This window comes from Phocoena phocoena, chromosome X (genome assembly GCF_963924675.1).
Source record: "Phocoena phocoena chromosome X, mPhoPho1.1, whole genome shotgun sequence".
In the NCBI taxonomy this organism is placed as follows: Eukaryota; Metazoa; Chordata; class Mammalia; order Artiodactyla; family Phocoenidae; genus Phocoena; species Phocoena phocoena.
In genome coordinates, this window is record NC_089240.1 from 22,200,549 (window position 1) to 22,272,637 (window position 72,089).

The 72,089-nt window shown below is 41.3% G+C and overlaps 1 protein-coding gene and 1 non-coding gene across 2 annotated transcripts; one reads left to right on the forward strand and one right to left on the reverse strand.

Annotated features, from left to right (window-relative positions):
* Positions 1-14,812: 14,812 nt before the first annotated feature.
* Positions 14,813-45,584, forward strand: LOC136142017 (uncharacterized). Its single transcript, XM_065900128.1, has 3 exons — positions 14,813-15,861; positions 42,709-43,335; positions 44,444-45,584. Exons 1-3 carry the CDS (start codon positions 14,813-14,815, stop codon positions 45,582-45,584), a joined length of 2,817 nt encoding a protein of 938 aa, XP_065756200.1.
* Positions 21,046-21,179, reverse strand: LOC136143140 (U8 small nucleolar RNA). Its single transcript, XR_010657841.1, has one exon. It is a non-coding gene; the product is annotated as a U8 small nucleolar RNA (small nucleolar RNA).
* Positions 45,585-72,089: the final 26,505 nt, after the last annotated feature.

Sequence of the window (72,089 nt, forward strand, 5' to 3'; positions counted from 1 at the left end):
AGCCCGCAAGCCACAACTACTGAGCCCGTGTGCCATAACTATTGAAGCCCGCACACCTAGAGCCTGTGCTCCGCAGAAAGAGAAGCCGCAGCAATGAGAAGCCCGTGCACCGCAACGAAGAGTAACGCCCACTTGCAGCAACTAGAGAAAAGCCCGCGCACAGCAACAAAGACCCAACGCAGCCAAATAAATAAATAAATTTTTTTAAAAACCAAAGAAAAAGAGAAAAGGAAAGCGTAAGCCACATACTCAGAATTTAAGTTTGAACCTGAAAGTTGTGGGGAATGCTGATCTTCACCCCGCTTCAACATAGGAATCGGATAAGATCCTGAGAGGAAAAATATAGGACAGGATACTATAGACCTCCTATCAAAAGCTTTGACTACATAACTCAAATAAATAATAGTAATATAATTATATAAAGTAGTCTCTCCATGTTGAAATATTATATATGACATAATATATATGTATGTATTCGTATCTATTACATATATATGCAAATACATAGGCTAAAAGAGATTAATACTGCTAAGCTTCCCAAAGACAATGATATATTATTTTTGTCATATGAAAGAAAGGGCATTCTATACATAGCACATACTTCAATCAGAACAAGTTCACGGACATGCTACCTTTGAAGTCAAAAAGGGGCCCACGCTTAGAAGTCCCCATGCTGGCTTCAATGCTCTGTTGTCACCATCTAGAAACCCTCAGTAATTTTTTTTTTTTTTTTTTTTAAATTTATTTATTTATTTATTTTTGGCTGTGTTGGGTCTTCGTTTCTATGCGAGGGCTTTCGCTAGTTGTGGCGAGCAGGGCCCACTCTTCATCGCGGTGTGCGGGCCTCTCACTGTCGCGGCCTCTCGTTGTGGAGTGCAGGCTCCAGACGCGCAGGCTCAGTAGTTGTGGCTCACGGGCCCAGTTGCCCCGCGGCATGTGGGATCTTCCCGGACCAGGGCTCGAACCCGTGTCCCCTGCATTGGCAGGCGGATTCTTAACCACTGCGCCACCAGGGAAGTCCCCTCAGTAATTTTTGAACAAGCGGCTCTATATTTTCATTTTTTTTAAAATTTATTTATTTAATTTATTATTTTTGGCTGCGTTGGGTCTTCGTTGCTGCACGCAGGCTTTCTCTACTTGCGGCGAGCAGAGGCTACTCTTTGTTGCGGTGCCGGCAGGCTTCCCATTGCGGTGGCTTCTCTTGTTGCAAAGCATGGGCTCTAGGCATGTGGGCTTCAGTAGTTGTGGCACGCGGGCTCAGTAGTTGTGGCTTGTGGGCTCTAGAGCGCAGGCTCAGTAGTTGTGGTGCACAGGCTTAGTTGCTCCGTGGCATGTGGGATCTTCCCGGACCGGGGCTCTAACCCATGTTCCTTGCATTGGCAGGTGGATTCTTAACCACTGCACCACCAGGGAAGCCCTACATTTTCATTTTTCACTAGCAAATTACTTAGCTGGTTCTCACTTCAACATACTGTTAACTGTGAATTCATATAATTTTGATCAGAAATGTTTCATATGTTTATATGTGCTTATGAGTAAACAGATACATGTATAAAGTATTCATAGACAAAATGTCATTCAACCACTCAACAAATAACTACTGAGGGCAGATTTATACCTATATTAATGATATATTACTTCATTATTTATTACTATATTATTTTATGTATTTTTATCACGAAGAGAGAAAGATCAAGAAGTTTCGTGATTCCTGAGACAGATGTTCCAAAGGATGTTACTTGAAAGCTCCTCCTTAACTGTTCAGAGGAGGAGGACCAGGGACATGTAGACACTTTCTCCCTAAGTATCAACCCAGAGGTGTCTCTCGTGGCCCACTCAGTTCTCCATGTACTCACTCAGCCAGAAGTAGTACCTTTACTGTCAGAAAAATCATTTTCATTATGCAGAATAAAGTGATTCAACAGCCAAAGGCAATCTTCATGACAAAAAACAGCAGCTCTTTTTTCTCTTTTCACAAATAAAGTTAAGTATAATAACAGTATGATGAGCTTCAGGAATGATGGAATTCTCTCTCTCTCTCTCTCTCTCTTTTTTTGTTTTCTGTATGTGGTTTCAGAATTCCTTTGGTTAATGAATAAGAGTAATCCTTTCTGTAGAAACATTTTGATATAAAACATCAGGTGATTTTCAGAAACCTTCATATTTTGAAACTTAAAAAGATAAAATATAAGCAAGTGGTCAAGTTAAGCAACCCAATAAAGGCCATGATAGTGAGGGAAGCCTCATGGTTTCCAGTGGCTTTCAAAATATAAAGAAGTAAATCAAATTTCATTGTGTCCTCACAGAAAACATCACGATAACTCAGTCTCCATCATAGAACTGGGATTACCAGATGTTTGCTTCTAAGTAATGATAGCCCTAGTAAGAAAATTGCCAATCTTTAGCTTATTCAAAAATCCCAAGTCTTTATTAAGCAGTCAACAAGTCTGCAGTTTGAATTTTATTTTTGCATCTCCCTGACAAATTTCTAATTAACAATACAATAATTTTGAATATCACACTGAGGCAGTGGATTACATTTTATGCCTTCTTGTTTCTAAACATTAATATGAAAGTCCAAGCATCTAGAGAGTCCTCCCCACCTTTTACAAATGTTGACAAAGAATTTCAAAAAAACGGATAATAAGCAAAGTCCCTGTATATATGTGAGAGAGCTTTGATTACATAGGTCTGTGGTGTAACATACACTCAAGTTTTTGCATTACTTATGCACAAATAAAGTCTTAAAGATCTGCTGACCTTAAAACACTTTTAGCTACTGTACTATTTTCTTTGTGTAACAAGAAGTAGAAAATAGTTTGCGTTCTGGGGATCCACAATAAAAACTCAAAGGCAGATTGCATTTTGATTAAGGTATGGATGGTAGATTAGACTACTGTTGAGTAAATATTCACTCCCCACCTTCTCTGCCCCGACCTGGATGAGAAGAGTATACATCCATGATACACTGATGTTGGGTTTGGCCATATGACTTGCTTTTGCCAATAGGATATTAGTGGACATGACAAATTGAGACTTGAAATGTGCTTATATGATTGTGGCCTAGAACTTGTTCTCATGCATGCATATTGCATCATTGCTATGAGAAGAAGAGGCTACAAGTAGCCCCTGGAGCAAAGAGGATGACAGATGCATGTAGCCTACTTGGATCCTAGCTTCAGCTTGGATCCAAGCCCAAACAAACTCAGCCAAGATCACAAAATATCAGCCAACTTGCAGAAGCATGAGGGAGAAATAAATACTTGCTATATGCATTGAATTTGGGCTTTTAAAAAATACAACACAACTGTGACAATAGCTAACTGACTCAACAAACTATTTAAAGAACTACAGAAGTATAGCTCTTCCAGGGCAAAATCTGGTTCCATATCTACTCAGGCAAGGTATTGAATACATTAGATTCATTGCTAGAATTGTGAAACTGAGACTTTAAGCAACATGAAATTACTTGAAAATAACATTCCCTAAAAAAATTATTTATGCAAAACTACTAAGCATTCATATTAAAATACATGTAAATTTCAATTATCACACTATCAATATATTGTTATATATGTTGAAATACACATAAACTTCAATTATTTTATACCATCAACAATGTTCATCATGACATTCACCAAAAGTTTTTTTTTTTTTTTTTTTTTTTTGCGGTACATGGGCCTCTCACTGTTGTGGCCTCTCCCGTTGCGGAGCACAGGCTCCGGACGCACAGGCTCAGCGGCCATGGCTCACAGGCCCAGCCGCTCCGCGGCATGTGGGATCTTCCCAGACCGGGGCACGAACCTGTGTCCCCTGCATCGGCAGGCGGACTCTCAACCACTGCACCACCAGGGAAGCCCACATTCACCAAATATTTTTTAATGTCTAAGTTACCAGGCACATGCAAGCATCATTTAGACCCCTAACCAGTTGTACACAAGGAGTGGTCAACAGTTCAATAAGCACAGGAAAGAAGATTCATCTAGTATCTTTCTGATACATTCTCCTCATCACCGTCATCTCATGGTGTCTTGAGTTGGTTACTATATTCTTTACTGTTGACTTGGCTATTACTAGAAGTTTTACTATTATTACTGTTTACTACATTTCTCTACCTCTTTTTTATTACTTTCTTTTTTTTTTTTTACAGCATTTTATTTTTTTTTACAGCATTTTAAACAAAGTGTCACCAAAAAGAAAATTCTCCCAGAAAAGATATCTTTCTAATTTAGAGCAATTGGTTCCTGGGAATAGGAGGAGAGAATGGTAAAATATTCAAATTTTTACCACTATGCTCTGTGAAATGTATGTTCTACACAATTCAAATAAATCACTTAGCTTAACTGTGCCTCAGTTTCCTTTCTCATCCATGAGATGGGAAAAACAATAATATATACCCACACCTTTCAGCATTGAGATGATCAAATGCTGTGTCTGAAAACACTAAGGTAATATGTCATTTTTTTCTTCTTTATTTAGAGGCAGTTTTCAGCAATATCAAATTTTCTCCTTACTAAAAACCTGCCTTTCACTATTTCAATAATATATCTCTTGTACAGAGTCTTCCACTAAAAAAATAGCATTTCCTCTTTACAAAAGCCAAGTAAAAATTTTAAATGGAAAAACTTTTTTCTAAATTTCTATTGTAACACTGCTATTATGGATACGCTCGATTGTGAGTTTATTGCTACACAATGGTGCAAATGGTCCAAAATAGATCTTGTCAAAGAACAGATTGCTATTATGATTGATATGCTTGCACCAGGGTTGTGTTTCATAAAATATGTATGGTGTTTTGTTTTATTTGGTTTTGTTCTATTTTATATTTCTCCATGATGTTTTTGTTTGAACTTGATGTGTCTAATTCAGCTATGGCTTGGTCACTGCTACATGACCTTTCTTTCTTGGTGTTTGTCTTTGGGCTATTTATCCAGTCATCAGTCCAAGAACTAGGAAAATGAAACAAAAACTAGTTTCATTCAAATAGTAAATGGTTTGGCATAGTAGAAGTATAAAAGGGAAGAGTTGGTTAAAACCATTTTTTATTTTTTCATATATTAGCTCTGTATTATATACTTCTCTGTATATATTTTATTATCTATATATCCTACACTTCACTGCCATGAATATATCAGAGATTTCTTATTGTTTAGTGAAATCCTCTACACATTTAAAAATGTCAAGCCATGAAAACTGAGTTTAAAAAAACTATCCAGTTGCTAAGATAAAACTCATGTTTAAAGACCTAGATTAAAACTAAAGTTTAGGGCTTCCCTGGTGGCGCAGTGGTTGAGAGTCCGCCTGCCGATGCAGGGGACACGGGTTCGTGCCCCGGTCCGGGAAGATCCCACATGCCGCGGTGCAACTGGGCCCGTGAGCCATGGCCACCGAGCCTGCGCGTCCGGAGCCTGTGCTCCGCAACGGGAGAGGCCACAACGGTGAGAGGCCCGCATACCGCAAAAAAAAAGAAAAAGAAAAAGAAAAAAAAACCCTAAAGTTTAATAGGAAATACTTATTTTTATTTAAAAGCCCAATATCCTTTATAAACAACTTCCTTCGAATGACAATAAATGTACACATCTCAATATTCATCACAACATTAAATGTAGATGCAATGGAACCTGAAATTTAATAATTCTGGAAAGTTTCTTAAGTTTTGGAAAAGCATGACTCTAAGCCATGAAGAAGTTAATTACTTCAAAGCTTACTGATTCATTCTGAAAAAATAAATTTTTAAATATCATACTCATCCTAAGGGTCAGCTGGTGTCTTACATTATACATAATGATTGCAACAGACCCCATAAACTATGTACCACTGAAAATAGAAAAGGACCTCTCTAATGTAAATACCAAATATCACATATTAATCACAGTATGCTTTGCCATCAGTTTCACATTTACATATAAGTACAATGCACACAATCATTTTCTTTTCTTTTAAATGAATTTTAGTTGCATTAAAAAATGTATTATGCTTGTAGACACTGACATTTTAAAAAGCTGTTTAAATTGAAATCAAATAAGAAAAAAAACAGTTAATATTCATTTTAATAGGACACAAATGACTCAGTCTAGGAAAAGCCAATAATGAGTTTTTCTACTTTGCCATCATAATGTACATTTAATGAGTTGTCCTTCACATAGCAACACAATGCTGCCATCAATAGAACATATGCTTTGTGCTAGTTTTCAAATGGTGATAATGAGTTTTTCTGAAGCAAATACAGTATAGAACTGAAGTTCACCAAATTTTCTAGATGTCATAACAAGAGTTACTGAGTATATGGGTTTAACTCTTTATAGAATGTATTTATTTCTTTATTATGCTTATAGTTCAACAATATGATGAGTGGATTAATTCATCGACATTGAATAAGAAATTGCTATCTCTACTGATTAAAAGTAAAAAGGTTTATTGGATATTCATAGGAATAGCAAGCTCTGGCACCAAAACACTGATAATTTTTATATATATGCAACAGAATTATGGGTGATTAAATTGTTTTCTATATATTCTAATTCTCCTACAATAAGTATGCTTCGCTGCCCATTTTTAAAATGCTGGGTTGCCTTCATATTTTTTATTTCACCCTGTACACTCTTCCTTGCCAATCTCATTCATGTTCATTGCTTCCATTTTCAAATACCTGCTCATGACTTCAGATGTGCATCTTAAGCCCAGGCTTCTCCTCTAATATTCAGCTTCATATATATTTCTGCTTACCTGATATCTTCACTTGCATATTTATTAAAAGTGCTTCAAACACAACCCTCTTTAAATTGAACTCACAACCATACCTCCAAATTACATCCATTCTTATCAATCCTACTCTTGGTAAATTGTACGCTTGCAGAATTCCCAATCTCAGTAGGTGATGCAACTGTGAATGCAGTTGCACAGGCCACGGATATAAGCAGGCTTTTATTTTTTTCTTTCTTCTTCTTATTTTTTTTTTGCAGTACGCGGGCCTCTCCCTGCTGTGGCCTCTCCCGTTGCGGAGCACAGGCTCCAGACGCGCAGGCTCAGCGGCCATGGCTCACGGGCCCAGCCGCTCCGCGGCATGTAGGATCTTCCTGGACCGGAGCACGAACCCGTGCCCCCTGCATCGGCAGGCGGACTCTCAACCACTGCGCCACCAGGGAAGCCCTAAGCAGGCATTTTTGACACTATGTTCTCCTACACCATCCATGTGCAAACTAGCACATGAGTCTTGCAAATTCGACCTATACACAGCTTTCTAATCTGTGCAAATTTCTCCATCTCTGACGTCACAATCCTGGAATACTGTCCAAGTATCTGGAATTCTTTTTCCTATGTGTTTTTTGTTTGTTTTGCTTTGCTTCCCTTTTTATTTACACTGAAGCCACAGTGTTCTTTACAAAATGCATATCTGAGCAGGTCATTCGCCTGCTTTAAAACTTTTAGTTCTTTTATTTTGCATCTAAGAAGAAACCCAAACTCTTTTACTATACTCTACCCATTGACTTTCACACTCAAGCTAAAGTGGTCTTCCTTCCAGTCCACTGAGTGGTGTTCTTCTAGCGCGCCAACTTTATTATGCAATCAGACCTTTGTACAGGCGGTTCCCCTAAGGAACAGTTTCCAAACCTCACCCCACCCTTGTTAACCTAACTCACATTCATCCTTTTTTCTAGGTTAAGATACTAATTCTTGAGGACAGCCTTCCCAAACTTATTGAATCAGATAGTATCCCACTATTTTATCTCTCTGTCCTTTTCCTTTGTAACGTTTAACAGTTTGTAATAAATGTATATACGTGTCTATTGGATTTACATCTGTCATTCCCACTAGACGATAAGTTCCAGGAAGGCAGGCTCTGCTCACATTTGCTCACCATTTTCTCCTCAGCGCCCAGCACAGTGCATAGTTGAATTACTTATCAATAACTTACTGCTGCACTAAGGGTGATAATGTTTTACATTCAGAAAAATATTAAAGTGGGAACAAAATATATGAAGTCAACTTGGTATTCAAAGTGCATAGAATCAGAACATGTTCACCTGCTTGGTTAAGAATCCACCTGCCAATGCAGGGGACACAACACGGGTTCCATCCCTGATCTGGGAGGATCCTACATGCCGCGGAGCAACTAAGCCCGTGTGCCACAACTACTGAGCCTGTGCTCTAGAGCCCGCGAGCCACAACTACTGAGCCCGTGTGCCGCAACTACTGAGCCCATGCACTGCAACTACTAAAGCCTGCATGCTCTAGGGCCTGCATGCCACAACTACTGAAGCCCGCGCGCTCTAGGGCCCACATGGCACAACTACTGAAACCCGCACGCCTCGAGCCTGTGCTCCGCAACAAGAGAAGCCACTGCAATGAGAAGCCTGCTCACTGCAACGCAGAGTAGCCCCTGCTCACAGCGACTAGAGAAAGCCCACATGCAGCAACAAAAACCCAATGCAGCAAAAAAAAAAAAAAAAAAAGAACATGTTCACTTGCTCTAAGAATACATAAATCTGACTTTGAGATTCTACTTTTGACTTGAGTAAAAACCGACATCTAATTGTCCACCAGATTAAAAACAACATAGGGCTTCCCTGGTGGCACAATGGTTAAGAATCCACCTGCCAATGCAGGGGACACGGGTTCGAGCCCTGGTCCAGGAAGATCCCAGATGTCGTGGAGCAACTAAGCCCATGCGCCACAACTACTGAGCCTGCACTCTAGAGCCCGCCAGCCACAACTACTGAAGCCCGTGCGCCACAACTACTGAAGCCCACTCTCCTAGAGCTTGTGCTCCACAACAAGAGAAGCCACTGCAATGAGAAGCCTGTGCACCACAATGAAGAGTACCCCCGCTTGCTGCAACTAGAGAAAACCCACGTGCAGCAACAAAGACCCAACACAGCCAAAAAGAAATAAACCAACAAATAAATAAATAAATAAATTTAAAAACAACATAGTTTCTCTTAAATAAAGGAGCTAAACTAAGAGCGTATTTCCTTAAAGGTCTTTTCAACTGAATGCTTAAGATGATTCTATAGTGAACAATGTCCTTATAATAAATACCATGTTAATTTTTTCCTTATAATGACTTTAATACTAGTTTATAGTTGAAACCAGTTTTTAACCATCATTTTGCTTATCAAAATTATGAGTAATATTACAAAGAAAAAACAAAGAAAAGGGTAAGACAAAAAGTGATGAACAGGGTTGAATGCAATACATAAAACTAAATAAAGTTGCTTATCTACTGTCAAGGAATCTTTGCCACTTCTGACCAGGAAAAAAAAAAAAACTTCTTCTGACACCCCTTTTCTCTATCTCTTGTTTAGTCTAAGCCTTTGGTATCTTCATGACTGTGGTCAAGTTCCTTGTTTAGTAAATAAAAACTAAATGGATGAATGAAAGCTTCTTAATCTTAAAAGCCTCAGTTCCTTTGCCTGTATAATCCAATAAATAAAACCTACACCACAGGTGAAGTACTATAATGGACACAGCACACTTCCTTGAACATAATGGGTCCTCAACAAATAAGTAGTTATTATTATTTTTACTTTAAAATATTTGTCCTCCCTCCTTACCATTTCCCCTCATATCTCTGTGGCTCAATAACAGATGTTTTAGAGAATGGGGTGGGGAAACCCATGTGCTCCATTCCATAATTCAGTCACACTTTAGATTTAAAACAGTCTAGGATACTAGGCTAATTAAAGTTTTCCAGTCACAACCACTTCTTTCTTAGGGTACTTCTCACTTATCTTGTAGTAGCTGATAACTTGTCTTCCCATGCCTTCTTGCCTGCCCCATGAGTGCACATACATTGATATATACTGAGAAGGTTAGTTCTAACATTCCACTAAGAGTGAAAATAATAAGAAAACAAATGAACAAAAAACCAAAACCTCTTAACTGATCAGATTTTAAATGTTCCAAATACCCCAGTATTTGGTATTTGCTAATGGCCATCAGGCACAAGTGTTCAAAAAAAAAAAGCAAAAACACAACCCATAGCATTAGAGACTTTAAAACCCTTCATTCTAAATTTAGTATAGTATATGCAACTTGGGAGTTCCAGCTACCATTGTGGTCAGAAATTCTGCAATCATTTATTTTTTTCTAGGTGTGACGGGCAGAATTTTAAGCTTACCCCATATGGCTCACACTCCTGTTTAATCCCCTCCCGTTGAGTGTAGGAGGGAGCTGTGAATATGATGGAATATTGCTTCCGTGATTAGGTTATGTTACATGGCACAGTTGACTTTAAGAAAGGGAGATTATCCTTGGTGGACCTGACCTAATCAAGTGAGCCCTTAAAAGGGGCAAGACTCTGTCTTCCTGGTGAAATGGATTCAAAGTTCTGGGGATTCTACATGAAGGAGATTCTTCACTGTGGGCTTTGAAAATGGAGAGGGCCACGCGCCAAGGAATGCAATCAACTTCTAGGAGCTAAGAATGGCCCCTGTCTGACAGCAAGCAAGGAAATGGAGACCTCAGTTCCACAATCATAAGGAACTTCATTCTGCCAACAACCTGAATCCTTGAAGTGGATCCTTGCCCAGAGCCTCCTGATAAGAACACAGCTCAGCCAATAAGACACCTTGAGAGTGAGGACCTGAGCAGAGAACACAAATGAACTGCATCTAGACTACTGACCAACAGAACTGGGAGATAATAAGTGGGTGTTATCTTAAGCCACTGAGTCTCTGATAAATTGCTATGCAGCAATGGAAAATTAATCCACTGGGTATCTCAAAGGATGGATCAAGACTGACTTTTAGGACTTTCTCAAAGTTTCAACCCAATAAATATTTCTAAACAACTAATAATTTGTAAAGTTTACAAAGTATTTTCTCATATATACTTTTATTTAATCATCCCAACAACTCAGTATAAAGAATATCTTTATTATCTACTCTAAACGTTTTTTTTTTTTAATAGAGTCTCATATAGGGTAATTTTACTGCTCAAGATCACAAAAGCAGACAGTGAAATGATGCCTAAAATTTAAAACAAGGCATTAAGTAATGATGCTCTTAAAAGTGTGAGGCCAGGATCAGTATTGAACACTAAAGACCTACCAGGACTAGGGCTAGGGTGAGACAAGTCAGGCCTTCACCTTGAGTTCAAAATTTAAGGTTAAGTGGGGGGGGGGAAATCAAAAAAATCTCAGTAATCAAGATAAATTATGTCTCAATTCAATATTTTAAAAAGTCAAAATAAATGCCAAAATCCATGATAAGAAAATATCACACTTTTAAATAAAAACACCATCCACTGGCTAAAAATAGGGTTAAACAAGTGAGGCACTCACTCTCAGCATCATACAAGTGCAGGGTCAGATCCTGTCTTTATTTAAAACTTTGTATTTATTTGCAGTTATTTATTTCATTATTTAAAATAAAGAAAATTTATTTATTTTATCACTCACCTCACCTTAGTCCTCCTGGCCCTGACTCAGTAACATGTACCCTTGGACACTTCCTTATCTTCCATTTACTAGGCCATATTAACATTTTCTATTTCTTAAATAAACTCTCTACTCAGTTATTTTGGTTGCCTGGCAAGGAGCGAAGTTATGTATTCAAAAGCAGAGTTCTCTTAAGCTGACAAAGTGACTCCTGGCTATGTCAGTCTAAGCATGGTGTCACAGGTATTGGGCTCATTGAAGACAGCGCATCCATTCTTCTAAAATGGCCCTGATTACTAACATGTCTTGTTCCTCCTTAATATCATTATCCAGGCTGGAGCTGATGTTTTAGAGAATGAGGTATGGGGATGAGGAAGCCTTCAGAAATTCAGTCCTTCATTGGCAGTGGGGCCACTGAAAGGGTTGAAATGGTACCGGACACAGCAGATTTAAGTGTGGACAATTTGTTCAAGTCGAACTGAAACAGAAAGCAAAGGGGAACAAAGTCTTCAGCCATTGAAAGGCTCAAGTTATTATTAGGGGCTGAATCACTCTAAATGACTTCTGCTTGAGAAGGCATTATTATACCATTCATGGGGAAGCAGGATGGGTGGAAGCACAGGGGGAGAAGGAGGTTGTAACAGATAAAGAACTCTAAAATAGTTGTACAGTTAGTTTATAACCTAAGACTCCTTACCCACAGTTTGAGTGTCATTGCTCTATAACATTCTATATTTCCAGGCTTATTAACTTAGAAACAACCAACAATGTTTCCTACTCAAGAACTAAATATTCATTCAAAAATCTAAACATTTAATTTACTAACAAGTGAAATGAGAAGTTGGAAAAATTATTTTAATAAACTGAGGCAACATATTAGCATATTTATGCAAACAAATCAGATATTTTTGCATTGACCACATTAATGGAGTCCTTAAATGAAGTCCATTACGACAGCCCTATATTGAATAAATTTGTGAACCCAGAGGACAGAGTGCCACAATTTGTTTTTATGTCTACATATGCCTAAACTAAGATAGTAATAACACTTACACTACTTGCCATATCCACATTGGAATTTATAAAGAAAAAAGTAAAACTCAACTAGCATAACGACTGGGTAGCTATATAGAAAGAACAGAGAAACTATATCCCTTCAAAGAAAGTTGGCTTTGAATAAATCCTAGGACAATTTTCTACATCTTCCAAAATTATAACTATCTGTAGGCACAAATAATATGTCATGTGATAAATTCTAGGGCCTGAACATTGATTATTCCAATGCTGCTCATTAATAGTAATTAATGAAAGATGAATTATTCAACCAATTAACTGGCTTTGTTCTCAAGCAAGATTCTTTTGTTATTTAAAATTATAAAAAATATGAAACAATTTTGGGCTAAAGACTGTTCTGATATTGATTAGACAAAGAGAGATTTAGCTTTCTTTATCTATCTAGCTATCTATCTTTCTAGGCAGTAAAATAGGGCCTTGTAAGGCTCACCTCAAGAAAACAAAAGGGAGGATAACAGAAGGTTCTACCTAGAGATATATTTCAGCTAATAATCTTGAGAAGGAATGATAGAATTGGAGAATTACAACTCAGCAATTGTAATGGATTAATGGATGACAGTGATGATCCTCGATGACTGACAACATCACCACAAAGGAAACTACAGACATTATGTATCTCCTAATAGAATTGCAGTGTCACCTCTGGAATGGTTTTGCTAACAAAGAGTAGTATTGGAATTCACTATGTTAACAGACAGAGAAGAGAAAGCATTTGAACGTGTGTGGGAATAAAGAAATTGATAAAAACTCAACACCTGTTCATGGTAATAACTTTTAGAAAACTTATATTAGAATGGAATTTCCATATTGTTAAATCAACAGCAAACATATATAAGTGTGAAATCTTAGAAACATTCCCAATAAAGTCCAGAAGAGGACACGGAGGTATGGTACCAACTTTGCTGTTCAAACCTGGACTGGATTGCATAGCCAGTATACAGCCATACACAGCAATACCAAAATAACAGTCATGAATAATGAAAAGAGGTAATACGATCCTCTAATTAAAAACTCCAAAGAAATTGGCTGCCAAATATTCAAATGTATAAGGAACTTAAGAAAGCTGGTGTAGAAGATCACTATACCAAAAGAAGGACTCTTATCACACAAAACAAATAACTAATTAGAATATGTAATGGAAAATACACCATTCAAAACAGCAGCGATATCCAAAATATACCTAAAAAGAGAACTAACAAAAATGCACATGACCTTTATGGAAGCAAATATAAAAAAATTACTGATAGATTTAGATAAAAGAAGTCTCAAATACAGCAACATATTATGTTTATTCATGGTGAGGAGAATACTGTACCAATGTCAATTCTCTTTAAATTATTTACAGATTTATGCCTTACCTGATAGGTTTGGTGCGGTGTCAGCAGAGAAGTAGCCCAGCACCTACAAGGCATCAAGGTAAGACACTGAAGGGTGACAGAGGGGAGAACCCACTCCAAAATAAGAAGCCACAAAGAGCCCCCCTACTGTCAGTCTTGGGAGACCCCAGACACGACTGCTAGGCTCAGGTTCCCCCTTACTTCTAACTGGGGGTTCTGAGGGAAATGAGAACTTGGTCTGAGGCCAGCTGACTCATCTCAGCAGAGAAAGTCCCGGGCCCCGTCAGGAGTCAGGTAAGACCCCGGTGTGAGTTCTGCGTGATTCCTCCGCCTCCCAAAAGAGAGAGGGAGGCCCCCACAACCCCACCTCTGCTATAACGCTGGGAAGCCCAGGTGGGCGTGGCCGGAAGCACTCTCCCTAACTTCTGTCACACCAGCTATAGAGACTGAGGCTGCAGTCTGAGAGGTGTGGCCTCGTATCAGCAGACGGAGGAGTCCCAGAATTGGAGAGGTGTCGCGGTGAGTAATCTTCGTTAGAACTGAAGGGACACACTCCTCCCAGAATTGAAGCAGCCCCAGAGAGCCCCGCCCTGGACCGACATGCCCCAACCCCACTGTCGATCCTGAGGGGCTCAAGAGTGGCTGTTATGCCCAACCCCCCCCTCCACTTCCGCCTGCAGAATTTGTGGGATGGGAATCCTTGGTCTGAAGGGGTAGCCTCAAGTCGGCAGAGGGAGGAGTCAAAGGACTGGTCAGGAGTCAAGTTTAGTATCCTGGGTTAGAACTGAGGTGACAAGCTCATGCAGAACAGAGGAGGTCCACAGAGTCCTGCCAGCCCCTGTCTCGTGGGTTCCTAAAACAGTACCCTTAAGGGGAAAAGCAGAGGCAGCTTTTCTTGGAACCGAGGTAGAAGAATCTCCCCATTGAGGCTATACACACCATCTCTTCCTCTGTCTTCTTCGGTAACCTCTCATCAACCTTGGCAGATTAAACAGCTGCCTGCAGTCCCGGACCAGTCATCATGCCTCGAGGTCAGAAGAGTAAGCTCCGTGCCCGTGAGAGACGCCGCCAGGCCCATGCTGAGACCCAGAGTCTGGAGGATGCTCAGGCCACTGGGGCGGCAGCAGCGGCAGCGGCAGCAGCAGCAGCAGGAGAGTCCCCTTCCTCTGTCTATCCTCCCTTTGAGGACAGGCCTCAGAATATGCCTGCTGCTGGGACATCTAGCACTCCTGAGGGACCTCAGGGAACCACCAATGCTAGTGCAGCTGCTTCATGCACCAATTCAGATGAAGGTACCAACGGCCAAAAGAAGGAAAGCTCAAAATCCTTCAAGGGCACTGAGGACTTACGCAGAGATCCTTTACACATGAAGGTGGCTTTGTTGGTGCATTTCCTGCTGCATAAGTATCAAAAAAAAGAGCCAATTACTAAGTCAGAGATGCTGAAGTTTGTTATCAAAAAGTACAAGTATCATTTCAATGAGATCCTCAAGAGAGCCTCTGAGCACATGGAGCTGGCCTTTGGTCTTGATCTGAAGGAAGTGGATCCTACCAGGCACTGCTATGCCCTTGTCAGCAAACTAGACCTCACCTCCAATGGAACGATGAATGAAGAAGAGAACCCACCCAAGACCGGGCTCCTGATGATCGTGCTGGGTGTGATCTTCATAAACGGCAACTGTGCCCCTGAAGAGGAGATCTGGGATGTGCTGAATATGATGGGTGTACATGCTGAAAGGAAGCACTTCATCTATGGGGATCCCAAGAAGGTCATCACTGAAGATCTGGTGAAGCTAAATTACCTGGAGTACCGCCAGGTGGCCAACAGCAATCCTCCGCGCTATGAGTTCCTATGGGGTCCACGAGCCCATGCTGAAACCAGCAAGATGAAAATCCTGGAGTTTTTAGCCAAGATTCATGATACAGTGCCCAGTGCCTTCCCATTCTGGTATGAAGAAGCTTTGAGAGACGAGGAAGAGAGAGCCCAAGCAAGAATGGCAGCCAGGGCTCGTGCTGCTGCCATGGCCAGTGCACGCTCCAGGGCCATGGCCAGCAACTTCTCCCAGGCTACGTGAAGTTCAAGGCTGGTTCTTCACTTTTTGGTTGAAAAGGTGTGTCAGTGTTCTAATAGTGGAGGGCCAGGGTGGGACTGGAGAAGGGTATATCCCTGAGTTCCTGTTGTGTATTGCTAACTTGGAATTTTACCTTTTTTTCTTTTTTATTTAGGTTATGGTTCAAATGATGAAGTCTGAGAAGATTGTTTTCCTTGTGGAAAAAGAGCAGTAACATTCTAAGTTGTGGACGGCCAGGGTGGGTCTATAGGGAACACAGTGTAATATCCTCTTTGTGTTCCTATTCTATATGGTAAACTTAGAGTTTAATTTTTTCTCTTCCTTTTCTTTTCTTTTTTCTTCTCTTTCCCCCTTCCCTCCCTCCCTTCCTTTCTCTCTTTCTTTCCTTTTGTTATATTTTAAATGTTGTTTCTTTAATAGAAGGTATAATAATTTTAGAATCTAAATTTATTAGTGACCTCAGTTACATATTTATTAGATTTAACTTAATAGAGCTAAGATTAAGAGCTTTATTATTTTGTAACACAAATTGGGAAACCTTTCGCATTTATTGAACTAGAACAATAAAACATGGCATGGTAATAGGCATTTCTTTGGAAATGTGAAAAATTTTTATCAGTAAAATTACTGGGATCAAAAAATACAGGAGACTTCCAATAAAGATGTTAAAAAAAAATACAGGAGAAAAAAAGTTTAAAAAATGTGTAGTTCTTGGTTTATCTTATCCATTTTACTCTGTTATTCTGCAAAAATAAAAAATACATAACTAGATTTGCTTAGCTTATTAAAGAATGTAGGAGAAATAAAAGACTTATAAACTAGAACTCATACTCACTGGCTCATTCATTCTCCAAATATTGAGCATCTGCTCTTTGAAAATTATTGTGTTATAAATGGTGAAACTAGGATATAAAACACCCTGCCTTTAGAACTGTACAGTCAAGGAGCAGTAATTATATAGAGAAGATGGTGAAATACCCTCTAAGACCTAAAGGACAAGTAAGAAGGAGTAAGGAGGTAATGGGACAGGGATGGGGTTGGGAGACATGGGAGGGGGAGGGTGAAAACAATAAGGTACAAATTCCCTGGGTAACAGAAGTTTGGGGTTTGGGGAAAATACAAGTCTCTCAGTGGGATATCCTGTTAATTTAAGCTGGGTGGTAGACTAGATGAGGCTGTGGGACTGGTGAGCAGAGGCCAGGTATACAAACGGTGTTTCTCAGAGTAGGAGGACAAAATCCTGGAATGCAAACCTGTTCATAATAGTTACTTTAGTATCATCAATAAACCAGAGGAAAAGCTCCTCCTTGGGCAGAAATGGAAGGTGTCCTGTGCTCTTGTTCAAGTGCAGCTGAACACAGAGCACAATCTAGTTGTTTTATGCACAGCATCTCCAGGAATTTATGAGAAATAAAGGTGATACTCCCTTGAGATGGAATGCTGAGAACCATATCTCAGGCATTAAAAAGGCATTTTAGGGCTTCCCTGGTGGCGCAGTGGTTGAGAGTCCGCCTGCCGATGCAGGGGACACGGGTTCGTGCCCCGGTCTGGGAGGATCCCACGTGCCGCAGAGCAGCTGGGCCCGTGAGCCATGGCCGCTGAGCCTGCGCGTCCGGAGCCTGTGCTCCGCAACGGGAGAGGCCACAACAGTGAGAGGCCCACATACCGCGAAAAAAAAAAAGCCATTTTAATTAGGTTATCTTGAGTATAATTTTGCAAACTCTAAGGGAGGGCTCCATATTAGGTGGTAAAGAAGTGAATAAAAATACAGGTGATTTGGATGGAAAGGCACCCACGGGGGACATCGTTGGTCCTTGACACAAATTCTACGACCTCTGAGTTGCATCCAACTGGGGTGGACAACCCCACATACAAATTAAGTAACATCCTCAAGCGGGGGAATTTATTTTGTTCTACCTGCTAAGCAGCTTTACGCGATCACTTGGTGGAAACTGCATATTCTGTGATATCTCTTGGATTAATATAACATAAATCTTCCCAGAGGGGAGGGTGGTATCATCTGCGGTAAAAAAAAAAAAAAAAAAAAAAAAAAAAAATCATATGATAACTGCCATTCATTAAAGACCTTACTCTGTCAAGTGCTTCATATCCATTATATATATCCCAACAGCCCTACAAGATAGGGCTTATTACACATACTTTGCAGATGAAGAACTTGTAATTTTCTCGAGTTCACATGGCTGATAACTGAAAGAGCTGGGACTAGACCCCTGGTCCAGATTTTTCTAGAGCCCACACTTTTCCACTCCTCCAAACTGAGGCAGACCTTCTGTCTTTTCATTCTCTATTATTCTCACTACTCCAAGATGTATCACATACAATTAAAAAACAAGACATTCTAGTCAAAGTACAAAAAGCGATCCTGATGAAGGAAGGTGAATATGAGAATAAAGCACAATTTGGGGATTGTCTGTGGGTTTCATATGCTGAGGATCCCCCTGTCACTAGCCCCAGGGTTCCTTGACAGGTGACTCTGCTCACATACTGGCACAGTCCTGTACCAGCACTTTCCTGAATTACAGCATGTTTCCTCTGGGTCTTACCCAGTGTGCCCTCCTGCCCAAATCAGAACCTCATACACTGACCAGCTCTTCACTGTGACCTCTGGAGCTGCACCCTGTTTCCTGTGATACAGGCAGTCCAGAGTCATATGCCCTCCCCTTGAGTAAAGCATTCCAACTCTCTGCATGTGTACAGTGAAGGTCCCATCCCTCCCAGTGGAACCACTGACAGTGAAGTCTAGATACCTGGTTACCACAGCCCCATCCCCAGCCCACAAGTTTCAGAGTATATTCCAAATGAGGTGGTGATCACAATCTTACTTCTTACAGAAGATACTGGTTCTTGGGATATAACTGAAGTTAGATGGGGGGTTTTGTAAATGACCCAGATATTGTCAGTAGGATTTTGAAGGAATGTGTTATTTGAGACTGGTCACTGAACACATACACCAATAAGTGAGTTTACGAAAGCCTCCCTCATAAGTTGAAGATGAGAAAAGACCATGGAATTCACTGTCTAACAAACATCTACTGAGGCTGAATTCCTCAGAACTCACAGTCGTTCTAGGAGGGGAAAAATGTCAGGGGTTTACTGACAGATACCCTGTCTTTGAACAAGTGTGTCCTACACGTTCAGTCCAATCCGCTTGTATTTAGGAAGGCTCATGTGACTACGCAGACACTGAAATATGAACAATGTTTGTCACCTCCAGGCCAAGGAATTTGAAAGCCAGTATGCCACTTCCATGCTTTCTATTCCATTCAGCAGCAAACATGGAGATCGCTTGTTGAAAAGTGGAACCGCCAATGGGAGCAGACTGGATCCCTGGGTCATCTGACAGTGGAGACCCCTGCCTACCCACATTGGACTTTATGTGTATAAGAAATAAATTTCTGTTGCTTTAAGCCATTGTGGGTCTGCAGGTTTTATCTGTTGCATCAGTTACTTTATCTGATTAATGCATACCTACTATTTTTTTTTAATTTTTTTTTTGGTTGCATTGGGTCTTCGTTGCTACCTGTGGGCTTTCTCTAGTTGTGGTGAGCGGGGACTACTCTTCGTTGCGGTGAGCGGACTTCTCATCGCAGTGGCTTCTCTTATTACGGAGCATGGGCTCTAGGCAGGCAGGCTTCAGTAGTTGCGGTGCGTGGGCTCAGTAGCTGTGGCTTGCAGGCTCTAGAGCGCAGGCTCAGCAGTTGTGGCGCACGAGCTTAGTTGCTCCGCGGCATGTGGGATCTTCCTGGACCAGGGATCGAATCCGTGTCCCCTGCACTGGCAGGCAGATTCTTAACCACTGTGCCACCAGGGAAGTCCCACATACCTACTATTTTTGTGGTTAGATGTATTTAAATAGTGTAATTACAAAGGTAATAGTACATATATTTTTGCTGCAAAAAATTCTTACAGATTACAATCTCCCCCTTTCCTCAAAATCCAGCCCCTGCCTCAGAGGCAACCACAATTAACAAACTGATGTGTGTCATTTTAAAGCTGACCTGAGGGTTTTTCATATGTAGATGTGCTATAAAAATATATTCAACTTAACATGTGTGATTAACAATGTACATATTGTTCTGCCTCTTGACCCTGTCACTTAACAAAATGAATGCAGAATATTTCCATGACAGCACACATAGATCCACCACACTCATTTAACAACTAAGATCCTTTTTCTTAAGAAAAAAACATGTTTATTGAGATATATTTGATATAAAAAATTGCACATATTTAATACATACAATTTGATGAGTTTGGACATACGTATACACCTGTGAAATCATCACCACAGTCAACGTAACAGACATATCCATCACCTCCAAAAGTTTCCTCGTGTCCCTTTGGTTTTTTCTTTCATGGTGAAAACACTTAACATGAGATCTATGCTCTTTTAAAAATTTTCAGTATTGTTAACTATAGGCACCATGCTGTACAGCAGATCTTGAGAACTAATTCATCTTGCATATCTGAACCTTTACAACAATTGAACAACTCCTCATTTCCCCCTCACCCCAGCCCCTGGTAACTCAGTTGATTCTCTCCTTCTATGAGTTTGATGATTTTAGGTACCTCACTTAAGCAGAACCATTTGTCCTTCTGTGACTGGCTTATTTCACTTAACATAATGTCCTTCAAGTCCATCATATTGTTGCAAATGGCAGGATTTCCTCTTTTAAGGCTGAATAATATTCCATTGTGTATGTGTGTCCGTGTGTGTGTTTGTGTATGAATCACATTTTCTTTCTTCGCTTATCTTTGATGGACGTTTGGGTTGTTTCCATATCTTGGCTGTTGTGAGTAGCGCTGCAAGTAACATGAGAATGCAGACATCTCTTAGAGATCCTGATTTCCATTCTTTTGAATACATACCCAGAAATGAGATTGCTGGATTATATGGTAGTTCTACTTTTAATTTTTTGAGAAACTTTCATACTATTTTCTATAGTGGCTATACCATTTTACATTCCCACCAACAGTGTACAAGGGTTTGATTTCTTCACATGCTAGCCAACACTTAATTATGCTTTTTTAAAATTATAACCTTCCTAACTGGTGTGAAATGATATCTCACTGTGGTTTTGATTTTCATTTTCTTGATAATTAGTGATGTTGAGCATCTTTTCGTACCTTTTGGCCATTCGAAGGAAAGATCTTCAGGAAGAATAAGATAGGAGCAATCAGGGTGTTGCAAGTCTTGATTACACACAGATGTTAATCATGTATCATAAGAACGCCAATCATCATATTCCAAACTGCCCTCCAAGAAAAAGACACGTAAGGATTACCCTACTTATTATGTTTGTGTGATAATTAATTATTCTCCTCCTAATGGACATAAAAATTGTTCCCCATTTGTTGCTATGAGTAATAGGACTGAAATCAACATCTTTGAACATGAAATCTTAGACAAATGTGCATGCTTTCTCACAGGAAAGACACAGAAAAGTGCAAACTTGATTAAAGTGGGCAGAGTGTTGACTGAAATTTTTTACAAATATTGCTGAACTTCTGTTCCAAAGATGCCATACCAATTTACAGTCTTTCAGATTCACGTGTGTGAATGCCTTACATTCTCACAGGCATTTTATTTCATCAGTCTTTTAAATTTTGGCCAAACTTTCAGATGAAAGATACTGTCTTGTTATTTTATTTCCTTATTCTCAAATAGGTTGAGTATAAAATTAAACTTTTACCCATATGGAGCTGGATTTCTGCATTAATGTCTTGAGTACCAGGATTCTTCTAGGCATACTTTACATTCTGAAATATCAAGACATCCCTCCTTTACTTTGAAAAGCAAGGACTTGATGAGTATGATCGGTTGTTGGGCAAGAGAACCAGGCAGGACACCATTAGCTAGTGAAGATCTGAGATCAGAGCAATTACCAGAGTTCATGAGAGAGACCACATGAAAAACCTCATCTAGAGAGCCCATGGTAGGCTGGCAGTCAGCATTCTGGATTTAGAGTTCAGCATAAGGTAGAGAAAGGACTATAAGGAGAGAAAGGTGGAGAATCTGGGTAGGGGGTCCAAGGTAACTTCTGATAATAAGCTTGGGAAAACTCTCAATTACCACCAGCAGCTAGAAGTTGAGAGGTCTGGGTGGGCAGATCTACTGGATGAAAGGACTAGAGGCATGCCAAACACCTCACCTACCTTAGAATCCTCTGTGCCTACCATCAGGCAGAGTGTAGGTAGCTTTTCTGTGTCACCCAGTGATGCTAGATGCTGGGAGAGCTACATCTCTTGGCTTTTCTGGTGGTTCACTGCATCCCTGCCAGTGTTCCTGGCTGGGAGCTGTGTTGATGGCTGCTGGAATCTGATATTTTTACCCTGTATACAGTGCCTCCTCCACTGAGTTTGGGGCAGTATGAGTGGGCAGGCTTGGGAAGTGATGACAGTTGAGACAGGCCAGGAAAACCAGTGAGTAGTGGAAGGGGACCTAAAACTGCAGAGAGGGAGAAATTGAGGGGAGATGTCCTGAGGCTAATTACCTCAATGATTCTGCAGATAAAGGGCTGAGTGTGGACATGTCTGGAAAAGATAATCTAGATGACATCCCCAGCTCATGGTTCCTGAGTTTTGTTTTCTTTAAAAAATTCTTTGCAGTTCTATTTCTTCTCAATAGCTGTGTAAAATAGTTATACCTATTTCTTGATTTAACAACAGTGGCATTGTGATCTATTTATATTAAATGTTCAAAACAAATTTTAATTTTTTTTTTTTTTAATTTTTTATACATAAAAATTTCATTCAAATCTGACCATACTAAATATTGGCAAACATCATGAACAATAAACAGGAAACATAAACACAAATGAATAAACATAGGAACACATTAAACATGAAAAAATGTTATTTTTCACCTATCAAAAACTAGAAAAATTAAAAAGCTAATTGTAATTATGTTACAGTATTCCCATGTATCCATATGACTGTTCTATTTTTTTGTGGTATCTTTGTCTAGTTTTGGTATCTGGGTGATGGTGGCCTCACAGAATTAGTTTGGGAGTGTTCCTTCCTCTGCAATTTTTTGGAATAGTTTCAGAAGGATAGGTGTTAACTCTTCCCTAAATGTTTGATAGAATTCACCTGTGAAGCCGTCTGGTCCTGGACTGTTTGTTGCAAATTTTTAAATCACAGTTTAAATTTCAGTACTTGTGATTGGTCTGTTCATATTTTCTATTTCTTCCTGGTTCAGTCTTGGGAGATTGTACCTTTCTAAGAATTTGTCCATTTCTTCTAGGTTGTCCATTTTATTGGCATATAGTGCTTGTAGTAGTCTCTTACAATCCTTTGTATTTCTGTGGTGTCCATTATAACTTCTCCTTTTTCACTTCTAATTTTATTGATTTCATCCCTCTCCCTTTTTTTTCTTGATGAGTCTGGCTAAAGGTTTATCAATTTTGTCTTTTCAAAGAACCAGCTTTTAGTTTCATTAGTCTTTTCTATTGTTTTCTTCATCTCTATATCATTTATTTCTGCTGTGATCTTTATGATTCTTTCCTTCTACTAATTTTGGGTTTTGATTGTTTTTCTTTCTCTAGTTGCTTTAGGTGTAAGGTTAGGTTGTTTATTTGAGATTTTTCTTGTTCCCTGAGGTAAGACTGTATTGCTATAAACTTCCCTCTTAGAATGGCTTCTGCTGCATCCCATAGGTTTTTATTTTCTTCTTTTTTACTTTTTTTTGCGTTATGCGGGCCTCTCATTGTTGTGGCCTCTCCCATTGCGGAGCACAGGCTCCAGACACGCAGGCTCAGCGGCCATGGCTCACGGGCCCAGCCGCTCTGTGGTACGTGGGATCTTCCCGGACTGGGGCACGAACCCGTGTCCCCTGCATCAGCAGGCGGGCTCTCAACCACTGCACCACCAGGGAAGCCCCCCATAGGTTTTTGATTGTCATGTTTTCATTTTCACTTGTCTCTAGGTATTTTTTAAATTTCCTCTTTGATTTCTTCAGTGATCCACTGACTGTTTAGTAACGTATTGTTTAGCCTCCACATGTTTGTGATTTTTACAGTTTTTTTTCTTGTAGTTGATTTCTAATCTCATAGCATTCTGGTCAGAAAAGATGCTTCATATGATTTCAATTTTCTTAAATTTACTGAGGCTTGCTTTACGGCCCAGCAAGTGATCTATCCTGGAGAATGTTCCATGTGCACTTTAGAAGAATATGTATTCTGCTACTTTTGGATGGAATGTTCTATAAATATCAATTAAGTCCATCTGGCCTAATGTGTCATTTAAGGCCTGTGTTTCCTTATTGATTTTCTGTCTGGATGATCTGTCCATTGACATAAGTGGGGTGTTAAAGTCCCCCACTATTACTGTGTTTCTGTCAATTTCTCCTTTTATGGCTGCACATCTGAAACCTCTTTAGAGGTGAGCATTGGCCTTTATTATTATTGTTAATAGAACACAGTGTATGGGCTAGAAATAGAATAATGAATATCACAGTAAATCACACATAGGCTAGTATTTTTCAAGAAACTTTTGAGATTGCGTATATTTATGCATATATACATGTACACACATATACACTCATATACACTTATACTCACACACACACACAATTGGTAGCTGTTTCTGTGTGAGCACCCATGCAGAGACTTTCTAACCAAGAAGGTGACTTTGTTGGTGCAGTTCCTTTTGATCAGTTGTAAAATGACTGCCCGTTACAAAGGCAAACATGCTGAAAAAGGTCAATAAAGGTCAGGGACCACTTCCTCGTGATCTTCTGGAAAGCCTCTGAACACATGGAGCTGGTCTTCTGCCTTAACTTGGTGGAAATGGAATCTACCAAGCACTTCTATGGCCTTGTCAGAAAACTGCATGTCACTAATGATGGGAGTTTGAATGGTGGCAGGGATTGCCCAAGACCAGTCTTCTGATGACTCTCCTTGGCACATCTTCATGAAAGGCAACTGCCCTACTAAGGAGGAGATCCAGGAATTCTTGAATATAATGGGGGTGTAGACTGGGAGGAAACACTTCATCTATGAGAGCCCAGGAAGCTTATCACTAAAGATTTGTGCAGGAAAAGTAACTGAAGTGCCAACAGGTAGCCAACAGAGATCCTCCATGCTATGAATTCCTGTGAGGTCCAAGAGCCCATGCTGAAACCAGCAAGATGAACGTCCTGCAGGTTTGGGCAAGGTCACTTATACAATACACAGTTCCTTCCCACACCAATATGAGGAAGCTTTTAGAAATGAGGAAGAGAGAGCCTGAGCAAGTTGTAGCAAGGGTTAGCACTACTGCCATGGACAGCACATGTTCCATGGTCATGTCTAGTTTCTTCTCCTACCCACAATGAGTCTGAACTGCTTTAACTTGTGGTTGAAGAGAGCAGACAATGTTTCAACTAGTGGAGAACTGGTACTGGGCTGGAGGAAACACAGCATATCATTTTGTCTTTCTGTTTTATGTGGTATTTTGGAGCTTTCCCTTCCTTCTTTCCTTCTTTTTTTAAATAATTTTTTCACTCTTTCTTAATTTCGTTCATTCTTTCTAATTAATTTCTAAATGTGTCTTTTAATAGAAGATTTAAATAGCTTCAGAATATAAGTTTATTAATCAAATCTTTGGTTATATACTTATTGCTACGTATCAGGTTTAAGAGTAGGAGCTATGTAATTTGGAAAACAAATTGGTAAATCTTCCATCTTATTTTATGATATAGAATAGGATATCATGGCATTGAGTAGGTGTTTCTTTGGAAACATGAAAGAACTCAGTAGTAAAACTGTTGGGTTTAAGAAATAGGTAATGTGAAGATGGCTGACTGATGGCTTTCCTAATACATTCAGTCCATCATTTTCTAAAATTAAAAGATGCATACATGAATTTACTTAACTAATCCAAGAATGTAGGAGAAATTAAAACTTAAATTAGCACGTTCATTGACTCATTTATTCTCTAAACATTAACTGAACATGTGCTCTTTGGAAAACACCTTGATATTCTTGGGGATGTTAGGGATTTTGTGTCTAGGAGCAGTTAGAAATTATATCATGTTAGCCCAATTAAAAAGGAGTGAAGGGGTGGGAGCCCAGGTGAGAGCTGTTAGGTGTAAAAGCCCTGAGGCAAATCCATTTGGACATTTGGGAAACTGCAGTTTTTCAGTGGAAAGGAAGTTTTAAGCTTAGCTATATGGTGGGTGAGGTAAGGATATGGGAGACCCTCAGATAGTATGTCTCAAAGTTGAGAGACTAAAGCCTAAAATGTAAAATGGCTCTTAGCAGTTACTCTTTAATCCTGGATAAATTAGAAAGAAACTTTCCACTGGGGGAGGCACGGTAGGTGTTTCAAGTACTAGTCCCAGTGCATTTGATCACAGCCTGCAAAGTAACTGTTTTACATTCTCAACTACAAACACATGCTATCTTCCATAAAAAAGGAAGGATGACTCACAAGATGGAGGTGATAACCAGAGGAATTTTTCCCAGGCTTTGAAATCTAATCAAGGAACTGAAACATTTGTCCATTGATATTTCAGAACTGATACTGTCCAGTGACTCTTATACTTCCCATTTTCTTGTTTCTAAACAGGAATGTCTAAAGATGTTACCCTACTGCTATCTCTCCATTGTACATTGGATTTGTCAGGACAGATGACTTGTCTTTTTATCTTATATGTCCATAAATAGAGATTTATTGTGCCCAGCTGGTTTGCTTAATGAACTTCCCCCCCAAGAGCCTCATCATCTGCAGTTGGACCTGATTTAGATGATGAGACTTGGATTTTAAGTTGATTTTGTAATGAGGCAAGACTTCTGGGGATCTTGGGTGAGGGTGAATGAATTCTGTGTAAGGTGGGGACTTGAAATATTGAGGCCTGGAGGGTAAACTGTGGCAGAAAGAACCTCAGGGGGCCCCCGTGATCCCCACCTCCTGGTTGTCATGCCTTTGTGTATTCATTGTGGGTAGGGCCCGTGACTTGCTTCTAACCAATATATTATGACAAAGGTGATGAGATGTCACCCCTATGATGACATTATATGTGTTTTGGAAATAATTAGAAACAAACCATCCTGCTGACTCAAAAATGCCTCTCTACAAGCTATGTGTAAAATATAAAACAAATCTAGACTATTAAGGAGAGATCTTTCTTGAAAAAGGATTATTACAAGGGTAGAAAGGGACTTCTGAAACAGGGCGAGGGCACCTATTGCAATAGAGAAAAGCTGTGACCATAAGATCTGCAAGGATCTCAAGCATTAGGCAAAAAGGGATTCTCTTTTGTAGACAGGAGTAAACAATGCTAGAAAGAACTGGGTGTGGGGAAAGGGGATGAAGGAGTAGTGTGATTGGATACTAAATCAGAGAATGTTTTACCCTGAGGACAGCTGATTCTCAAGAGGGGTTGTATGCTAGCTCTGGTGAGAGGAGGCCAAAATTCAGGGGCCTGGAGGAAGAAAAGAAGCTTAACCAAAGTTTGGCTAACAAGCATTTTGTTTCAACTGATCATTTATGAGACAAAAAGTGGTATTTTTGAGGATCTGTATCTGGACTTGTCATAGGTAAACAAAGGAAAATCCATGAGTCTTATTTAAATTATATGGAGAAGAATGGTTCTTTGAGGTAAGCTATTTCCTGGAACACAAAGTGGGGGGGAATCTCGTAACCTACACTGTTTGCCAGAATCACAGGGCTCAGGTAAAATTGAATGTTATACAGGAAAGAAAATAATTTTATCATTAAATAAGCATTAAACTGTGATATGATGTGCATCACAGACAAGCAACTAAAGAGATAGCAAAGTTAACAAGAAATCTCACCCTTTTATACAGCCAAGCAGATACAACCCGTTACATCCATGTTCTCAAGATAAAAGATAGCTAGTCCTCAAGTAAGAGGACTTGGTATCACCATTTGCCAGACACAATTCTTCCTAAATGCACATGGTAATTGGGGTGGCCCTCTGTGTTAGACTTTATCCAAAGGAAAACATTCCTGGGTTATAAAATTGGCAAGAATATTTAAAAGACAAAGGTTTTATATCTACAGGTTTTCTAAAGTAAATGCTCTAAAAATAAAGGAAGTCGCATTCTTTTTTTTGGACACCAAAAGAATTAAATTTTTAATTTGTATTTATCTTTACAGTACCCTCCCTTTGTTGCTGCAAAATAGTTAACACTACTGTTTTAAAATTTATTTCCACTGCCATTTCTACCTTTCTCTGGGCAAATTACAGCCATCTAAATAACCAACAAGTCTGTGGTAAATTACAAAGCAATGCAAGTACAGAAATAAAGTAGGATGGGTTGAAAAATTCAGTACATTATTTGCCCTGGGGAGAAAACCTTTAAATATATCAGACCAATGGTGAATGGTTAAAGCAAATTCTTGATTAGCAATGTGCAAAAGTTCTTCATCGTACATTAATTTTACAAACTGTTGTGATGCTTTATTGCTCAAACTTACAAATGAGTAACTATTTGAGTATTATTTAGTAGTCCCTTATAAAATATTATAGTACCCAATCCAAGCCTAAGGGAGAGCATAACTCTAGAGTCTGATCATCTAAAATTTTAACTAGGAGTTTTTCTTACATGGGCCAATAAATTTCTCCTGAATTTCCCTTAATTACATAAGTAACATAACATTTACATAATGACTTAAAGTTCTTTCAATAAGTGCTCCATCTCACCAAATAATTTTTCCCAGATGTGAAACACAAAGACAGTTGGCCATTATCTAGTATCAATATCTTATTACAAGGCACCTGTTGAAGGGTAGAGTTTGAACTTGCAGTGTTTAATGTACAAGACTCTAATTGTTTTAAGCCTTGAGGACAAACCCAAGCTCTTTTTTGGCATCGGTCCAAATCAGTAATTATATTATTATAGCAGTCAATTAAACCTCCACAAATAATGACCTTGTTTATCTCTATATATTGGGACTGGAAAAGACCTGCATGCCAAGGTTAATGGAGTGACACTAGACCTGTCCTCTGAAGTCTCTATCTGTAAATAACAGATTTGTTTGTCTATTAGTTAGATGCTTTGCTTTTTTATACCATCTTTTGGGATAGTCATAGTCCCAATACCTAATTGTTGCCTTAACTATGAATAGTTCTGTAATTTTGAACAAGTGATTATACAATATCTTGGAGTGAGTGTCTCTGAGAGCTTTGTGGGATTGTTGTTGTTCCAGCATGAAACAGTCCAAGCAGTATATTTCCATATTTTAACAAGAAACCTGTTTTTTTTTCCTAGTAAAACATGATTCTTAAAGTATTTGATAGCCACTACTGTGAACAGGACAGCAAGGTGGTCTGTGAGAATAGTAAGTTTGCTAGAATGCCTCCTTTCAGTTGAATTAAGTATCAACTTCAGTTACTCTAGAAAACTTAAGTTTCAAATCCTCTAGGGAATCACAGTCCTAGTCCTTCTGTGGTGCTGGCTTCACATGGGAAGTATGAATCTGAGTTTATCCTTTTTAGATTCCACATATAAGTGATATAATACAGTATTTGCCTTTCTCTGACTTATTTTACTTAACATAGTGTCCCCAATGTCCATCCAAGTTGTTGCAAATGATAGAATTTCCTTCATTCTCATGGCTAAGTAATATTCCATTGTATATATGTACTACATCTTCTTTATCTATTCATCCGTGATGGACACTTAGGTTATTTCTATATCTTGGCTATTGTGAATAATGCTGCAATAAACACAGGAGTGCAGACATCTTTTCAATATCCTGTTTTCATTTCCTTTAGATATATATCCAGAAGTGGGATTGCTGTATGATATGGTAGTTCTATTTTATTAGAAAAGAAAAAGAATAGCCAAAGCAATCTTAAGAAAGAAGAACAAAGCCACAGGCATTACCCTTCTGAATTTCTAACTATAATACAAAGCTATAGTCATCAAAACAGTATGGTATTGGCATAAGAATAGACACATAGACCAATGGAACAGAATCAAGAGCCCTGAAATAAACCCCCACATATATGATTAACTAACATTTGACAAGGGTGCCAAGAATACCCAATGGGGGAAAGGAATGTCTCTGCAAAAAAAGGTGTTGGGAAAACTGGATAACTACATGCAGAGGAATGAGGGTGGACCCCTATTTTATACCACTCACAAAAATGAACTCAAAAGGGAGTAAAAACTTAAATTTAAAACCTGAAACTGTAAAACTCCTGGAAGAAAACAGGGCTCCTTGACATTGATCTATGCAGTGATTTCCTGGATATGACAGCAAAGCACAAGCAACAAAAGCAAAAATGAATGAGTCTGCCATGTTTGAAGAGCAAATTTTACAGCTCTATCAGCAAAATTATTACCTTTAGAAACTTCATCCTTCTGCCCTGTGTGAGTTCTACCATGAATTACTGATATCTGAGCAGGCAGTTGTAAAGCCTTTAACAAATCAGCTATAACTTTTCCATGAGAAAATTTAGTTCTCATCCAAGTAAAAAATCCCCTATTTTTCCAAATTTACCCTGTGGCATGGCAGAACCAAACATTCATTAGTAGCATATGTATCCATTTTAAGTCTAGGACCAAGAATTGTAGCTCTAGGAACTGTTATCTCGTCTGCTTGTGCAGACCTAACTCTGGACAAAACATGGGCTTCCAAGATTTCATTTCACCACCCCACAGGAAGCCTTAAGTCAGCCACTTTTATCTCAAGTACATGACCCAGCAGTAAACATTATCAAATCTGCATTTTAAACAGAAATGTCAAATAAATCATGCCAGGTTTTTCAAATTTTAGACTCCAAAGCTGTGGGGAGAGAGAGGCTGTAGCCAATTTCAATTATTCAAAAGCCTCTTCAGACTCTAGGGACAAAAACCTGAGGATCTAGAGAATAACGTGCAACTGCTGTGCCAGAAGTTATGACTGCCCTGTAAAAACCTAGAATCCACTGTCTACAATTGCAAAATTGGCTGGCTCCTCGATTTTAACACTTTGCCACTTTCAGCTGACAACAGATGTTGTATTTTCCCTCAGTTTGGTAATACTGCACTTTGCCTAGGGCGGCCTTATGGCCCTGTGAAGAGAGGAATTGTAACAAAGTTTCAGCTTTGTATTGCTCTTTAGTTTCTGAATCCACCAGCAAATCATCTACATATTGCATGATTGTCCCTCTACTAGTGGCACAAATTTCTCTACATTTTCCTGTAAATGGCTAGAGAAAACAGTAGGAGAGTCCCCAGAGCTCTGAGGAATCCTTTGCCATAAATACTGTACTCTTTTGTAAGCAAACACAAACAAGAATATAGATTTGTGTGCTAGAGGAACAGAGAGGGAAAAAAAAAAAATCAGAATGCAGATCAACTACAGAGAAAAAAACACTACAGATACTGGTACTGAACTCACAAGTGAGAATAGTTGGAGGCTTAGGGACTATAGGGGTTATTGGAACAACAGATTTACTTACTTCTCTAAGATCTTGTACAAAATGATGTAGTGGTCAAAGATCTTCATTAAAATATACCTTCCTTCTTTACTGTAAGTATGGGAGTATTACAGGGCAAGTACTGTTTTCATTTTTTATTATCTCCCTTTTTCTCTAATTCTTTTATAACCAGTTTTATTCCTTACCAGTGAGCTCTCAACAAAGGATATTGTTTTATGCATAGCCATGACATCCCTTTGGTGAGCTATTTTTATTGGTTCTATACCTCAAATTAAACCAGTATCATTATTCCCTAGGGCCCAAAGTGATGCATAGATTTGTTTTAGCTTGGGGTGCTTTTCCAGCATGGTATGACACTGCCACTTTCTGCCGTTCCCCATTTCATTCAGAAGGCACAATGAACCCAATCAAGTGCTTTTCTCCCCCTAGGGTACTGCACAGACATTCTGTCCAGTGTAAAGAATGTGGTAACCTTTCATTTCCAAGGCATGTCTCTCTCCAGTGGGTTTGCAGGAGGATCAAGAGAAACTAAGAAAAAAGAAAAAAAAAAAAGAAAAAGAAGAAAAAACAACAAAAAAAGAGAAAGTCAGAAAGCATTTTCCTTAGTCATAGGCCCTATCTGTATGGGAACCATGGATGAAAAGGGACAAGAAGGCTGACCCAAAATACCAGAAATCTGTATTGATCTATCACCAAATAAAAAGGGAAAAATCCCCGAGGAAATTTCAGAATAAGGAGCACCAGTATCACCAATTCCCACCCCCAAGATTCCAATATCTGTCCATTTTTAGCCATTTTGCCAGTTATTCCCTAGTCTTCCTGGGCTTTCCTGATTCCCTGCTTCCTGCAACTTCTGCATTTGGAGTTTCTCTTTACAGTTCTTTTTCCAATGTCCCGGCTTCTTGTAAGAATGACATACAGTCTCCCTTCTTTACTCCCTTCACAAGTTGTCCAGAGTAGGGGTTATTCCTCTACTAAATAGTTTTAACTAAGCAGCTAACACAATTTTTAATTTTTTCTTTCCTTCTTTGTCTTTCTTTCGATTGTCAGAAAACAACATAGCTGCTGCTAAGATTTGAGTAACAATCTGTCCTTGTCATCCTACCTCCTTCTGCCTAACTTGAATGTGGATACTCATCAAGAGAGCCCAGACAAGTATGCTTAGGGCCAGAGAGTGATTTTGATCTGCCTTTGGCCCTGAGCCAATAAATTTTGAGACCGCCTTAGCAAATAGCCAACTGAAATCAGTTGGGGGGACTCACTGGTTTTCTGGTTACACCTCTGAAACTTCTCTCAGCTCACCTTTAGCAGAAATGCTTCAAGCATGGCTATTAGCAACCCTTCTTGCAGGTCTTTAATGCCCTTGGTTCTTCCACACTTGTGGCAGGGGGGGCAGTGGCTTCCTTTGGCCACCATACACCTTGATGCGGTAGTTTTCTGGACTCTGACATGCTTGTTCCACCAAATTCGCCAAGCCAGCTAGTTGTAAAATTCCACACAGCAGCCAGTGCACATCCCCACGTGTGGGGCTGTGAACTGAAAACACACTGCAAAGTATTTCTAGGGTACAGTGAAAAAAAGCCTTTAAATGAGTCACATCAGCTCGTTGGAAAGGCAAGCGAATTACCTTGGAGGCCTGGGCAGCTCCTCAATGCTGTCATCGGCATTGCTGGTGATCCAAATAGGAAGAGCTTGTTGTTCTCATACTGAAACAAGAAAAATGTAAATTATATGGTCTTTTGGCTAATCTTCCCATGTTGACCTTTATCAGCTTAACATCTTTTTCTGTTTGCTTTGTTTCAAGTGCCTAGTGGAATTACTCTCCATCCTGTTGCCTTCATATGGGGACAGAATCTTTTATCCACATTCTCAATTATTCCATGATCATGTTGCTTTATCATTTCTGCTTTCCTTCCTACCTACCTGGTGTGGGGATGATATGGGAATCTTGTAGGTGAACCTGGGCATGAAAACATGAAGTGGACTCAGGCTAGGGCATGAGGTACACAAACCTGTGCCCTCAAACAGGGCAGGTAATTCATTAGCAGTTAACAAACTTATGCCTTAGTCCCTCTGTGCAAGGAAATCACTAACGAAGGGAGCCACACATCCATAAGATCACGGCCTCCTCCTCTCCAGAAATTGATTTGAGTTAGGGAAAGATAAAGAGAAGCAGGGGAGGGACTTCCCTGGTGGTCCGGTGGTTAAGAATCCACCTGCCAATGCAGGGGACACAGGTTAAACCCCTGATTGGAGAACTAAGAGCCCACATGCCACTAAGATCCCATGCGCAGCAACTACTGAGCCCACGTGCTCTGGAGCCTGTGCGCCACAACTAGAGAAAAGCCCGCAGGCTGCAACTAGAGAAGCCCACGCACCACAACGAAGATCCCATGAACTGCAACGAAAGATCCTGCGTGCTGCCACTAAGACTTGACGCAGCCAAATAATAAAAACAAAAAAAGAGAGGGCTTCCCTGGTGGTGCAGTGGTTGAGAGTCTGCCTGCCAATGCAGGGGCCACAGGTTCGTGCCCCGGTCTGGGAGGATCCCACATGCCGTGGAGCGGCTGGGCCCGTGAGCCATGGCTGCTGAGCCTGCGCATCCGGAGCCTGTGCTCCGCAACGGGAGAGGCCACAACAGTGAGAGGCCCGTGTACCGCAAAAAAAAAAAAAAAAAAAAAAGAGAGAGAGAGAGAGAGAGAAGCAGGGGAGCAGAGAGAGTTGGGACATCAGGGAAAGGAGGAGGGTTCTGTGACAGAGACAGTGCCTATAATTCTCTAATTTCCTCCATTTTTCTCAGGTTTTCCTCCTGGCTATCCAACTTATATTTAATTTTCCTGTAAGAATGATATTAATCCCATAAATACTAATAATTCATTTGGTTGAGATGAGGCCCTTCTGAGAACCTCTGAAAATATGTTACTTTATCCAAATTAAAGGAAGCATCCTCAGGCCACTGCAAGACTAGATTCTTACAGGTATACCATCTCTAATGTGACAGAACTAGTACCTAGTAAAGAGAAAGAAGTGGCTTCCCATATTTTTCTATCATCAAAGCTGATGGTGATCCTGATGGGATTTTAGAGCCCATATTACCATGCATATTTTATAGTAAAATCTTGAATTTGACGAGGTTGGTTTTTCTAACAAATAATCCAAAAGGGCACAGAGCTAGAAGGAAGACTTTATCATTTAAATCTCTTACCTGACTGTTGTGTATCTACAGAACTTCTGCTGATTCACTTGATTCAGGAACTTACAGAAGTCTTGTCCTCATTGCCAGATTTCTTGGGGTAATTTATTAGAAACAAACTCTCCTGCCAACTAACAAATGCCTTTCTGCAAAATATAGGAAATAAAGAAAACAGTTTTATTATTTAATAAGAATTAAACCAGAATGTGACACTCATCACAGGCAATCTACTACAAAGATTGTGAAGACAGAAAGCTCACCCTTTTATACCACCAAACAAATACAACCCATTACACCCATGTTCTCAAGATAAGGATAACTGTTCCTCAAGTAAGAGGACCTGACAGCTCCATGTATTACACATACTTCATCCTAAATTTATCTGGTAATTGGGGCTGCCCTCTTTGTTAGATAATTGCCTTTATCCAAAGGAAAAATAAACTTATACCTTTGTGAAAGGAGGCAGTTTTTTTTACAACTTGGAGGCAGGTCAAAGTTAAACTCTTATGGAGTCTAGGAGATGGGGTGTTAACTTCCTTGATATTTATATTTCAAAGAGGTGGCTCCCAGTTACTTGAGAAAAACATTCCTGGGTTGTAAAACTGGTGAGAGGCTTATTTAGCTTTTAAAAGATTTACACAGATATCAATGAGGCAGAGAAAGAATTTACAAGTTTTTTAAGGTACATGCTCTAAAAAACAGGGGAGTGGGGGGAGTTTCGTTTCTTTTTTGCCCTGGGGAAAAAAAAATTTCTTATTTTTATTGAGGTATAATTGACATATAACATTTTATTAGTTTCAGGTGTACAACATAATGATTTAATATTTCTACTTCTTCCTTAAATTTGTATTTGCCCTTATGTATGTCAAAGGGGAGATGGTACTTCCCTGATTGTGGACATTATATAAAACTCCATTTCGCTAGCAGAAATGCTCTTGCTATGCTGGTGACCTTGAAGAAAAGATCTGTCATGTTGGACAGGTCTTTGGAGACCTATGGAAATGGCCAGTATGGAATGAGCCATGTGTCATGGAATTGCAGGCTGTGTTTAGGAACTGAGGCTGGCCTCTAAGCAACAGCCAGCAACAACAACAAACCCAACATTTCTTAGCACCATTGCCAACAGAGTGAGTCAGCTGGGATTTTTCTGTAGTTGAGCCTTTAGATAAGAACATAGCTCAACTGACATGTTGATTGCAGCTAGGTGAGACTCTAAAGCAGAGACCACAGTTGAGTTCTACCTGGACTTCTTACACATAGAAACTGTGAGATAATAAATTTGTGTTCATTTATGTTAAATTGGCACTAATTTGCTATGCAGCAGCAGTAGAAAATGGATACAAGAAGAATACTCTACTATACTGACCTAGCTATTAACCCTTTCTTTTGGCCTTTCTTCATTCCTTACATACCAAGTTTCCAAGCCTAAAGTGGTTACCTGGTAACAGTTAGAAAAAGGTTCATGAAACATTTGAGTAAGTAGGAGTTGTTCACTCCTGTCAGAGTTGAGGGTAGCTGGAAGGAAGTATGTAGAGCTGAAGTGAAGGCAGGCCTTGCTCTGGGCTGAGATGTACCTATGAGATAACCAGGTTAGTCCCCATCCTCCTCCAGTTCCCCTCAGCTTATGACCCTGTGGATTTATTTCTGGGTGACTTATTCCACATTTCGGGATAGACTGTCAGCCTAAAGTCTTTCCCACTGGAGCTCCAAATACCATTCAGATGATGGAAAGTCCTCTTTTACACATTTGCAGGGCACAACCTGCCCTGAGTGGTGTTAGTTCACTTGCTAGAGAAGCAGGCTCTCACAATGAGATTGTGCAAAGCTGCCTGCCCGTTGTGGAATCAGGGTCACTCCCTGCTTCCCAACCTCTCTCCACCCAGAGTAGCCCTGACAACAACAAGGGAAAGACATGTCTCCCTTGTACCATTAAGTACTCTAAACCCCAGTGTAAGCCTCTACAAAAGAGTCTCCCTGATAAAGAGCAGAATCTGCAGGATACCTCCACGTGGGCAAAAGAAAAAAAAAAAAAAAAAGGGAGCAGGGGAGAGGCCCTGGCTCCCAATTTCCTCACCCCACAGCAGGAGCACTCATTCTGGTGGAGAAGAAGGTGAGACACTGCCCCCATCACAGGTGGACAAGCTGGGACTGCCTCTGAGTCACTAATGTCTTCTTGGTTCTCTTCAGTGTGTCTATAATCAGCACTATATCCCCTGGTCACTATGTCTATAACACTACTGTCCAGGTTATTATGCTTCCTCAAAGTCTAGCGATTGACAGGTCAGTGGAGAGACTGGTGTAGAGGTAGATGGAATGAACAGATCATTGGCCCAGGTAGCTTTCTCCCAAGCCTGTGCTAAATCCCCATGCACTTTTCTTTGAAAGTGAAAGCCCGAGATGGTATCCAGGCCAACTAAGCGGGGGACAAGGGGACTGAAGGAGCTGCCATTTCTCAGAAGGAGCTGACATTTCTTCTTCTTCTTCAGCTCACATCATTCCCAGTCCTTCTGTTACTCAGTTGACTGATGTCCCCTTTTCCTTTCAGCCCTTTCCTTCCAGATGCCCTAGTTGAACAATGCTGGTATCTCTCTAGTTGATAGAAAATACAAAGTTTTTTTGCTCTCCTCAACTGGATGCAACTTTGAAAATTACCATAATATATATAAAAGAAGGTTTTTAGTAGCCACCAAAATTGAATTTTGGGTCTAGTGTGAGGGAGTGTTCCAGTTGCATTATTTTTCAATTTGGATATACAGTTGTTCCATTATCACACCTTAGTAAAAAGAGTGTTCTTTCTCCGCTTCTCTGCAATGGCAGTTTTAATAATCAAAGGTCCATGTATAAGTGGGTGTTTTAGGACATTCTATTCAGTTCTATTGGTCTATTTGCTTATATCGATACTTATAACACAAATTTTTAATTACTGTAGTGTTTTTTAAAAAAGTAATTCTTAACATCTAGTAGAGTAAGTCCTCATATTTGTTTTCTTTATCAAGAGCATATTGACTCTTCTTGGCCATTTGCAAATAAATTTAAAGTTTAGAATAAGCTATCAAGCTTCACATACAAAACCTCTTGAGTTTCTCTTGGGAGAACTGGGTATTACCATACACGACAGATTAAAATTGGGGAGAATTAACATGTTTACAATATTGAATGCTCCTCTCCATGAATATATGATAATTCCCTATTTAAGTTTTTGTTAATTTCTCTATTAATAGCTATATATTTAAAATTTTTTATTATATATATTTTTATATGAGGCATGTGTATTTTATTTAGTAATTTACAAGTTATATTTTGTTTAATTTCATGGTCACATGTTTGTTGCTGCAGAAACAAAACGCATGTTTACATATTAACTTTATACCCACCAACTTTTAAAAATAACTGTATTGATTTCATAGGTTGTTTTTATTTATTGTTCTTGTTTTCATAGATATCCTTTACTTTCAAAGATATCCTTTGCCTGGTAGCATAATTTCTTTTAACATGAATGAATAAGTTTTATAAAACACTACTCTGTATCAATTTAGATATGATTTTTCTCTCATTTAATCTGTCCACAAGGTATGCCTGCCGTGGATTTATTCTCCCTCAAATCGATTCTTCACTCTTCTGCTCTGCTCTTTAGTATAAAATGTCTGACTCTCATCTCATGCTCTGTGCTCTCCAACACCTGGATGCCAGCTCAGTTAAACCAAGGAGTGACAGCTGCAGAGTAGAGCCCAGGAGGATCAAAGTGCCCAGAATACTTCACCTTCTTCCTCTCTGAAGCAGGTGGTTTCCCTTCGATGGCCACATTATCTCCGTGGCTCCAACTTACCTCAGTAACAACACTTTTTCTCTTTGTTCCTCTAGCCTAGAGGCGGGAATGCCTTTTTAAGTTGCGAAGTATTGTTTTGCTCAATTCTCCCCAGTTGGCTTCTCAAGTAACCAATCTCCTACACTAAATTCTCCAAATTGTATAGAGTGATTTCTGTTTCCTGGATAACAGTTGACCAATTACAGATGACCAATTTTATTGATTTATTTTTTCATGTGAAAGCCTCCTTTCAGTCCTAAGAAAAACTTAACTCTGTCACATATGTGTGTATACACAAACACACAAATATATATTCAAAAACTCTAACAGTATAATGGAGAGATTTATTCAACTTTTAAAAATTTCAAGCACTACACACAAAGCTCTACAGTATAACCTGTGAGAAACAGTCCAAGTGGTACTCGAATATTATAGCCTTAAATACATTTACCAGAAAAAACATTTTTAAACATTCAAATGATTCAAGAGCTATAGAAACAATAGCACATTACATTCAAATAATTAGAAGGTAGGAAATAATGAAGATAAATGCAGAAATGATGAATTAGAAGGTAGTAAAGCCAACTTATGAAAGCCAGCTCTCTGAAAATATTTCCATAATACTTTCTGTAGTTATTATCAATTACAAAAGAAAGAAGGAGAAATAAGTGATATTAGTTCAATAAAATTCTATAAGATATACCTACAGAAGAGATTTAAAGGCTATAATAGAACACTATAAATACTTTTACCCTTACAACAGGATAACAAATGGTGGATAAGGAAAAAATTCTACCTAGAGAATTTTTTAGCTAATAATCACAAAGGAATGCTAGAGTTACCATTCTGCAGCCCCTAATGGATTAATGGCTGAGGGTGATGAACCTCAATGACTGGCAACATCACCACAAAGGAGATAACAGACATCATGTATCTACTAATGGAAATGCACAGTGTCATCTTTGGAGTAATGTTACCAATAAATAAACCTTCATCTTCAAGTGTCTTTCTATTATTATTGAGGACTGTTGATGTTGAGTATCAGGTATATTGGGTTCATTATTCTATTCTCTGTGCCGTTGTATGTTTAAGAATTTCAGTAACATGATTTTATTATAAATAGCATGCCTCTAAATTTAAAAATCCAACTGACATGGAAGATTTTTTTAGCAAAATATAAATGACTAAATAGGTCCATAAAGAAACAAAAAACTTAATCTAACAATAAAAACTAAAACTGTAGTTAAAACCCATGGAACCCTCAAAATGTTCCTGGAAGCTTCTTATACCAAATGAAGGAGGAATCAATCAAAATTTTATGTAAACTCTTCCAAACCATACAAAAGATAGGAAATGACTCGTCCACTCTAATAGGGTAGCGCTCCTTGATACAAAGACAAGGTAAGGATACCCTGAAAAAAGAACATGAGTCAAGCTCACTCATATAGAGACAAGTCTTAAATAACTTCATAGCACATGCAATGTAGCGGTGAATTAATAAGAAAAAATAGGCTGCGTCAAAGGAATGCAAAGAAGAAATCGCATTAGAAAACATGAATCAGAATTCACTATACTAACAGATAAGGGAGAAAAAGCATTTGATCAAGTGCAGGGGTAAAGTAAAAGCTTTGATAAAAATTCAACATAAATTAATGGTAATAACTTGTAGCAAACTTATAAGAATGGAATTCCCATATCACAGTCGTCAGCAAATATACATGTGAAATATTAGAAGCATTCCCAATAAAGTCTGGAAAAACACACAGATGTATGGTACCACAAACCTGTATGTGAATGTATAGCAGGACACAGCCAAGAACAAGAATAATTAAATATATGAATAATGAAAAGAAACAATAATAGTACCAATATGATTTTATAATTAAAATAACTAAAGTAATAGGCAAACAATATTCAAATGTATAAGGAACATCAAAAACCTAGTATATTGAAAATCACTACAGCAAAATCAGAAACCTGGTCACACAAAATCAATAACTAATTAGAACACGTAAAGGACAATCCCATTCACAACAGCAACAACAATGTACCTAAATGAAACCTTACAAAACTGTACAAGATCTTTATGAAGACAACTATAAAAATTTACTGATAGAGTTAGAAAAAAAAATGTCCCAAATAGAGCAGTATAATATGTTTATTCAGGGGAACAGAATATTGTAAAGAGGTCAATTCTCCTTAACTTATTTACAGTTTTAGTGCTGTACCTGTAGCTTCCAAGATGACAACCAAACTCCAGGTGCGCTCTCCTGTGCCCCAAATCAACCCTGGAAAAACTAAAGAAGGAATAAACAAAAGGATATCAACATTAACAGTAAAACAATAATAAGCAACCCCTGAGGGTACTAAGTCTGTACTGAACAAGGGCTTGTGTGACGGCAGTTGAGATAGGTCTAGGGAAGACGGGATCATTTGAAGCAAAGGTTTTAAAGTTTAGCCCTTGTTTCTCCCAGAGTGCCCTGGGTGGATGAATGTCCACTGCCTCACTGAACTTGAGGGAACTTGAGGCAGCTCCTCAGAGCCCACATGCCAGGACTACTGGGTTATTCCAGGACTATGGGATAATATCAGAACAGCACCAAAATCTGGTTGGTTGAGGTAATATGAGTCCAGAGATTGTCCTAATAACCACCTGAAACTTCTTCTGTTGGTGAAGACAGGGCTTTTTGTAATGGTCATCTTAATAGACTATAAGGCATGAATGGAAATAAAATAGTGAGAACACTTGAGATCTCTTCTTTCAGCAAATTTCAAGTATATAATACATTATAATTAACAGGAGTCACCATGCTGTACAGTAAGTTTCCAGAACTTTTTCATCTTATAACTGAAAGCTGTACCCTTTGATCAGTATCTCTGCTTCTCTCTAACCCCCCAGGCTCTGGTAATCACGATTCTACTCTCTGTTACTAGGAATTCAACTTTTCCTTTTTTAGATACCAAATATAAGTTAGATCACGTGATATTTGTCTTCCTGTGTCCGGCTTATTTCACTTAGCATAATGTCCTCCTAGGTTCATCCATGTTGTTCAAAATGATGGGATTTCTCACCACACACACAAAAATGGTTAACTATGGGAGGAGATACGATAAATACTGTCGTTCTGGCAATCATTTCACATTGTACCCATATATCCAAACATCACATTTGACACAATATACATAAAAAGCAATTTTTATTTGTCAAAATATAAAGAAAATATTGAAATACAACAGCAAATATCACAGTAATTTCACATAACAAAAAAATTCATTCCACAAAATTTGATTAATGACACTGATATCATGCAAGAGAGGCCCCAGAGCTAAAGTTAGGAAAGGGAAGAAACCAGTTAGAATGCACATCATCAGAAAATCTACAAACAACAAACGCTGGAGAGGGTGTGGAGAAAAGGAAACCCTCTTGCACTGTTGCTGGGAATGTAAATTGATACAGCCACTATGGAGAACAGTATGGAGGTTCCTTAAAAAACTAAACATAGAATTACCACATGATCCAGCAATCCCACTACTGGGCATATGCCCAGAGAAAACCATAATTCAAAAAGAGTCATGTACCACAATGTTCACTGCAGCACTATTTACAATAGCCAGGACATGGAAGCAACCTAAATGCCCACTGACAGACGAATGGATAAAGAAGATGTGGTACATATAAATAATGAAATATTACTCAGCAATAAACAGGAACAAGACTGGGTCATTTGTAAACACACGGATGGATCTAGAGACGGTCATACAAAGTGAAGTAAGTCAGAAAGAGAAAACCAAATACCGTATATAAATGCATATATATGGAACCTAGACAAATGGTACAGATGAACCAGTTTGCAGGGCACAAATAAAGACAAAGATGTAGAGAAAAAACGTATGGAAGCCAAGGGGGGAAATGGTGAGGGGTGGTGCGGTAGTTGTATGAATTGGGAGATTCTGATTGAAATATATACACCAACATGTGTAAAATGGATAACTAATAAGAACCTGCTGTATAAAAAATAAATAAAATTCCAAAAAAAAAAAGGAAAACTTCCAAGATTCATACAACTCAGTACAACTTCCCTAACCCAAAACATTTAAACCCACAGGATTCTCACCTCCTACAACCATTTCCAGGAACCCTGAGGCAGAACTGTCCAGATGAGACGTGCCCGCACTTCACACCAGCAGTCTCAGGGAGTTGATGTCTTTGATGTGAGGCCTTGACCTCAGGTCAGCAGATGGGAGGTAGTCCAGCACCTACAGGGAGTCAAGAGAAGACACTGAGAGAGGATTGAGAGCAGCATCCACCACAGAAGAGGGGGCCCCAGAGAGCCCTCACTGTCAGTCTCGGGGGACCCAGTAATGGCTGTGAAGCTCAGGGCTCCAGATATTGCCGGCTGGGGGTGCCAACAGAAATGAGAGCCAAGGTGTGATGCCTGCTGACTCAGCTCAGCAGAGGGCAACGTCCCAGGACCCGCCAAGAGTCAATGGAAGGCCCTCGTGCCAGGCCTGCGGGAAGCTCCCCCAGAAACACCCCCCCATCCCCCACCCCCATCCCGCCCCGCCCCGCCCTGGCCCCGCACCTGCTGTCCTCCTGGACCCCAGATGCGCATGACCGGATGTAACATCCTCGTAACTGCGCTGTGGGGGTGCGCCATTTTTGAGAGCTGCCGATCAGCGAGGGTGAGCTGCGGGAGGAGTGCCACGTCTCGTCAGGTGTCAAGGTATGAGATGACCCCAGTTAGAAGTGTGGGGACACGCCCCCGACACCCCCAATCCCCATTCCCTCCGAAAAGAGGCGGCCACACAGGCCCCGCCCACCCCGTCCCTGCTCTCGGCCCAAGAGGCTCGGGCCTGGCTGTTAGGCCCAAAGTCCATCCGCTTCCCCCACGGGGTCTCGGGCAAGGAAGGCCTCGCTCTGAGGCTGGTGGACCCTGGCTCAGCTCAGTAGAGGGAGCGCCCCAGGCCCTGTGGAGTGAAGGACGGGATCCTCGCGGGGACCGAGGGGCTCCACACCCCAGAATGGCGGCCACGCGGACCCCGCCCCTGACGTCGGCCTGGGAGCCTCCGGGCAGGTCTAAAGACTGAGGGGCTCCCTCAGTGCGAACGCGGACGGACGGACAGACGCGGGAGACACAGGGAGGAGGGGGCCTTGTCCTGAGGGGCTGGCCGCAGGTCAGCAGAGGGAGGATTTCCAGGGCACGGGGGGAGGAGTCAGGGCGAGGACCGTCCTCACTGTTGCAAGGCCACCTCAGAAGCCCTCCCCTGTTGTCAGCCGCTTCCTTCTGGCCACACACGGAGGAGGGAGGGCTGCTGTCTGAGAGGACAGGTGCAGGCCAGCAGAAGGCGCATCCCTAAGCACTCCCAAGAGTCAGCCCAAGCCCCCGAGTGAGGGCCAGTGGGGCCGCCAGCCACAGGGCCTCGACCTGTCTGCCGCACGCTGCAGGCTTGGTAAAACTCTGCCACATGCGGCCGCGTGGTCACCCTCACTGCCTCCGAATGAGACTCAAGGAGGTGTCGGCACTGGTGCGAGCAGATGGCCCTCGGGGCAAGAGGAGCTCCAGGCTGCACCGGCCGTCCAGGGAGGACCCCGAGTGAGGACTAAGGGAGTCACCCACCCCGAAGAGAAGGGACATGAGAGAATATGGCCTGTCCCCTCCTGTCAACCCTTAAACTCCCAAGAAAGGACTGTCAGGCTGAGACTGCCCGTAATTTCCTCTGCCAGGTCCGAGGGAGGTTAGAGCTTTGTTCTGAAGGGGCAGCCACCAGGCAGCAGAAGGGAGGGTCCCAGGACCCTTCGGTGGTGGGCTGAACGCTCCCTCCTTTCCTCCTCCTGGGTGTCATGGAAGATGGTGGTGTCAACTTCAGAGCAGCAGAGGGTGGTGGGGGGAGTCTTGGCAACAACTATCATCCCGACTCTGAATGGGAACCGCAGGGACCTACCTCCCCTGCCAGCCCCGACTGTCACCCCCATACCGCCCAGGCAGGGCTGGCTGGCTGTGCCCCACGGCTCACTCTACCGTCCTCCACAGGGGTCTCAGGGGACAGGCTGAGCAGGAGAACAGGAGCCCTGTGGGTCCTCGAGCAGTGCCCTCAAGGACCCTGCAGATGCGGCCTTGGTTAAAGCCAGGGAGGAATCTCCCCGCTGAAGGTGCTCACAGCATCTCCTTGTCCCTCCCCCAGGTGCCCTCGTTGTCTACCTTCCTGCGCACACTCCCGCCTGCTGGCCCTGACCTGTGTCATCATGCCTCGGGGCCAGAAGAACAAGCGCCGTGCCCGCGGGAAACGCAACCAGGCCCACGGGGAGACTCAGAGTCTCAAGGGAACCCAGGCCACTGAGGCGGCGGTGGCGGCGGCGGCGGCGGCAGAAGAGATACAAGAGTTACCCTCCTCCCCCGTTTCTGTTTCTCGGGGTACTCCCCCGAGCTCCCCTGCTGCTGGCACTCGCCAGGAGCCTCAGGGAGCCCCAGCCACTACAGCTCGTGATGAAGGGGTTTCATTCCCAGGATCTGAAGAAGGTGCCCAGAGCCAAGATGAGAAAAGTGCAGGTACCTCCCAGGCAGCACCTTCCATTCACAGCAGTTGCAGAGATCCTCTGACCAGGAAGTCCACAATGCTGGTGCAGTCCCTGCTGGAGAAGTACAAGACGAAGGAGCCCATCCTGCAGGCAGCACTGCTGAAGGCTGTCAACAGGAAGTACCAGAAGCACTTCCCTGAGATCCTCAGCAGAGCCTCTGAGATCATGGAGGTGATCTTTGGCCTCGAGCTGAAGGAAGTCGACCCCAGCAATCACTCCTACGCCTTCATCAGCAAGCTGGCCCTCCCCAGCAAGCTGGCCCTCCCCAGCGAGGGAAGTCCAAGTGATGAGTTTGGGCTGCCCACGCCCGGTCTCCTGATGCTTCTCCTGGGCCTGATCTTCAAGAAGGGCAACCGTGCCACCGAGGAGGAGATCTGGGAATTCCTCAATGGGTTGGATTTCTATGCTGGGATGAGGCACTTGATATCTGGGGAGCCCAGGAGGCTCATCAGCAAAGATTTCGTGCAGCAGAAGTACCTGACGTACCGCCAGGTGCCCGACAGCGATCCTCCGCGCTATGAGTTCCTGTGGGGCCCGAGAGCCCACGCTGAAACCAGCAAGATGAAAGTGCTGGAGTTTGTGGCCAAGATCATTGGTACCGTCCCCAGTGCCTTCCCAGATCTCTATAAGGAGGCTCTGAAAGATGAGGAAGAGAGAGCAGCAGTGAGAGGCGCGGCCAGGGCTACAGCTGTTGCTGAGGGCAGAGCCCCTTCCAGGGCCAAGGCCTGCAGCTCCTCCCACATGTAGGGAGGGAGGCCGCAGGCAGTTTGCTCACTTTGTTTTGGAAGAGAGCAGTCAGGCTCCTAAATAGTGCACAGTAGTAGGGGTGGAGGGAACAAAGCATAGATCTTATTTATCTTCCTGTTTTAAACTAGTAACTTCTATATATTATTGATTGATTGATTTAGGATTTTTTCAAAAGTTTTTTCTTGTAATAGTGTTTTTTTAAGAATATGAATTCGTGAATGACGTTGCTTGCATATTTATTGCTGTTTAAAGAGTTCTAAAGTTACAGTTTTGGTATATGTAAAAGGAATTCACAAACCATCTATATTTTCTGTATGATCCAGAAGTAGAAAACATGGCACTGCAATAGAGATTTTCATGAAAATGTGAAGGACGACCACAGAAAATATTTAGGAACAAAAAATGGAGAAAACAGAGAGTAAAAGCCATTTAACTCGTGGTTTGCCTTACTTCGTTTAAACTTTCTTTTGGTAGAAATAAAAGATACTTTGACTGATTTAGCTCATTTATGAGTATTTGTTTCTTTTGCCCTAGTGCACTGCATATTCTCTGCTACCTACTGGATTAAAAATAAGCTCTGATGGGAGGGTGGTATTTTGGGGGTTCATAATAATCACATCATAACTGCCATTCATCAAAAACCCAATATTTCGGGCTTCCCTGGTGGCGCAGCGGTTGAGAGTCCGCCTGCCGATACAGGGGACACGGGTTTGTGCCCCGGTCTGGGAGGATCCCACATGCCGCGGAGCGGCTGGGCCCGTGAGCCATGGCCGCTGAGCCTGCGCATCCGGAGCCTGTGCTCTGCAACAGGAGAGGCCACAACAAGTGAGAGGCCTGTGTACCGCAAAAAAAAAAAAAAAAAAAAAAAAAAAAAAAAAAAAAAAAAAAAAAAAAAAAAACCCAATATTTCTTAATGAGTATGCCACTGCTTTACATATAGTACATAACATTCCAACAGTCACGCAGGGTAGGATTCAGCAGACTCCCTTTATAGGTGAATAACTTGCAGATTTCTCAAGTTCACAAGACTGATTAAGTGACCTTGCTGGGTCTAGTCCCCTGGTCTGCAATAGTCTAGAGCCTACACTCTTCCACTCCTCCCAGCCTAAGCCAGACCTTATGTCTTTTAATTCATTTTTCTTCTCACCACTCCAAAATGTATCTCATGGGATAAAAGGGGCCCTGTTCCCAAAGCACTGTTTTGGAATACAGTAACAGTAACGCTGAAGAAGTGAATGGTATGAATAAAAAGAAAAATTTTCGGTGACAATGGGGTCTTCTACATACGCAATGTCAGATACCCTGAAAAGATCAGCATCTCCTCACTTACTCTTCAAGTTTCTCAGGGACATAAAAGCCTTGGTTTAAGAGCTGTGTCCTCAGGTCAGTGGAGGGAGGAGTCCCAGCCTCTGATAGTTACTCAAGGTGAGGACCTTAGAACAGAAGGGGGCCCCACAAAGTCTACCCTGCTTTCTCCCTTGTGTGGCCATGCGCAGAGCTGTCTGTCTGAAGGTACCCCTTCTTTTCCTCCGGGGCAAGGGTGGAGAGGTTCTCAGGGAGGTGAGTTCCTTGGTCTTGTGGCAGCATCTCCAATTCTGCCCAAGCAGGAGATCCTAACAGGCCTTAATTTGCTTCAGGGTGAGGACACAGGGTGCCGATGAGTGGACTCCCCATAACAAAGGGGACCACACAGAGGCCCCCCGTCAGAGGTAGCCAGGGAATAGGTCTCTTATCTCCCCTTCTGGTGTCTCAGGAAAGTGAAAGCCTTGGCCTGAGGCTGGCAGACAGACAGTAGGGAGGGTGGAGTCCCATATGCTACCTGAAGTCAAGGTAAGAAACCTGAGTTAGGACTGAGGGGCCACTTGACTCCAGAAGAGTGGGGCCTTGTAAAGTCCTGTTCCTCAGAAGACCCCGACAGCTTTGGACAGATCTGGTTCATCCTGACTTCCGATTCAGAATTCCCAAGAAGGTAATGCCTTTGTTCTGAGGAGCACAGCTTCAGGGGAGTGGAGGGTGGAGTCCTGGGTCTGGTCAGGCATCACGATGAGGACCCTGAATGAGGAGCAAGAGGACCACTCACTCCGGAACAGAGGAGAATGCAGAGTCCCGCCCCTGAGGTCAGCCCCAGGAGGCCCAGGACAAAGCTTTCTGGCTGACCTGCCCCCTCTTTCCACTGGGGGTGGTCTCGGGGAGGCGAGGGCCTTGGTCTGTGGGGAACAGCCTCACTCAGTAGAGACTGGAAATCTAGTGACTCTAAATGAAGATAAAGGGACTCCACCTAGAGCAGAGCCCTGCCACTGGACACCTCCCCTTGGCAAATCCAGGAATGTTGGCATGATGCGCCCCACGCCTTTCCTTTTAGAGCGTCTCAGGTAGATGAGGCACTTGGTCCCAGGGGCCAGCCTCAGGGGAGCACAGGGAGGAATTCCAGGTCATGCCAAGAGTCGAGCAGAGGACCGTGAGGACTGAGGGAACCACCCAAATCATAAAAGTGGGGACGCCACAGAATCCCGCCCTTACTGTCGGCCATGAGTGACCACAGGCAGTCATGCCCACGTGAGGCAACCCTCACATCCTCCTAGGTGGTCTCAGGGAAGTAAAGGCTGTAGTATGAGAGCACAGGCCTCTCTAGGTCACGGGAAGAGCCAGCGTAAGGACTCTGAGTGAGGACCAAGGGGAACGCACAACCGAAAAGAGAGAGGAACAAACACATAGCCCCACCACCCTTTCGGCCCGGGGAAGCCCCAGGCAGGGGTAGTTCGATGTGTCACCCACTTGCCTCCGGCTCTGGAGGACTCAGGTCGGTAGAGGGAAGAGTCCCAGATCCTGACAGAGTGAGGACTACTGAGGTCACAAACCCCAGAAGAGCGGAGCCCGGGGAATCTTGCCCTCTGTGTTAGTCCTCAGAAGCGCCTCAGAAATAGCTGTGGCTGCACGTGGCCTACTCTGACTTCTACTTCTGGGGACTCAGGGTGGTGAGGACTTTGCTCCGAGGCTGGCTGACTCAGCACAGGGGACATTTCCAGGTTGTGCTAGGAGTTGGGGTGAGGACCTAAGGCTGGAGCGGAGCATGAAAACCATAACGATGGGGGCAGCACATCATCTCTCCCCTGCTGTCAGTCCTGGGAGACGCCTGGAGAGATGTCAGGCCGAGCAAAGGCAACCCTTAACTCCTCCCAGGGTGACAGAGAAGTGGGGACAGTAATAGGTGAAGAGGGGGAGAAATTATAGGTCTTCCCAGGAGTCAAGCTGAGGAAGGGCCTGAGTGAGGACCGGCGCGGCCAAGCATAATAAGGCCTGGATCTGCCGGCCCCAGCTTCCTGCCTTCAGAGACCACAGGTAGACGTGGGACATCAGGCTACCCTCACTTTCTTCTGTTGGCTCTCAGAGAGCGGTGGGCCCTTCTATGAGCACATGTCCTCAGGTAAAGAGACAGGAGCCACAGGCCTTCCCAGGAGTCAAACTGAGAACCCTGAGTGACGACTAGGGGGAACATGCCCCACCCGCTGAGCTGTGGGGACGACAAAGAGTCTAGCCTTGCCCCTGCTTTCAGCACTTGAAGGCTCAGGACAGGGCAGTCGGGCCGAGGCTCCTTTACATCAGGTCTGAGGGAGGTGAGACCCTTAGCCTGAAGGTAAAGCCGTCAGAGGGCAGAAGGGTGGGTCCCAGGCCCTACGTGAAGCCAGCTGAGAGCACTGAATAGGGACTGAGGACCCAGTGATCCCAGGATAGAAAGGACTCCACAGAGCTGTCAGTACTGTGTTCCCCGTCAGGCCGGTGAGCTGGGCCACCCCTCCCTTCCTCCTCATGGGTCCCCGGGACCACTGAGGTGTCAACGGCAGAGCAACGGAGGGGAGGAAGCCCAGGTCCTGGCTGCCGTCCACCTAAAGATCCTGAAGATGAACTGAGCAGACTCCCCGCCCGAGAACACGGAAGGTCCCACTGGCAGCCCCTTCTGTCACCCCAGTGACACTCAGGTAGGCTGGCAGCCTGTAGCCCAAGGCTCACTCTACCGTCCTCCACAGGGGTCTCAGGGGACAGGCTGAGCAGGAGAACAGGAGCCCTGTGGGTCCTCGAGCAGTGCCCTCAAGGACCCTGCAGAGGCGGCCTTGGTTAAAGCCAGGGAGGAATCTCCCCGCTGAAGGTGCTCACAGCATCTCCTTGTCCCTCCCCCAGGTGCCCTCGTTGCCTGCCTTCCTGCGCACACTTCCGGCTGCTGGCCCTGACCTGTGTCATCATGCCTTGGGGCGGGAAGAGTAAGCGCCGTGCCCGCGAGAAAGGCCACCAGGCCCGGGGGAGACTCAGAGTCTCAAGGGTGCCCAGGCCACTTAGGCGGCGGTGGCGGCGGCAAAAGAGATACAAGAGTCGCCCGCCACCCCCGCTTCTGTTTCTCGGGGTACTCCCCCGAGCTCCCCTGCTGCTGGCACTCACCAGAAGCCTCAGGGAGCCCCAGCCACGAACTCTCGTGATGCAGGGGTTTCATGCCCAGGATCTGAAGAGGGTGCCCAGAGCCAAGGTGAGGAGAGCGAGTCACTCATGAGCGGGCCTGCCCCATCCTGGACGGTTCGCCTTTCCCTCCCCTACCTGGACACTGGTGGTTGCAGCATGCCCAGAGATCCTGCCTCTCGTGGTCAAGGACCACTGCTAGGTTTCCAGCCATACCAGGACCAAGCAAGACAAAACCGCCAGCACAGGTTGACGCAAGCGCACCAAGACCTACAAGGTGACTCAAGGTAACCCAGGGTTCATTACGCCTCATTTGTAATAACTTAGCATTGCGGCTTTTGCTTCCCCGCCCCACCCCATGGGTTCTGCTTGGGTGCTTATGGGTAAGTGCCTGCATACTAGCAGGAAAGTTATATAGCCTAAAGCTGTCAATCGATTTGTCAGTCAAATAACACAGGAAACAGGGAGGGACCACCACTCTACAAAACACAGCCCTACCCCATTTTGGGGCTGCTTCTGGTTTCCAGACAGCCCGCTCTCCTGCTTTCTCGGGAGCGTACCTTTGCTCTGCTTAACTGAACTCTTGCTACTTAAAACTGCTCTTCGCCTCTCGACTGAATTCTTCCTCTTTGGGAGGGCAAGAACCCAGGACGTCGCCATTCTGCTGGTGACAGTATGGATCGCATATTCATTAATTTTACCAGGTACAAGTTAAAGTTTTGATATTTCATAAAACCAATTTAGAAACCTTCCATTCCTTTTTATGACCTAGAACAAGAAAACACAGCAATGGAAGAGGGATTTCCATGGAACTGTGAATAGACTCGACAGTAAAATCATGTGGATCAAGTAAAGAAAAGAAAAGAAGAACAGTAAATGGTGGTACATTTTTGGTTTGTTTTATTCTTTTAGTGCTTCTTTTTGTAAAACTGAAAGATGTTTTCTTACATTATTCAAGATTGTGAGGGAAATTAAACAATAATAAAGCAGACATCCTTATCGTTGCCACTCTTATTCCCAACCATTAATTGAGCATCTACTCTTTGGAAGGCTCCGTGGCAGAACTGGGGATGGTAAGAAAAAGAAGACTGAGCCACTGTCCAGAGACCTTCAGAGCCTAGGAGCTGCTGCCATATCAAGAAGATGGTGAGACACACTCTGAGACCTAAATAAATGGCAAGTTAAAACAAGGGGTGAGAAAGAGAGGAGGTTCCAGATGAGAGCAGTCAAGTGTAAATGCTCTGAAGCAAGGAAGTCTGGAGCTTTGGGACACTGCAGTTCCCTTGAGGAGGTGATTTTAAGTTAGGCGGGATGGTGGGCTAAATGAGGCTGAGTGAATTGTGGTGGGGGAGGGTGGGACCCTTAGATGGTGGGCCTCAGAGCTGACAGACTCAAGACTGGAATGGAAGCTGACCCTGAATTTTTACTTTGGGACTGTGGGTAAAACAGAGAGAATCTCCACCCGGGGCAGGAATAAAGTGGCTTCCGTGTTCCCGTCCCAGTGCAGGTGAACACAGTGCACAAACTAGGTGTTTTAGTCCCATCGCCTCCAGGGAGTTTCTGAGAAACAAGGATGATACTTCCTTGAAGTGAGAGGTCAAGAAGCCACTGTGATAGCACTCTTTGCACTGGGGTCAAAGGGCCAGAGGCCACTCCATTAAAGGGATGTTCTACTACTTACCTTAAGTGTAATCTGGGGAACTCCAAATGAAGGCTACAATTTTTGGTGGTGGTGAAATTATAATGAAAATAGGGGTGGTTTGGATGAAAAGGCACCTGGGAGGGAAGTTGTTGGTCCTTGACGCAAATTCTAGAACCTCTGAGTAGCATCCAGCTGGGAGAGATTCCTCTACACTCAAATGACATATTTACAAATGGGGAAATTTTACATAGTTTCACTGTCTAAGCAGTTTTGTTCGTTCCAAAGGGGCTGTGTAATCGTATTTTCTGACATCTCGTGAGATTAAAGAAAAAAATCCCAAAGAGTTGGTATTATGGTCTGGGGTCATAGTCATCGTAGTAATAGATGCCATTCTTGAAAGACCATTGTTGCAAGTGCTTTACAAACATCACGTATATTACAACAGCTCTACAAGGTAGGGCTTATCAGACTCACTTTGCAGATGACGAAGTTGCAATTTTCTCAAGTTCACAAGACTTGTGACGGAGCTGGGAATAGACGCTTGGTCTGAATTCGTCTAGAGGCCACACTGTTCCACTCTTCCCGGCCTGAGGCAGACCTAGTATCCTTTAATTCACTTGTCTCCTCACTACTTCAAACTGTATTTCAGGCAATTTAAACAATAAAAAGCAAGCAAGCAAACAAAAAACCCTGTAGCCAAAGGACTATAAACGGTCCTGATGAAGGAAGGTTAACACAAGAGTAAACCGTAATTTGGGGATTGTCTGTGGGCTTCATTTATCTAGAGTCCTCCTGCCCCTCGCGCCAGGGTTCCCTGAAAGCTCACTGCCCTGGTCCCAGCACGTGTGTTCAGCTCCAGCACTTTCCCACGTTAGAGCTCCTTTCTCCTGAGACTTCCCCAGTGTGCCCTCAAGTCCAACTCTGGAATCTGTTAATGGTGTGTTGAGACTGGCCTCTGAATAAATACACCAATGAGTGAGCTTACCTAGGAGGTCAATATCCAAAGCCTCCCTCATAAGTTGGAGATGAGGACCTGAATAGACATTTCTACAAAGAGGATACACCAGTGGCCAAACAGTATATGAAAAGATGCTCAATATCATTAGTCACTAGGGAAATGTATACAAAAAAGACAGAGTGGGATACCATTTCACTAGGTTGGTCATAAAAATGGAAAATAACAAGTGTTTGCGAGGATATGAAGAAATTGGATCCCTCATACATTGCTGGTAAGAATGTCAAATGGTTCAGCCTCTTTGGAAAACAGTTTGGTAGTTCCTCAAATTTAAACAAAGAATTACCGTATGACCCAGTAATTCCAGTCCTAGGTATATAACCAAAATAACTTAAAAATTGTATTTAAACAAATCTTTGTACCCAAATATTCAAAGAAGCATTATTCATAAAAGCCAAAAAATGCAAACAACCCAAAATTTCCATCACTGAATGAACGGACAAACAAAATGTGGTATATTCTTACAACGGAATATTATTCAGTCATGAAAGGGAATGAAGTACGGATAACTGAGAGACCACGGATGAACCTTGGAGACGTTATGATAAATGATAAATGATAAATGAAAGGAGTCAGAAACAAAAGGTCACATATTATATGACACCATTTACATGAATTGTCCAGGATAAGCAAATTCATAGAGACAGAAAGCAGATTGATGGATGTCCGGGGCTACGGAGAGCTATGAATGAGAAGTAACTTTTTGAAGGGTAAGAGGTTATGTAAGCAGATAGGATAGGCGGTCCCTGGAGAAAGAGAACCAGGCATGGCTTTCTTGACATAAGAGAAGCCAGTTTTTGGCCTAAGCCATTTTGTGATCTAAGCCATTTTAAGATCATTTTGTGAACCTGGAGACAAAGTGTGCCCTTGAACACACCTCCGTAATAATGATCTTAAGGGAATAAAAGAATGCAGCAACGAAAGACTGTTATCAGGCAGGAGTAGTAACAGTAGCAAAGGTAATAAATCAGTTGTTAAGACTCCCAGTCTTCTCAAGGGTAAAGATTAGCCTGAAGCACAATCTTCAGCTGTTCTGCAGAATTCAAACCCCCCTCGAATGGTCAACCACCACCAGACCAACTGGAACCGAAGGAATGATGACGGTAATCTTCTCTGACCCTTGTGCCTTCAAACCCCTATAAAGCTCGGACTCTGTTGACCTTTGCCCCAGCTCTAGGCTGAATTCTCCTCTGCTCAAGCCCCTTCATGAATATGCATGTAGCCTTAGCTTGAAACTTCCCCAGTTCTGCTGTCCAGGGAAACACTGCTTTGGGGAAGATCCCCAGGGTTCTCCTTCCTTGCTGCAAGTAATAAATCCTTCCTTCTCCTGCTCTTTGACTTGGCTGTGTATTTGGCTCGACACCCACCAAGAGGCAAACCCAGGTTCCGGGTAGCAGTTACCTTTTGGAATGAGGAATATGTTTGGAGCAAGATAGAGGCGGTGATCGTACAACATTGTGAATGCAGTAATGCCACTGAATTATTCACTTTAAAGTGTTATGTGGATATACATCAATGAGTTATATTTTTAATATTATATATAATACAATCAATAGATTGAATGATCCCACTATATATATAATATATAGGTATATGTATGTATGTAAAATCAATGGAATGATAGAATCAGATAGAATGAGTGAATTACCATTCTACAGCCCCTAATGGATAGAGGATAAGGGTGAAGATCCTCACTACCTGTCAATAACACCAGGAAGCAGAAAACAGACACTATGTATCTCCTAATGGAAGCACACAGCTTGGTCTCAGGAGTGAGCTTGCCAATAAACAAACTGGTAAATCAATAAGCCTTAATCTGAACAAGCTGTTTCCTACAATTATTGAGGATTCTTGATGCTGAGTTCCAGGTATATTGGGTTCATTATTTTATTCTCTGTAATGTTGTATATGATTGTTTTTATTATAAATATCATGCCTTTAAATTTGAGAACCCAAGTAAAATGGAACAATTTTTAGCAAACTATAAATCACTAAAGTGAAAATGTAGTCCAAACCCAGAGCACCATCAAAATGTTCCAGGACAATCCAGGTTTGGAGCCGCCTCACACCAAATGATCAGGGAAAAACTAATCACCACCTTATTTGAATTCTTCCAAACCATACAAAAAGATAGAAAACGGATCAACCATGTTAATAGGGTAGCCCTCCTTGATACAAAGTCCAGATAAGAATGCCCCAATAAAAGGATACTCACACATAACCATGTGATTAAATGAAGAAATGGGCTATGACTAAGGAACACAAAGATATCATATTAGAAAATACTGACAGTTGGAAATCACCGCACTAACAGAGAAAGGAGAAAATGCATTTCTAAAGGGAAAGAATATTTGTCTCTACACTTCTATTCCCAAGCCTGCTGACACCAAATGTATGGGCTTTTTGTTTTGTTTTGTTTTGCTCACACAAACCAATTCTCTACCACCAGCTGAGTAGCCTACAATTCAATTCAATTCTGACAATATCTACCTGCAGTTAGCATCAGATCCCACAAGGTAAGGGCTCATTCCCACAAGATTGCCCTACACTTAATCCAAACCCAGGTCTCCCATAATTCTGACTGACTGGCTATAAATTGGGGGCTCCCACAGCCCCCTCCCTGGGTTTGGTAATTTTCTAAAATGGCTCAAAGAACTCAAGGAAACAGTGTACTTACTAGATTACTGGATTATTATAAAAGGATGTGACTCCCTAACAGCCAAATGGAAGAGATGTTTAGAGTGAGGTGTGGGGAAGGGGTGTGGAGCTCTCATGCCCTCTCCAGCTGCATCACCCTCATAGCACCTACATGGCTTCAGCAAACTGAAAGCTCTCCAGGCCGTTTTGGTTAGGATTCTTACGCAGGCTTCATTACACAGGCATAATTAATTAAAGCATTGGCCACTGGTAATTAAGTCAATCTCCGGCCCTTCTTCCCTCAGAGGTCAGAGGGTAGGACTGAAAGTTCCTAGCCCCTGATCACATGGTGGGTCCCCAAGGCAGCCCCACACCCTTAGGGGCTTTCCAAAAGTCACCTCATTAACATAAACTCAGGTGTGGTTGAAAGGGGCTTGTTACCAGTAACATGAAACACTCCTTTCACCTTTCTTGCTCTTTTCACTTAGGAAACCCCAACAGTTTTAGCAGCTCTGGGGACAAAGACCAAATATATATTTCTTAGTATAAATCACAATTTAATTATATGCAGGGGTAAAGAAAGGGCCTTTGATAAAAATTTTACACCAGTCCATGGTAATAACTTTTAGCAAACTCGCATTAGTAGGGAGTTACTCTTCTGTAAAATCTATACATATTAAACATACTTAAATGTGGAATGTTATCAGAATCCCCAATAAAATAAGAAACAAGACGCAGATATATGGTACCACCTCTACTATTTGACAAGGATCTTCCTGCTCTGCCCCGTGAACATCTTGGAAGTCTTCACTCCCATCCTCACAATGACAAAACGCTGAACAAACTGAAAATCAACAACTCTTCTTAGATCCATCAGAGAATTGAAGTTACAGGGAAAACCAATGCTTCAAAACTGAAGATGCAGGCAAATACAGGGAATCACAGCTCACTGGGAGCTGAAAGTCCTGCATCCAGTAAGGAGGAGAAAAATTTGCATTGTACTTGATGCAACACTGGAAGCTATGTGTGACAAGCTTCAGAGCCCAAAACTCCTAGGAGTCGAGTCTTAGGGGAGCCCACACACTTCTGTGAGTTTTACCTTCTGGGGTCCTAACAGGTTCTCACGGTAAAGATCCAAGAAAAATTTCCTCATGCTTCTGGCATGAGGGGGACATAAGCCCTTTTGAAATACACCTAGGAAAAAGTAACCATTTTGAAACACAGGCCCAGATGTTTCTGTTCTGTGTACTTTCCTAAACCAACTAACTTGGATGAAGGGAAAATCCTAACTCCAGCTCCCTCCAGACTTCCTATGTCACATAACACGGGGGATAAAAGCTGAGAAGCATTTGTGAAGGCAATAGCCCAGGGGGCACAGAGCCACTAAAACATGGACAGCTAATCACAGGATTATAGGACACTTCCCGGACAACTTACCACTGCATCAACAAGGTCCAATATAATATCAGAGGATTCCTGCTGAAAGAACTGCAAGGCTTAGACTACTTATGAAGGCGTTCCTAGGGAAAACCAAAGACAACAGGAACACTCAAGGAAACTGAAATCTCAGGTGCCTACATTAAGAGCAAACAGTAAACACGACATAACTCTTATGCAGATAAACACAAACTCTCATGCTAAAGGCGCTTTAAATCGATTCCTATTTTCCAATACATTAAGTCCAGCCTTCAACGAAAAATTATAAGATATGCTAAAAGGCAGCAAAGCACAGTCTGATTAAACAAAGCAAGCAAATTAACCACACTCAGGTATAGGAGATAATTTGGAATATAAGACTAGGATTTTATAATACTTATGATTCATACGCTAGGCCTCTAATGGAAAAAGTCAACAACATGCAAGAATAGTAGGTAATGTACGTAGAGAGACGGAAACTGTAGGAAAGCATCAAAAGGAAATGTGAGAAATCAAAAACATCGTAACTGACATGAAGAATGCCACTGATAGACTCACCAGTAGACTGCACATGGCCAAGGAAAGACTCAGTGCAATTAAAGATATACTTTGATAGAAAACCCTCAAACTAAAAAGCAAAGAGAAAACAAAATAATTTTTAAAAAAGAAATGACTAACCAAGGATTGTGGAACAATTACAAGAGATGTAACATATGCATAGTGGGAATACTCTGAGAAGAAACAGAGAAAGAAGCAGAATTTTCAAAGTAATAATGACTGAGAATTTCCCCAAATTAATGACAGACACTAAACCACAGACCTAGGAAGCTCAGAGAACACCAAGCAGGATAAATAGAAAAAAATAATCTACACCTAGGCATATCATACTCAAACTGCAGGAAACCAAACAAAAAGAGAATTCTCGAGACGAGCTAGAGAAAAAAAAGAACTTACTATAGAGGAACAAGGGTAACAATTACCAAGATTTCTCTTCACAAACGATGCTATCAAGAAAAGACTACAGTTAAATTTTTAAAGCATTGAAATGAAAAAACCCAACAACAACAACAAAAACACTGCCACCAACCTAGAATTCTGTAGCCAGGGGGAGAAAATCCTTCAACGGTAATGAGAAATAAAGACTTTCTCTGACAGACAAAAACTGATGGAAATTTGTCACGCAGATCTACTTTGCAAGAACTATTAAAAGAAGTTCTTCTGGGAAAAGGAATATGATATAGGTCAGAAGCTTTGGCTGACATAAAGAAAGGGAGTAACAAAGGAGTAAATGAAGATAAACTAAAGCCTTTTATTTTTATTATTTTCAACTGATCAAAAAAGATAACTATTTCTTCAAAATAATATTATAACAGCAATGCATCCAGTGGTTATACACTATGGATAAGAGAGATAAATGGCAGAAATGGTATACTTGCACTGTTACGAGATACTTGCGCTAACCGTGAAGCAGGATGGGGTTATTTGAAAGAGGACTTGAATACGTTGGAAAAGTATAACGCAAATGCTACAGAAACCACTAGAAAAATTTTAAAACTATAACTGATAATGCGAAAGAGGACAGAAAACGGAGTAACGTTAAATCTTGAATTAAAATTAGAGAAGGCAGAAAAAGAGCAGGGGATTAAAAAAGAAACAAAAAGCTCAATGAGTAGAAAACAGTTACAAATATGGTCAATGTTAATCCAGCTGTATCAATAATCACTTTTAATGTGAATGGTCTAAATATACCAATTGAAAGGTAGAGATTGATAAAAAGAATGAAAACAAAGGAGACCTAACCCTATGCTGTTTATAAGAAACCCACTTTAAATATAAAGACATGAAATGATTAAAAGTAGAGGGATGGATACAATAGCTGGTCATGGAAGCAACCTAAATGCCCATCGACAGATGAATGGATAAAGCAGGTGTGGTACATATATACAATGGAACATTACTCAGCCATAAAAAGGAACGAAACTGGGTCATTTGTAGAGACGTGGAAGGACCTAGAGACTATCATGCAGAGTGAAGTAAGTCAGAAAGAGAAAAACAAATATCGTATATTGATGCATACATGTGGAAATAAGAAAAATGGCACAGATGAACCAGTCTGCAAGGCAGAAATAAAGACACAGATGTAGAGAACAAACGTATGGACACCAAGGGGGGCAAAGCGAGGGTAGGATGAATGGGGAGATTGGGATAGACATATATACACCAATAAGTACAAAACAGATACCTAGTAAGAACCTGCTGTATAAAAAAATAAAATAAAATAAAATTCAAAACAAAAAAAGTAAAGGGATGGACAAAACGCTACCATGCTAATATGAGTGAAAACAAAAACAAAAACAACATCTGCTCTAGCCATATTTATTTCAGACAAAGCAGAATTCAGAACAAGAAAGTCAGGAATAAAGATGGGCATTACTTAATGATTAAGTGGCCAATACTCAAAGAAATCATGGCAATCCTTAATGTGTATGCACCAAAAAATTCTGTTAAGATACACGAGGCAAACACTGATGAGACACATCTACTCTTATAGAAGGAGATGTCAACACATCTCTTTTCATAATTGACAAATCCACTAGGCAGAAACTCAGTAAGGTGCAGTTGAACTGAAAAGCAACATCAATTAACTAGATCTAAACGACATTCATACAATACTTGACAACAGCAGAAAGCACATTATTTTCAAGTCCACATGGAACATACACCAAGATAGATCACATTCTATGCCATAAAACACACATCATCAAACTTAAAAGAATATAAAAGATACAAAGAATGATCTCATTCTGCGACGGAAATAAACTAGAAACTGATAACAAAACAATAGCAAGAAAATCAAGGGTATTTGGAGATTAAACAATATACTTCTAAATAACACATGGGCCAAAGAGTAAATCTAATGAGAAATTTTAAAATATGTTTAACTAAATGAAAACAAAATTACAACTTATCAAAAGTTGTGCAATATAGCAAAACCAGTACTTAAAGGGACATGTATAGCATTGAATGCCTATACTAGAAAAATCTAAAATCAATAATTTAAGCTTCTACCTTAGTAAACTGGTGAACGAAGAGAAAAAAAGCAGAGGAAAAAGAAATGATAAATCAAAGCAGAAATCAATTGACACTGAAGAAAGGGAAAAAAAATAGAGAAAAACAAAAAAACCAGAAGCTGTTTCTTTGAACATATCCAAAAGAAGAAACAAGATAACATTCTAACCAGGCTACTCAAGGAAAATAAAAAGAGAGAAAACACCAATTAAATCGCTAATAGCAGAAATGAAAGAAGGGCCATCACCAGTGATTGCACGGACATTAAAAGGATAATAAATGAATGTTATAAACAACTCTATGCCTACAAATTTGAAAAGTTAAATCGACAAATTGCTTGAAGATACAATTTCCCCAAACTATACAAGGATAAATAATCAGAATAGGTCTGTATCTATTAAAGAAATTTAATCTATAATTAATAAGCTTCCAATAAAGACAGCACCAGGCCCAGATGATTCCACTGATGAATTCTAACAAAAATTTAAGGAAGACATGAAAACAATTCTCTACAATCTCTTCCAGAAAACAGAAGTAGAGGGGACACTTCCTAATTCATTCTATGAGGCCAGCATCACTCTAATGTCAAAACCAGAAAAAGAAATTAAAAGAAAGGAGAATTGACCACCAATATCTCTCATGAACATAGATGCAAATTCCCCAACAAAGTATAAGCAAAACAAATGTAACAATGTATAAAAGGAATTATATACCACAACTAAGTGGACTTTATTTCAGGTGTGCAACATTTGAAAATCAGTAATGATAACTCATCATATCACTAGGCTAAAGAAAATAATCACACGATCATATCAATAGAAGAAAAAAAATTTGATAAAATCTAATACCCATTCATCATAAAATTTCCCAGCAAACTAGAAGTAGAGAGGCATTGGCTCAGCTTCATATACCGAATGCAACATCTACAAAAAAAAAAAAAAAAAAAAAACAGGTAAAACTTCATACTGAGAAGATAGATGCTCTCACACTAAGATCAGGAACAAGGCTAAGATATCCCTTCTCACCATGCCTATTCAACACTGGACTGCAAGTCCTAGCCAATGCAATAAGATAAGAGAAGGAAGCAAAAGATATACAGATTTGAAAGGAAAAAATAAAACTGTTTTTGCTCACAGATGACCTAATTGTCTATGTAGGAAATCTCAAATAATCAACAACAAGAAAACTCCTGGTATTAATAAGCCAAGGTTAATATACAACAGTCAATTGCTTTCCAATAAACAAATGGAATTTGCAATTGAAAAACCTAATGCCATTTACATTAGCACCAAAAAAAGATTGATTATAGATAATTCTTAGAAAAATAAGTATAAGATTTATATGAGAAATACAAATGTCACTGAAAAAAATTTAAGAAGATCTAAATAAATAGAGAAACACTCCATGTTCATGGATAGGAGGATGCAAGATTGTTGAGATGTCAGTTACTCCCAACTTGATTTATATACTCAATACAGTTCTGCTCAAAACTCCAGCAAGGTATTTTGTAGATAGCAACAAACAATCTAAAGTTTATGTAAAAAATGAAAAGATCCATAATAACCAACTCAAATCAATACCGAAGAAGATCAAAGTCAGAGAACTGATATTACTGGATTTCAAAACAGACTTCAAAGCTACAATAATCAAGACCACATACTATTAGCAAAACAAGAGACAAATAGACCAAGGCACAGAATAGAAAACCTAGAAACAGACCCCTCATACAATCAACTGATCTTCAACAGAGGAGCAAAGGCAATTCAACAGAGAAAGGAGTCTTTTAACTCACAGTGCTGGGACAGCTAGACATCCACATACAACAAAAAAGAATGTTGATACAGACTTTACATGTTGCAAAATAATTAACTCAAAGTGGATCACAGACCTAAATGGAAAACTCAAAATTAAAAACAAATCCAGGGACGCCCCCCCCCCAACCCCGCCTCGCGGTCCAGTGGTTAAGACTGCGTTTCCACTGCAGCAGGCATGGGTTTGATCCCTGGTTAGGGAACTAAGATCCTGCCTGCCATGAGGAGTGTGAAAACAAACAAACAAAAAAACAAACAGAACAGAAGGTAATATAGGAGAAAGTCTTGGGTTTGGACGACGAGATTTTAGACACAACACCAAAAGCACAATCCATGAAAGAGAAAAATGATAAGCTGAACTTCATTAAAATTAAAAACTTCTACTCTGTAAAAGGTACTATTAAGAGAATGAAAAGACAAGCCACAGACTGGGAAAAAATAATTGTAAGACACATATCTGATAATAAACGGGAATCAAAAATATACAATGAACTCTTAAAACACTCAACAATAAGAGAACAAAAAAGTCAATTTAACAGTCGTTAAAAGAGCTGAACAGACGCCCCACCAAAAATATACACAGATGGCAAATAGCATACGAAAAGATGATCAACATCACATGTCTTCAGGGACTCTGGGATTAAAACAACAATGAGATACCTATTAATATGGCTAAAACAAAAACAAACACCTGACAATACCAAATGCTGGCAAGGATGGGGACGAACAGGAACTCTCATTCAGCGCTAAAGGGAATGCAAAGTGATAGAGACACACTGGAAACTGTCTGGAAGTTTCTTTTAAGCTAAACATAATCTTATCATATGATCTAGCAATTAAACGCCTAGGTACTTACTCAAAAGAGTTGAAAACTTATGTCCACCCAAAAGCCTTCAAACAAATGTTAATAGTACGCTAATTCATAGCTGCCAGAAACTGAAATCAACCAAGATGACCTTCAGCAGATGAATGGGTACACAAAGTGTGGTAGTCCACATGATGGAATGCTATTCAGCCATGAAAAGAAATGACATTTCAAACCACAAACAGATATAGAGAAACTTAAATGTATATTGATTAGCAAAAGGAGCTAGTTTAAAAAGCCTACATATTGAGTTATTTGTAGTGAGGTGGATGGACCTAGAGTCTGTCATACAGAGTGAAGTAAGTCAGAAAGAGAAAAACAAATACCGTATGCTAACACGGTAAGAAAAAAAAATGGTCATGAAGAACCTAGGGGCAAGATGGGAATAAAGATGCAGACCTACTAGAGGATGGACCTGAGGATATGGGAAGGGGGAAGGGTAAGCTGGGACAAAGTGAGAGAGTGGCATGGACATATATACACTACCAAATGTAAAACACAGAGCTAAGGGGAAGCAGTCGCATAGCACAGGGAGATGACCTCGGTGCTTTGTGACCACCTAGAGGGGTGGGATAGGGAGGGTGGGAGGGAGGGAGGCGCAAGAGGGAAGAGATATGGGGATATATGTATAACGGATTCACTTTGTTATAAAGCAGAAACTAACACACCATTGTAAAGCAATTATACTCCAATAAAGATGTTAAAAATAAATAAATAAATGAAAAGCCTACATACTGTAGGATTCCATCAAAATTATACTCTGGAAAAGGCAAAACTCTAGAGAGAGTAAAAAGTTCAGAGTTGTCAGGGGCTCAAAGTGAGGTTTTGAGGGATGGACAGGTGGAGCACGGGAGATTTTTAGGGCAGTGAAACTTTTCTGCATGATGCTCTCTTGGTGAGTAGATGATGTCATGCCTTTGTCAGCCGCTATAGAAGTGTAAAGCACAAAAAGTGAAATGTGTTATAAACAGTGGACAATAGTCAATAATAATGTATCACTATTAGTTGATCAATTATAACAAATGAACTTGTACCCATTGAACCAATACAAGATGTTAATAATAGGAGAAACTAACTGGAAGAAGTGAGTGGCTGTATGGGAACTCTTTGCACTATCTGCTTAATTTTCTGTAGTCCTGAATCTGTTCTTTAAAAATGTCTATTAATTTAAAAACTAGAAAAAAATCTGGACAAGAACACATAGCCAGTACAGAGCTATATACAGCAATACCAAATAAATAAGAGTCATGAGTAATGAAAAGCAAAAGATAACAATGCTAATAATTTGATCCTCTAATTAAAACTCTAAGGAAATAGGCACAGAAAATAGTCAAACATATAAGGAACTTCAGAAACCTGGTGGAAAAAAAAGATCACCACAGCGAAATCAAGAGACTGGGCGGAAACAAAATCAACAATTCCTTAGATCATGTTAATAGAAAATACACCAGGAGCTTCAAGATGGCGAAAGAGTAAGACACAGAGATCACCTTCCACCCACAAATACATCAGAAATACAACTACACGTGGAACAACTCCTACAGAACATCTACTACTGAACGCTGGCAGAAGACCTCAGACCTCCCAAAAGGCAAGAAACTCCCCACGTACCTGGGTAGGGCAAAAGAAGGAAGAAAAAAGAGACCAAAGAATAGGGATGGGACCTGCAGCAGTGGGAGGGAGCTGTGAAGGAGGAAAGCTTTCCACACACTAGGAAGCCCCTTCGCGGGCGGAGACTGTGGGGGGCGGGGAAGATTCGGAGCCACGGAGGAGAGCGCAGCAACAGGGGTGCGGAGGGCAAAGCGGAGAGATTCCCGCACAGAGGATCAGCGCTAACCAGCACTCACCAGCCCGAGAGGCTCGTCTGCTCACCCGCCGGGGCGGGCGGGGGCTGGGAGCTGAGCTTCGGGCTTTGGAGGTAGGATCCCAGGGAGAGGACTGGGGTTGGCTGCGTGAACAGAGTCTGAAGGGGGCTAGTGTGCCACAGCTAGCTGGGACGGAGTCCGGGAAAAAGTCTGGAGCTGCCGAAGAGAAGAGACTTTTTCTTCCCTCTTTGTTTCCTGTTGCACGAGGAGAGGGGATTAAGAGCGCCGCTTAAAGGAGCTCCAGAGATGGCCGCGAGTCGCGGCTATCAGCGCCGATCCCAGAGACCGGCACGAGACGATAAGGCTGCTGCTGCAGCCACCAAGAAGCCTGTGTGCAAGCACAGGTCACTCTCCACACCTCCCCTCCCGGGAGCCTGTGCAGCCCGCCACGGCCAGGGTCCCGTGATCCAGGGACAACTTACCCGGGAGAACACACGGCGCACATCAGGCTGGTGCAATGTCACGCTGGCCTCTGCCGCCGCAGGCTCGCCCCACACTCAGTACCCCTTCCTCCACCCACGGCCTGAGTGAGCCAGAGTCCCCGAGTCAGCTGCTCCTTTAACGCAGTCCGGTCTGAGCGAGGAACAGACGGCCTCAGGCGACCTACACACAGAGGCGGGTCCAAATCCAAAGCTTAACCCCAGGAGCTGTGCGAACAAAGAAATGAAAGGGAAATCTCTCCCAGGAGCCTCAGGAGCAGCGGATTAAATCTCCACAATCAACTTGATGTACCCTGCATCTGTGGAATACCTGAATAGACAATGAATCATCCCAAATTGAGGAGGTGGACTTTGGAAGCACTGATATATATATATATTTTTTTCCTTTTTCTATTTTTTGTGAGTGTGTATGTGTATGTTTCTGTGTGTGATTTTGTCTGTATATCTTTGCTTTTACCATTCGTCCTAGGGTTCTGTCTGTCCATTTTTTTTTTCTTTTTATTACTTAAAAAATTTTTTTCTTAATAATTATTTTTTATTTTAATAACTTTATTTTATTTTATCTTCTACTTTCTTTCTTCCTTTTTTTCCCCCTCCCTTTTATTCTGAGCTGTGTGGAGGACAGGCTCTTGGTTCTCCAGCCAGGCGTCAGGGCTGTGCCACTGAGGTGGGAGAGCCAAGTTCAGGACACTGGTCCACAAGAGACCTCCCAGCTCCACGGTATATCAAACAGCAAAAATCTCCCAGAGATCTCCATCTCAACGCCAAGACCCAGCTCCACTCAACGACCAGCAAGCTACAGTGCTGGATACCCCATGCCAAACTGCTAGCAAGACAGGAACACAACCCCATCCATTAGCACAGAGGCTGCCGAAAATCATAATAAGGCCACAGACACCCCAAAACACACCACCAGATGTGGACCTGCCCACCAGAAAGACAAGATCCAGCCTCATCCACCAGAACACAGGCACTAGTCCCCTCCACCAGGAAGCCTACACAACACACTGAACCAACCTTAGCCACTGGGGACAGACACCAGAAACAACGGGAACTACGAACCTGCAGCCTGCGAAAAGGAGACCCCAAACACAGTAAATTAAGCAAAATGAGAAGACAGAAAAACACACAGCAGATGAAGGAGCAAGGCAAACACCCACCAGACCTAACAAGTGAAGAGGAAATAGGCAGTCTACCTGAAAAAGAATTCAGAATAATGATAGTAAAGATGATCCAAAATCTTGGAAACAGAATGGAAAAAATACAAGAAATGTTTAACAAGGACCTGGAAGAACTAAAGAGCAAACAAACAGTGATGAACAGCACAACAAATGAAATTGAAAATTCTCTAGAAGGGATCAATAGCAGAATAACTGGGGCAGGAGAACGGATAAGTGACCTGGAAGATAAAATAGTGGAAATAACTACTGCAGAGCCGAGTGAAGAAAAAAGAATGAAAAGAATTGAGGACAGTCTCAGAGACCTCTGGGACAACATTAAATGCACCAACATTCGGAATTCCCTAGTGACGCAGTGGTTAAGAATCCACCTGCCAACACAGGGGACGCCGGTTCAAGCCCTGGTCCAGGAAGATCCCACATACCACAGAGTAACTAAGCCCGAGTGCCACAACTACTGAGCGTGCGCTCTAGAGCTTGCGAACACAACTACTGAGCCTGTGCGCCACGACTACGGAAGCCCACACGCCTAGAGCCCACTATCCACAACAAGAGAAGCTACCGCAATGAGAAGCACACACACTGCAATGAAGAGTAGCCCCCGCTCACCGCAACTAGAGAAAGCCTGCGCTCAGCAACAAAGACCCAATGCGGCCAAAAATTAATAAATAAAATAAATAAATTTACAAATACAAAACAAGAAACAACAACAAAAAACGCAGCAACATTCAAATTATAGGGGTCCCAGAAGAAGATGAGAAAAAGAAAGGGACTGAGAAAATATTTGAAGAGATTATGGTTGAAAACTTCCCTAATATGGGAAAGGAAATAGTTAATCAAGTCCAGGAAGCACAGAGAGTCCCATACAGGATAAATCCAAGGAGGTACACGCCAAGACACGTATTAATCAAACTATCAAAAATTAAATACGAAGAATAAATATTAAAAGCAGCAAGGGAAAAACAACAAATAACACATAAGGGAATCCCCATAAGGTTAACAGCTGATCTCTCAGCAGAATCTCAGCAAGCCAGAAGGCAGTGGCAGGACATATTTAAAATGATGAAGGAGAAAAACCTACAACCAAGATTACTCTACCCAACAAGGGTCTCATTCAGTTTTGATGGAGAAATTAAAACCTTTACAGACAAGCAAAAGCTAAGAGAATTCAGCACCACCAAACCAGCTTTACAACAAATGCTAAAGGAACTTCCCTAGGCAGGAAACACAAGAGAAGGAAAACACCTACAATAATAAACCCAAAACAATTAAGAAAATGGGAACAGGAACATACATATCGATAATTACCTTAAATGTAAGTGGACTAAATGCTCCAACCAAAAGATATAGATCAGCTGAATGGATACAGACCCGTATATATGCTGTCTACAAGAGACCCACCTCGGACCCAGGGACACATACAGACTGAAAGGGAGGGGATGGAAAAAGATATTCCATGCAAATGGAAATCAAAAGAAAGCTGGAGTAGCATTTCTCATTTCAGACACAATAGACTTTAAAACACAGACTATTACAAGAGACAAGGAAGGACACTACACAATGACCAAGGGATCAATCCAAGAAGAAGATATAACAATTGTAACTATTTATGCACCCAACATAGGAGCACCTCAATACATAAGGCAAGTACTAACAGCCATAAAAGGGGAAAGCGACAGTAACGCAATCATAGTAGGGGACTTTAACACCCCACTGTCACCAATGGACAGAGCATCCAAAATGAAAATAAATAAGGAAACGCAAGCTTTAAATGATACATTAAACAAGATGGACTTAATTGATATTTATAGGACATTCCATCCAAAAACAACAGAATACACATTCCTCTCAAGCGCTCATGGAACATTCTCCAGGATAGTTCATATCTTGGGTCACAAATCAAGCTTTGGTAAATTTAAGAAAATTGAAATCGTATCACGTATCTTTTCCGACCACAACACTATGAGACTAGGTATCAATTACAGGAAAAAATCTGTAAGAAATACAAACACATGGAGGCTAAACAACACACTACTTAGTAACCAAGAGATCACTGAAGAAATCAAAGAGGAAATCAAAAAATACCTACACACAAATGACAATGAAACACGATGACCCAAACCCTATGGAATGCAGCAAAAGCAGCTCTAAGAGGGAAGTTTGCAGCAATACAATCCTACCTCAAGAAACAAGAGAAATCTAAAATAAACAACCTAACCTTACACCTAAAGCAATTAGAGAAAGAAAACCAAAAAAGCCCAAAGTTAGCAGAAGGAAAGATATCATAAAGATCAGATCAGAAATAAATGAAAAAGAAATGAAGGAAACGATAGCAAAGATCAATAAAACTAAAAGCTGGTTCTCTGAGAAGATAAACAAAATTGATAAACCATTAGCCAGACTTATCAACAAGAAAAGGGAGAAGCCTCAAATCAATAGAATTAGAAATGGAAAAGGGGAAGTAACAACTGACACGGCAGAAATACAAAGGATCATTAGACATAACTACAAGCAACTCTATGCCAAAAAAATGAACAACCTGGAAGAAATGGACAAATTCTTCGAAATGCACACACTTGTGAGACTGAACCAGGAAGAAATAGAAAATATGAACAGACCAATCACAAGCACCGAAATTGAAACTGTGATTAAAAATCTTCCAACAAACAAAAGCCCAGGAACAGATGGCTGCACAGGCGAATTCTATCAAACATTTAGAGAAGAGCTAACACCTATCCTTCTCAAACTCTTCCAAAATATAGCAGAGGGAGGAACACTCCCAAACTCATTCTATGAGGTCACCATCACTCTGATACCAAAACCAGACAAAGATGTCACAAAGAAAGAAAACTGCAGGCCAATATCACTGATGAACATAGCCGCAAAACTCCTCAACAAAATACTAGCAAACAGAGTCCAACAGCACATTAAAAGGATCGTATACTATGATCAAGTGGGGTTTATCCCAGGAATGCAAGGATTCTTCAATAGACGGAAATCAATCAACGTGATACACCATATTAACAAATGGAAGGAGAAAACCCAGATGATCATCTCAATAGATGCAGAGAAAGCTTTTGACAAAATTCAACACCCATTTATGATAAAAAACCCTGCAGAAAGTAGGCATAGAGGGAACTTTCCTCAACCTATTAAAGGCCATATATGACAAACCCACAGCCACCATCATCCTCAAGGGTGAAAAACTGAAACCATTTCCACTAAGATCGGAAACAAGACAAGGCTGCCCACTCGCACAACTATTATTCAACATAGTTTTGGAAGATTTAGCCACAGCAATCAGAGAAGGAAAAGAAATAAAAGGAATCCAAATTGGAAAAGAAGAAGTAAAGCTGTCACTGTTTGCAGATGACATGATACTCTACGTAGAGAATCCTAAAGATGCTACCAGAAAACTACTAGAGCTACTCAATGAATCTGGTAAAGTAGCAGGATACAAAATTAATGCACAGAAATCTCTGGCATTCCTATACAATAATGATGAAAAATCTGAAAGTGAAGCTAAGAAAACATTCCCATTCACCACTGCAACAAAAAGAATAAAATATCTAGGAATAAACCTACCTAAGGAGACAAAAGACCTGTATGCAGAAAATTATAAGACACTGATGAAAGAAATTAAAGATGATACAACTAGATGGAGAGATATACCATGTTCTTCGATCGGAAGAATCAACATTGTGAAAATGACTCTACTACCCAAAGCAATCTACAGATTCAATGCAATCCCTATCAAACTACCACTGGCATTTTTCACAGAACTAGAACAAAAAATTTCACAATATGTATGGAAACACAAAAGACCATGAATAGCCAAAGCAATCTTGAGAAAGAAAAATGGAGCTGGAGGAATCAGGCTCCCTGACTTTCGACTACACTACAAAGCTACAGTGATCAAGACAGTATGGTACTGGCACAGAAACACAAATATAGGTCAATGAAACAGGATAGAAAGTCCAGAGATAAACCCACGCACATATGGTCACCTTATCTTTCATAAAGGAGGCAAGAACATACAGTGGAGAAAGGACAGCCTCTTCAATAGGTGGTGCTGGGAAAACTGGACAGCTACACGTAAAAGAATGAAATTAGAACGCTCCCTAACACCATACACAAAAATAAACTCAAAATGCATTGAAGACCTAAATATACGGCCAGACACCATCAACCTCTTAGAGGAAAACGTAGGCAGAACACTCTATGACATAAATCACAGCAAGGTCCTTTTTCACCCACCTCCTAGAGAAATGGAAATAAAAACAAAACTAAACAAATGGGACCTAATGAACCTTAAAAGCTCTTGCACAGCAAACGAAACCATAAACAAGACGAAAAGACAACCCTCAGAACGGGAGAAAATATTTGCAAATGAAGCAACTGACAAAGGATTAATGTCCAAAACATACAAGCAACTCATGCAGCTCAATATGAAAAAAATAAACAACCCAATCCAAACATAGGCAGAAGACCTAAATAGACATTTCTCCAAAGAAGACATACAGATTGCCAACAGACACTTGAAAGAATGCTCAACATCATTAATCATTAGAGAAATGCAACTCAAAACTACAATGAGATATCATCTCACACTGGGCAGAATGGCCACCATCAAAAAATCTACAAAGAGTAAATGCTGGAGAGGGTGTGGAGAAAAGGGAACCCTCTTGCACTGTTGGTGGGAACGTAAATTGATACAGCCACTATGGAGAACAGTATGGACGTTCATGAAAACACTAAAAATAGAACTACCATACGACCCAGCAATCCCACTACTGGGCATATACCCTGAGAAAACCATAATTCAAAAAGAGGCATGTACCAAAATGTTCATTGCAGCTCTATTTACAATAGCCAGGACATGGAAGCAACCTAAGTGTCCATCAACAGATGAATGGCTAAAGAAGATGTGGCACATATATACAATGGAATATTACTCAGCCATAAAAAGGAACGAAACTGAGGTATTTGTAGCGAGGTGGATGGACCTAGAGACTGTCATACAGAGTGAAGTAAGTCAGAAAGAGAAAAGCAAATACCATATGCTAACACATATACATGGAATCTAAGAAAAAAAAAAAAAAACATGGTCATGAAGAACCTAGGGGCAACACGGGAATAAAAATGCAGACCTACTAGAGAATGGACTTGAGAATACGGGGTGGGGCAAGGGTAAGCTGGGACAAAGTGAGAGAGTGGCATGGACATATATACACTACCAAACGTAAAACAGATAGCCAGTGGGAAGCAGCTGCATAGCACAGGGAGATCAGCTCGGTGCTTTGTGACCACCTAGAGTGGTAGGATAGGGAGGGTGGGAGGGAGGGAGATGCAAGAGGCAGGAGATATGGGGATATATGTATATGTATAACTGATTCACTTTGTTATAAAGCAGAAACTAACACACTGTTCTAAAGCAATTATATTCCAATAAAGATGTTAAAAAAATCAAAAAGAGACAAGAAAATACACCATAGACAAAAGCAACGATATAAAAACATATCTAGAAAGAAGCCATACAAATATGTATATAATCTCCATGCAGGCAATAATAAGAATTTCCTGATTGACTTAGGAAAAAGAAGTCTCAACCAGAATAGTATGTTATGTGTATTGGTGAGGCACAGATATTGTAAGAATATCGATTTTCCTTAATTCATTTACAGATTTAGTACCTTATCCATAGCAGCTGATGACAATCAAACATGGGCTACTGTTTCCTGTACCCAAAGTCAACCATGGAAACATTACAGAAGGAACAAAGAAAAAACATTAACAAACACAAAAACACAAAACTAAATAATCCCTGAGGGACAATAAGCCTCCACTGAACTGGAACCTGAGTGTGGGCAGGTAGGGGGATGCCCTGAATTGGAGACAGGTCTGTAGCCTGCAAGAGAGGCAGATGACAGGATTGATTAGAGAAAAGCCTGTAACGTTGAGCCCTTGATTCTTCCACTGTGCTCTGGGACCATGAATCTCTACTGCCTCACTGAAGGAATCTGAGGCAGCATTTCAGAGCCCGCATGCCAGGAGCGTGGGACACCAAAGATTGGGCTGGATGTGGCAGTATGGTCCACAGGCTGTGAAATAACCATCTGAA

What these genes read in the sequence shown, in the direction of transcription:
- LOC136142017 (XM_065900128.1), top strand. Translation starts at nt 14,813, where the DNA reads ATGCCTCGAGGTCAGAAGAGTAAGCTCCGTGCCCGTGAGAGACGCCGC. An exon ending in AGCAACTTCTCCCAGGCTAC is followed by an intron (nt 15,862 to 42,708) that starts GTGAAGTTCAAG and finishes CTGCTGACTCAG; the next exon opens with CTCAGCAGAGGGCAACGTCC. An exon ending in GCCTGGGAGCCTCCGGGCAG is followed by an intron (nt 43,336 to 44,443) that starts GTCTAAAGACTG and finishes TCCCTCCCCCAG; the next exon opens with GTGCCCTCGTTGTCTACCTT.